Source organism: Coffea arabica, chromosome 5c, assembly GCF_036785885.1.
Source record: "Coffea arabica cultivar ET-39 chromosome 5c, Coffea Arabica ET-39 HiFi, whole genome shotgun sequence".
NCBI classification, from domain to species: domain Eukaryota; kingdom Viridiplantae; phylum Streptophyta; class Magnoliopsida; order Gentianales; family Rubiaceae; genus Coffea; species Coffea arabica.
In genome coordinates, this window is record NC_092319.1 from 4310543 (window position 1) to 4376431 (window position 65889).

A 65889-nucleotide genomic window follows, 5' to 3' on the forward strand; every position below is an offset into this window, starting at 1 on the left:
CCCGGTTCGTATCTCGATTTTGGCAGAAGTTCCAAGAAATCCTAGGGACTAAACTCAACTTGAGCACGACCTATCACCCTCAGACGGATGAACAATCAGAGCGGACGATCCAAACTCTCGAGAACATGCTACGAACTTACATTCTGGATTTTGGAGGCAACTGGGGTCAACACATGACCTTAGTAGAGTTTGCGTACAACAACAGCTACCATTCGTCGATTCAAATGGTTTCATACGAGGCACTATATGGACCAAAATGCAGGTCACCGATCAACTGGGACGAAATTGGCGACAGGAAGACACTAGACCCGACAACTATTCCATGGATGGAAGATGTAACAGCCCCACCTTCCCCTAAGGCGAACCAAAGGGGTTAGAGGACTGCCTGCCCAACTCTCGCCAGGACTAACGGTACAGTTTACGTCGTTCTATTACGTTCCGAAACATACCAAACATATATATATACATCAATTCAACATTTACAAGCCAAAACGGCCTACCAAAATCATTCATCATGGAAGTACATATTCGGTTTGCCTATCAAAAGGAAATGAACCCGATACACATTAGGGTTTCATTTCGAGAGCTATACAAAAGATATTTACAAGCTCAACTTGGCAATTGACTATCCAATCCATTCTCAAAAGTAGTTATATCCCTGTAAGGAAAACAAATAACACAGAATGAGCTAAAGCCCAGTGGTATACTACTACAATAGAAACCAATAGCATATATCATAACCAATCACTTAAAGTACAGAAATAAGCAATGGAGCAAAACGGTAAAAGGATACGGTCGGCTCTCAAGAGCCCATTTCCACGCTTGCAATCTTGATCCAACCTCATTGACTCTCCGTCAATGTTAAAAGTACCAATCCGTAGACCACCCTGTACTTCCAATCCTTCCACCCATCATACCCCAACCGGGCCCGCACTCCATTCAGTCATTTTGGGTAATACTCGAGTATACCGGAACCAAGGGTCTCAATACCACAAGGTTCCCCAGTACAGTCCCCGTGGCAATTCAATCTTCACGACCAAGCCCTCGCCGGCTCGATCCAATTGACTACCAAACGGGGTTGAGCTCAGTAATACAGTAAGGTCGTTGGACATCGTCCAAACAACACCAAATCAGTTTCCATAAAATGGAATGCAATAACTCATATATCAAGTTCAGTAAGACAGTGAAACAGTAGACAATCAGTGATACTATCAAAAGGGGTGAGGGCGGTCAAGTACACCCTCACCTTAATCAATTCCAATATCCAAGTAAGCCTTCAAGGCATCACATATACATTTAGTAAAGCCACATAATAACATTTAAGTGAGTAGTATACTCACCAATCAATTAAGTGCTATTTCATGCACTTCCGTCAGGAGAATGTCGTGAACCACCGTCACGCCCTAGAACACGTAAACAAATGCAATGAGACTCGATAGCGAGTCACAAAACAATGCCAATCACAACCCCAATAGGGTTTTGCAAACATATATAAGCATCATAGGAAACCAGAAATTAGGAAAAGGGCTTTAACTTAGGCCTTGATAAGAAAATCGGTTTTGACGTCAGAATGCGGTAATGGCACAACTCTCACTACAATTATCGGATGGGGGTGTAAGACCCACCGTTTCGAAGCTATGGGACAGGGCTACAATAATGTAGAAGGTCACTCAATCCAGTTCCTGACCCAACTAGGTCAAAAATGCCAAACACTAAACCAGAATCACCAAAACAGGTTTGCAAAACACAGAAAACTGTAATCGGTATATCTCAGTCCATACAAGTCCAAATGCCGAAATTCCAAAGGCATAAGTTAGCTAAGACATCCAGCTACATTTCATCAGAAGACACCAACTCCAAAATCCAAACCAATTCCAGTCAAAAAGGCCAATTACTATCGCAGTTTTCGTATTCTGACCAAAGCAGAACAGCTACAGTAATTTCGTCATAACTCACTCTACACTAATCCAAATGCCCTGAAATTTTACAGACACCTTAAACACATCAATACCTACAACTTTCATGTTTTGAGCAAAGTCCAATTCGGCCTCTAACCTTATGATCTAAAACCGGACAGAATTGGGAAAAATATGAACCCTAACTTTCCATTTTCCATCCAAATCCAAAATTGATTGCATTTATCAACAATTCACACCTCCTAGAGTCATTATAGTCCATTGCCAATCATCAAAGATGGCTACAACATCCATTTCATATTAAACCAGAAAATTCATCATAAAATGGAAAACTTCACCAAAACTCTTCAAATCAAGAAATAAATCACATATTTCATCACTCAAGCCACCATTAGGCACAAAATAACCATCATTAAGTATAAGGAAGTAGTAGGGTGTTCAAGCATAACTTACCAAGAAACAAGAGATGTAGAGAGGTGTTGGACACTTAGCTCTTCAAACAAACTTCACTACAACCCTTACTAGCACTAGAAGATAGGATTTTATGGAGTGAAATCTAGTCTAAGCTTTTGTTTATGGAAGATTGAAGCTTATGGAAGCTTGAAAGTTGGAGAAATTCCTTTCTTCTTTGCAAGGAGAGGGCCGGCCATAAGAGGTAAGAAAATGGTGATTTTTGTGCATTTTTTTGATATTTAATCCTTTGGTCAAAAAAGTCAAGAAAGTGAATAGTGTTTCTTAAAGTCCAACAAATGAGAAGGTGACACTTGTCACCTCCATAAATGCATTCTTATCTTTCTTTTCTCTCTCACATCAATCATTTCACACACTCTACTTATCTCTTAACACCCGATAACTTTTTCACAGTATCCGAAACTTAACCTTATTGGCCGAATTTTTCCGAACTTTTCGCACTAGTGGGTCCCACGTCCACTATTTACTCTTAATTTTCTAAAAACTCTCCAATACTAGAAAAATCATCTAAAAACTATAACTGCTCATAAAATCCACCCAGATAATATTTCTAAGCCAGAAATGCAAAAATTATGCAATTAAGGGAACTAAAATCCTAGGAAAATGATTAGGGTTTTTACGGGTTCTCACACTCTTTCCCCGTTAAAAGAATTTCGTCCTCGAAATTCCTTATCATTGACTACTCCGGAATTAAATTGAGCTTTATACTTCGCTAACAGATCTGTGCCCCTTCACTGGCCAGGTTCAGTAAATTCTTACCTTCCACGTCCTCTAATGGGTCAAAAACTTGATGTTGTTCTAAAGAGTACACCCGAGAGGACATTTTTGATCCATCCTTGTCCCCCTTCGACTGGTCAGGGTGGGTCGTGGTTGGTGGCAGAGTCCCTTGTCGCTCGCGCAGGCGTGCTGGACAGTTAGCAATTTGATGTTCGGCACTCCCACAGAGCAAGCATTTTCCTCCTTTCCTCCAGCAATTGTCCTCCGAGTGGTTTAATTTTCCGCAATACCCGCAGGGTCCGCGTGCTGCAGAAGCTGAGCCTCCTCTTGACGGCCTCTCTGGTGACATTTCCGGCATCCTCACTCCTCCCGTTCCCCGCCCAAATTTGGGAGGGATATTTTCATCCTCCTGTCCCGAATTGTTTCCAGGAAATCCTCTCTTTTTCGCCTGAAAGTTTTTCACCTGGAGCCTAGCATTCTCTACCCGTTGTGCCTTTTCCACTGCTTCACTGAAGGCGTTAATTTGGGCTGCCGCGAGATCCTTTTGGATTTCTACGTTCAGGCCCTGGACAAATCGCCGTATTCTTCGTTGCTCGGTCAAGATCAACTCAGGCGCAAACTTGGATAAGCGGGTAAATTGACTTTCATATTCTGCCACAGTTTGAGCCCCTTGGCGGAGCCTAATGAACTCGTCCTCCTTCCTCTCCTGGACTAGAGGAGGGAAAAACTTAGCATTGAACTCTCTGATGAAGTTCACCCAAGTCCTAGGTGTCTGTTCTCGTTCCCACTTCTGCCGAATTACGTTCCACCAGGAACGGGCTGCCCCCTCAAGCTGGAACACGGCAAAAGTCACCTGCCGTTCGTCAGAGTAGTGTAAGGCTGCAAATATGTCAACCATCTTTTCAAGCCATCTCTCAGCAACGTCCGGGTCGGGTTCCCCAACAAACTTTGGCGGAGCGAACTTTTGAAACCGTTCGAGTGCTCTATCTTCGCTCTCGATATGATGGCCAGGGTTTCCGGGGTTAGGGTTTGGATTTTGGCCCTGTTGCTGCACCACTTGTGCGAGCAAGTCTGTCATTTGCTGCATAGCAGCAGCTATCTGTACATTAGGGTTTACTTGCGGTTCCAAATTGGGTCCAGTAGAGGTTTCCCCCGTACCCCTAATCGGTGTAGGTTGTCTAGTTCTGCGTCCACGGCCTCGACCACTTCGGGTGCCTTCCATCAGTCTAAGTCAATCTAGGTCATCAAATAAATACACTGTTAAAGGGCACCTAACCCTCCTTTCCGTAGCACCAGACAGGAACAATGAAACAAGAATAAGCAACTCAAACATTTACTGCGAAGAGCATTTAAACACATAACACGTATACATAGATCACATGACCAGGTTAAGCAATCATACGGAACAGTCAGTCAAGTACATATGAAGTCATTGCATGAAACAATAGGGTCCTCAAAAGTACTTTGAACAACTAGGTCACAAGTGCAAAAGAACTCACGGAAAGCTTTTCCCCTTCTAGGGCTTCGTCCAAATATTTATATCTTAATCAAGGTCGATCACGCTTAACCATACCCGAACAAACCACACGAAGTTCCATAGAATCGCCTTTCTAGTTCACCAAATCCTTTCTAACCTAGGCCTTCATATCTTTCGTATCCGGGCGCAAGAATCTCGTCTAAGATAATTCACATCTCGAGCCGGCCGGTCCCAAGAGTAAACCATCCTTATTTAAGATTCCTACCCGACATACATACCAAACTTCCTCGAGTCCCACAATAATGATTCATACACTTATCACATGCCCGGTTTATAACTTACGCTCAAACGAGCACTTAGACATATTCATGAAATTAGGACCACAACACCCCTTGGCCCAGTCTCACTCCGCGCAGAGACCACGCGACGTGGCTCTGATACCACTTGTAACAGCCCCACCTTCCCCTATGGCGAACCAAAGGGGTTAGCGGACTGCCTGCCCAGCTCTCGCCAGGACTAACGGTACAGTTTACGTCGTTCTATTACGTTCCGAAACATACCAAACATATATATATACATCAATTCAACATTTACAAGCCAAAACGGCCTACCAAAATCATTCATCATGGAAGTACATATTCGGTTTGCCTATCAAAAGGAAATGAACCCGATACACATTAGGGTTTCATTTCGAGAGCTATACAAAAGATATTTACAAGCTCAACTTGGCAATTGACTATCCAATCCATTCTCAAAAGTAGTTATATCCCTGTAAGGAAAACAAATAACACGGAATGAGCTAAAGCCCAGTGGTATACTACTACAATAGCAACCAATAGCATATAGCATAACCAATCACTTAAAGTACAGAAATAAGCAATGGAGCAAAACGGTAAAAGGATACGGTCGGCTCTCAAGAGCCCATTTCCACGCTTGCAATCTTGATCCAACCTCATTGACTCTCCGTCAATGTTAAAAGTACCAATCCGTAGACCACCCTGTACTTCCAATCCTTCCACCCATCATACCCCAACCGGGCCCGCACTCCATTCAGTCATTTTGGGTAATACTCGAGTATACCGGAACCAAGGGTCTCAATACCACAAGGTTCCCCAGTACAGTCCCCGTGGCAATTCAATCTTCACGACCAAGCCCTCGCCGGCTCGATCCAATTGACTACCAAACGGGGTTGAGCTCAGTAATACAGTAAGGTCGTTGGACATCGTCCAAACAACACCAAATCAGTTTCCATAAAATGGAATGCAATAACTCATATATCAAGTTCAGTAAGACAGTGAAACAGTAGACAATCAGTGATACTATCAAAAGGGGTGAGGGCGGTCAAGTACACCCTCACCTTAATCAATTCCAATATCCAAGTAAGCCTTCAAGGCATCACATATACATTTAGCAAAGCCACATAATAACATTTAAGTGAGTAGTATACTCACCAATCAATTAAGTGCTATTTCATGCACTTCCGTCAGGAGAATGTCGTGAACCACCGTCACGCCCTAGAACACGTAAACAAATGCAATGAGACTCGATAGCGAGTCACAAAACAATGCCAATCACAACCCCAATAGGGTTTTGCAAACATATATAAGCATCATAGGAAACCAGAAATTAGGAAAAGGGCTTTAACTTAGGCCTTGATAAGAAAATCGGTTTTGACGTCAGAATGCGGTAATGGCACAACTCTCACTACAATTATCGGATGGGGGTGTAAGACCCACCGTTTCGAAGCTATGGGACAGGGCTACAATAATGTAGAAGGTCACTCAATTCAGTTCCTGACCCAACTAGGTCAAAAATGCCAAACACTAAACCAGAATCACCAAAACAGGTTTGCAAAACACAGAAAACTGTAATCTGTATATCTCAGTCCATACAAGTCCAAATGCCGAAATTCCAAAGGCATAAGTTAGCTAAGACATCCAGCTACATTTCATCAGAAGACACCAACTCCAAAATCCAAACCAATTCCAGTCAAAAAGGCCAATTACTATCGCAGTTTTCGTATTCTGACCAAAGCAGAACAGCTACAGTAATTTCGTCATAACTCACTCTACACTAATCCAAATGCCCTGAAATTTTACAGACACCTTAAACACATCAATACCTACAACTTTCATGTTTTGAGAAAAGTCCAATTCGGCCTCTAACCCTATGATCTAAAACCGGACAGAATTGGGAAAAATATGAACCCTAACTTTCCATTTTCCATCCAAATCCAAAATTGATTGCATTTATCAACAATTCACACCTCCTAGAGTCATTATAGTCCATTGCCAATCATCAAAGATGGCTACAACATCCATTTCATATTAAATCAGAAAATTGATCATAAAATGGAAAACTTCACCAAAACTCTTCAAATCAAGAAATAAATCACATATTTCATCACTCAAGCCACCATTAGGCACAAAATAACCATCATTAAGTATAAGGAAGTAGTAGGGTGTTCAAGCATAACTTACCAAGAAACAAGAGATGTAGAGAGGTGTTGGACACTTAGCTCTTCAAACAAACTTCACTACAACCCTTACTAGCACTAGAAGATAGGATTTTATGGAGTGAAATCTAGTCTAAACTTTTGTTTATGGAAGATTGAACCTTATGGAAGCTTGAAAGTTGGAGAAATTCCTTTCTTCTTTGCAAGGAGAGGGCCGGCCATAAGAGGTAAGAAAATGGTGATTTTTGTGCATTTTTTTGATATTTAATCCTTTGGTCAAAAAAGTCAAGAAAGTGAATAGTGTTTCTTAAAGTCCAACAAATGAGAAGGTGACACTTGTCACCTCCATAAATGCATTCTTATCTTTCTTTTCTCTCTCACATCAATCATTTCACACACTCTACTTATCTCTTAACACCCGATAAGTTTTTCACAGTATCCGAAACTTAACCTTATTGGCCGAATTTTTCCGAACTTTTCGCACTAGTGGGTCCCACGTCCACTATTTACTCTTAATTTTCTAACAACTCTCCAATACTAGAAAAATCATCTAAAAACTATAACTGCTCATAAAATCCACCCAGATAATATTTCTAAGCCAGAAATGCAAAAATTATGCAATTAAGGGAACTAAAATCCTAGGAAAATGATTAGGGTTTTTACGGGTTCTCACAGAAGAGACTCAAGAAAAGGTCAAGTTGATACGGCAACGACTCCAAACAGCTCAAAGCCGACAGAAGAGTTACACCGATAATCGAAGAAAAGACTTGGAGTTCGAAGTTGGAGACCATGTGTTTCTCAAGGTCACACCCTTACGGAGCGTCACAGCAGGCAAAGGAAAGAAACTCCAACCGAGGTTCGTTGGACCCTACAAGATCCTCTAGAGGGTAGGAGCGGTAGCGTATCGATTAGAGCTGCCGTCCAGTCTCTCTCGAATTCACGACGTCTTCCACGTTTCGATACTTAAGAAATACTATCCCGACCCATCCCATATCCTACAACTAGAGGAGATCGATGTAGACGAATCGCTTGCTTATGAAGAGAAACATGTCCAAGTGCTTGACCGGAAAGTCAAAGAGTTAAGGAACAAGCAGATTCCGTTGGTTAAGATACTATGGAGAAATCATGGGGTAGAAGAAGTTACCTGGGAGGTGGAAAAAGAGATGCAAAAAAAAATCTGAACTTTTCGTGAGTTAAGGTGAGAAATTTCGAGGGCGAAATTCTTTTAAGGGGGAGAGAGTGTGAGAACCCGTAATTTTCTCATTTTTTTCTAGGGTTTTTCTTGTTAATGGCATGTTTTCTGCATTTTCTTTATTAGAAAAATTTTCCTGATAATTTTTATGAGTAAATATAGTTTTTAGATGATTTTCCTAGTATCGGTTAGGTTTTGAGAAATTAAGAGCGTATACCGGACGTGGGATCCGCTAGTGCGAAAAGTTCTGAAAAATTCGGCCAACTACGTTAAGTTTTGGATACTGGGTTTAAATTATCGGGTGTTATGAGATAAATAGAGGTTGTTATATGGATTGGTGTGAGAGGAAACAAAGAGATATGTATGCATTAAATAGGGTGACAAGTGTCACCATATGGTTGGTTGTACTTTATGACCACTATTCATTTTCTTACCAATTGACCAAATAAATCAAAAAATTACCAAAAATTCACCATTTTTCTCCTCATCTTGACCGGCCATTTCAAGCAAGAGAAAGGGAAAAGCTCTTCAAATTCTTGCCTCCATCTTGCTCAAATTCAACTAATCAACCATTTGATCTTGCATTTGTTCCATAAAACCTCTTCACTTAGTGTTTGTGAGGTGTTTGGTGAAGTTGTTTGGAAAGCTAAGGTGACTAGTTGCTCTCTCTCTTGTGTTGCTAAAGTGAGTTGTGAAGGAACCTCTCTCCTCCACCTAATGATGTTTAATCCATGATTTGTGGTAGTCTAAGATGTAAAATTGTGGATTATATCTTGATTTTTGGTTGAATTGGTGAAGTTTTATAATTATTGGTGATTTTTCTGTTTTCATATGATTATTATTATGTGATCATGTATGATGATTGGGAATGATATTTAAGGAAGTTAGAAGGTGGAAAAAGTGGTTAATTGCAGGAAATTTCTGTTTTGGAAGAAAAATTGGAAAGTTAGGGTTTCATTACCCTTCATTCTACCTGGCACTGTTTTTCATAGTTAGAGGCCGAATTAGCCTTGGATTAAAACATGAAAATTGTAGGGAATGATATTTTAGAGATTCCTGCAAAATTTCAGGCCAATCGGAGTAGCGTAGCTTGTGAAAAAACCGAAATACCCTGCTGCCCTGGTTTCACCCGAACTTGAGAATTGATTCTGTAATTGGTTATTTTGGTTGGGAATACTTCTGAACTGATTGTTGAGGTCTTCTGAAGAATTGTAGCCTGCTGTCCTAGCTTTTGGATGGCTATGGAATCACTTGATTTGAATTTAGGTAGCCTGAATTATAGTTCGTTAACCAGAATGTGATTTGTCCACCTGTTTCTACGGTTCTGGTTTAGTATCTTGCATTTTTGACCTAGTTGTGCTATGAATTGGACTAAGTGACCTTCTGTAATATTATAGCCCTATCTCTTGGCTTCGAAACGGTGTATCTTACACCTCCATCCGATAATTGTAGTGCCATTGGTGCCAAAACCGCAAAATGATGTCAAAAATTATTTTTTTTGGATTGAAGTTTAATTCCATTTCCGGATTTTCCTGGTTTACTCTAATGCTTATATATTCTTATCGAATCTTATTTTGAGAGTATTTGGAATTGGTTATGACTTGTAATCGAGTCTTATTGTGCTTATTTGACCATGTTAGGACGTGACGGTGGTGCAAGACACTTTTAAGCGAAAGTGCATGAAATATCATTTGCTTGATTGGTGAGTGTACTACTCACTTGTTGTTTACAATGTGGCTTTGGTATATGTGAACTTGATGCCTTGAAGGCTTATTTGCTCCGTTGAAATTGATCAAGTGAGGGTGTACTTGATCGCCCTCACCCATTTGATATCTCATATGACTGTCTACTGTTTCACTGAAATGATTGAATGATACATGAAATACTGAATTTAATTCATGAATTGGGTGTCGCTTGGACGATTATCCAACGACCCTTACTGATACTACTGAGCTCAACCCCATTGGTAGTCGATTGAATCGAGCCAGCGAGGGTTTGGTCGTGAATGTCGACGAGCCATGGGGACTGTTATATGGAATCTTGTAGTAGTGAGACTCTTGATTCCGGTATACTCGAGTATTACCAAATTTCTACTGTTTGGAGTTCGGGCCCGGTAGGGGTATGTTGGGTGGAAGGAATGGAAGTAAAGTGGAGCCTACGGTTGGTTACTTTGTAAACATTGACAGAGGGTCAATGAAGTCCGATCAAGTATACGAGCGAGGAAAGGGGCTCTTGAGAGCCGTCCGTATCCTTTTACCATCTTGTTAATGTGTGATCTTGGTTTATTTCTTTCTTGACCGCTTTATGCCTATATGACTTGGTTGCTTATGTGATAGTATACCACTGGGCGTAAGCTCACTCTGTTCCTTTTGTTTTCCTTACAGGAAAATAAATATTTTTGGACTGGATTTGATAGTTGATTGCCGAATTGAGCTAGATGTACATGTCTTTTGTATAGCTCATTGATTGAAACCCTAAATGCACTTTTGGGTCCGTTTCTCTTTTGATTTGGCAAACCCTACATGTATAAACTGATGGGATAATTTGGCATGCCATTTTGGTATGTAAATGTTGAATTTCAAGATGTGTATGTTTACTTGATGTTTGGCCGGATTCTGACGTGGCCGGTACTATTTATGGCCCGCTCCGATTTTCATTTTTTTTATTTTGTAATTTTGACTTGTTACGCGCATTTGTATGTTCCGAAACGTATTAGATCGACGTAAACTGAACTGTTAGTTCTGGCGAGAGTTGGGCAGGCAGTCCGCTAACCCCTTTGATTCGCCTTAGGGAAAAGTGGGGCTGTCACACAGCAGCCCCAACCTATTTAGTTCTTTCTCTCCTTTCTTGTTAATCTCTCTCTCACTTTCTCTTTTCTTCTCTTTTCACTCTCTTCCTCTCTTCTCCAATACTCCATGGCAACTGCTTCTCTCCATCTAGTTCTCTCTCCTCTCTATTTTTTTTCTTTTTGTGTAAGCCTTTCTCTCACCTCTTGTCAGTCGCTCTCCCAAGTTCTATAGATTGCAAGATTGATTGGTGATGGTTAGGTTGAGGTTCCAGAACATTTGGTAAAGCATGAGTACATAAAAGTTGGGAAGCAGGAAAAAGGAAAGAAGAAAAAAATAAATAAAAGAAAATAAAAAATAAGTTGATTCCAAAATCTTATAAATATATACCAAACACTAGTCATTGTAATGATATTCTTGATCAAATTTCATACTGAAATTTTGGATGTGATTCCAATTACTCCAATTCCTAAGCTTGAACCAAGGCCCTCTCCCCTCCAATTTATCAAAGTAAAGTTTGGACAGTAATCAGATATTTATCTTCACAAACTGATTATTAAATCCCTAAAAAAAAATTTTATTGAATCCTCGATTACCAGCTGATGAACACCTCTACTAAGGAGGGACTTAAATCCCCCCTTGGGTGAAGGTCGAGAGATCAAATCTCTCGACTTACATTTTCTTATCCAGGCTTCCCTAGAAATTTTCACTAATGGATGCACGAGGCACCCGTCTAATTTGGTGGCGGTTCAAACCCCTCCGGGTCTCTATTGACTCCTTTGGGTTCGTCCTTTCCCTTTTATATAAAGTAAGAGTAGGAGTAAGAGTAGAACGGAAATTATCATGTTGAGGGGGAAAAAAATTAAGAGTACAACGGAAAAAGAAAGGCTATCTGGGATGAGACGAGGGAGAATGATCTCCAAGAGCATCTTGAGGCTTGTACTGCCATGGCACAGAAGGATGATGGATTTGTCTATAACTATACTATTGAGGAGTAGAAAATATTGCACGGGCTTATGGAGACTCCATTTGATGGAGAATCCAAGGCTGTCCAAGTCGATCCGAATACTCAAGTTGGGTCAATGATCGTTCCGGTGGGTCCAATGATGTGAGCTCAAGCCAAGCACCTCAATAAGTCACTTCAAGCCCTGGTTTGCATTGTCCAACAATCAATTGGAGCACCAAATATGGAATCCAATCTCGTTACCTTGCTCCAAGCCACAGATGAAGATGATTCTTGAAAGGTCGAATGTTAATTGTTAGTTAGTTGTTATTTTGGACATACTTAATAGCTAAATAAAACAATCCAATCATAAACTTGGATCCATTTTTAGTTTCTAGGATTTTGGGCCACATGTTAAGATCTACTTAGTTGTTAAGCCTAGGTTGTTAGGCCCAAGTTTGTTAAGCTCATGTTTGGATACGTTTGTGTCAAGACATTAAAACATCATTTTTCCTTTTTCAATGGCAGAATATGATAATTTGAGAACATTATTCTTGAGGGATTTCTTTCTTTGGCTTTACGAGCTTCCATTGAACATCTAGAATCGTCTAGTGTTCATATTTGGCTAATCAATCAAAAATTACATTCTTGATCGTTGCGTCTTTTAACAAATTCCTAGAGTTCGCTAATTCATTTGATTGTAGGTCAAGAAGATTTGCAATCAAGAGGATTAGAGGGGTCTGAAATAAAAAATTTCACTTAATTCAAATCTGTGAATATCACCATCGGTCCAAGGTTCGTTGCCGCGATCCTCGTCATCAACGGGATTCGTATCACCATCCGTGCATTTTCAGTTTTTGGCGATGTTATTACATTTGACACCACTTATCGTTCAATTACTTACAATCAGCAACTTGGGGTTTGGTTTGTCATAAGCAATCATGGGAGCAATTTTGCTCGGCTGTGCTCTCTTACGAGATGAAACATCACAGTCGTTCTCTTGGGCCCTTACAGGTTCACAGTGAAGCCTTGATCTTTCATGTTCTACTTCTTACCTCGCACTTACGGTTACTGTCGTCTCTTTCTCGTACAGGTATTTGGTCATGCAACCTATTTTGACCAAGTCTCCAACCAGAAAATGCATGGCATATTTTTCTCAAAAATGTCCCAGCTCCCATTTCCCGTCCTCTCAAAAGTGGGGGTGGGATAGCCTTTTTTCGAAGGAAGCATTACTCCGATTCCTTCATCAGAAATAGACTTCGAAACTGAATTGGTGGATTTTTTACATACGAGGGACTATTTTTGCATCGTTTTGTATGTCAGACACTAAAAATGGATTTTTTTTTTTCCAATGTGAGGACCCATGTTGATCATTCTCCCTCGTAATAAACTTCAGCAATCAAAGCAAAATGTACTGCATATAGCCTCAAATTCTGTTCCACAAGTTGAGCATAAATGTACGAAAACCCAAAATTGTACCTTGTCCCAATTGATAGAAAATGCAACAAAAAATAAAATAAAATAAAGTACCTTAACTGGATATTAAAATATATGGACAACAGAAAGATGGCAGTGTGTGTGCTAATGTGTGAAATTGTGGAAAAGAAGTAAAACTAAAAATTAAGGGTCATAAATGAATAGCTGGATTTCCTGCCTCTACGTTAGACCGCATATATTTAGACACTGAATGAATGCGTTGACGTCTTAAAACAAATGAGTTCACCTAATTACACTATCACCCAACTACAAGCCCTCCAAACATGCCCAAAACATGTCCAAATTGCCTATTTTGACACCCACAAGTTGTAACATACACATGTTACGCAAGTAAAAAGACTTCCCATCTTCCATGATACAAATGTTGCAGACTTGCCAGGAATTTTGAAAGAACCTAATATTAGAAATAAGGGTAAAAAATGGTGTTAGCTGCAGCAGGGGCATCAATCGCAAGAGGGACACCAACTTATCTAAATTACTTATACATGAGGCCACAGATTCCCACCTGAGTAACCATGGTGACAAGGCAGTTCAGAGATCAAACTGCATATCATTCAAAGCATTCTTTTCCCGCTCCAATATCAGGTAACCTAGATTCTATATAGTGTCCTAAGTTAAAGGCCTCAAAAACAAGAAAATGAATGTTCAGCAATACAACATATTTCGTGCAAAAAGAAGCTATCAACAGGTTTCTGCTGCATCCCCTCACAACGCATCTAGGTGCCATTCTTGTGGAAAAGGTCAATAAGCTTTAACAATGTCTTTCGACTTTGCTTGCAAGGATTCTGTCAGTCTTCAAAGAGACTGAGGGAATTAACAGGTTCTGATTTTTTGGCAGTCAAATAGACCGAAAGAAACAAAACTATGGTCAGTGGGAAAAGTCAAACACCATGGGTTGAGTTGGCTCCTGCTTCCTGAGGGCTTTCCCAATTTTCAAAAGCATACCTTACTGAATTTGTAGCCCGGACTATGGATAAAATGATAAATTGCTTAAGGCACTGCAATGCATGTACAAGATGGGTACGAGTTGAAGCTCTAAACTAGAGAGAATATGAACAGCAACACAATTAGCACATCAATGAAAAATCTTGATCAATCGAACATCTGGCCCTAACTAGCTGGTCAGAAGATTTTTACATGGATACCAAAAACAAATCTCTAATCACCAAATGACAGGGTTCATATGCACTACAGCCTTGGCGATATTGATTTTTATCGGTCTGAACTTACCAGACCACTTGCAAGGTAGATAAGCAAATCCAACTTGGTGCTGACTCCTAATAGCCTTGCCAAGTTCTTCACATGTTATTCCGCTCGTTCTAGTCCAATTGATAAGAAAATAACCAATGAGAAAGTTAATTAGTAAAATACAGACCCAAAAAGGCAAAATACAATGGCAGACGACAAACTAGAAAGTTCCACATTCTGTGCATCAAAAGCTGTCATGATGTCGACAGTAAGATGAGCAAATGAAGGGGAAACTTAACCACAATTCTGTTCACACCCTATATTAACCAAAACATATCCTGAAATTACATCAGCAGGTGCACTAAAATCAAGAAATTAATCGAGTAATGCCTCCAAAAAAGATTGATGCATAGTTTGCCACACAATAAATAAGAAACTAAATGAGGCTATTATGCTATTGAAATCTGTCAAACGTTTTTCAGAATTCACTTAATAATGGGAGAAAACTACAAAGATGTCAGACAAGGCAAAAACTCTAAGCTTATTAATAAGATATCTAAGTGGTGCCAAAAAGTTCCAACCATAGAGTCCAGCATAAATCAAGTACAATGCAAAACAATTCTACTGTAATTGCAGATTGAAACCAGATTTTTTTTTTTTGGGACATGAAAAACCTCTGCAATATGAAGCTAAAACACCAACATTGTTATCGTAATATACTTCATCGTTGCAGATTGGTTAGCAACAGTAACATCAGTCTAATGTCATCTGAGAAAGGTTCAGGCAAAATTTGAATGGTGATTAAGAGAGTTAACAGAATTTTAAGCAGGACAGTGCCGTTTTGAAGTGCAGGCATTTGTTAGACTTGAGCCACATCAGGGGACGTGTGAAGAAGACAGTGGACCACCTGGATTCATTTGCTACATTTCTGCTTTCAGTGTATAAAAGGCTCATGCCTTTCATGTTCTCTTTCAGCTTTTTGGATAACCTTTCTGACCAGGGAGTTTCTAGCAATAGGCAGGAGATAATGTGGGCATAATTCTTTACACAAATTTGCATAAGATTTGGAGGAGGAAATCCAGATGAAATAATTGTGGAGTTTAGAAAAATTGTGCAAAACGGAACTTTTGGAGATTAAGAGGATAAGTTTGAAACTCCAAAAGCTTTAGTAATTCCTTCCCTACTCCCATGCATGAATCCTCCTATGGATCTCTGTTTATGAGTGGTTTAAAAGTAGAGATTACACGTATGGTTAAACTGGTTAAAATCTACCACTTTGCAAGATACCAAGAAAGCTGTTTGAAACTGAATAGATCACTGAACTCTTGGTTCCTTCCCTAAGACTTTCACACATCTCTTAAAAATGGACATCAACTAATTCTCATAATACGTCAACTAAAAAGCCTGAACCCGGTCAAAACTCACCAGTTTCTCTTCTGAGGCCCAAAGAAAACCAGAGCAGAAACACAACCAAACTTCCAATAATTTCAGAAAAAAAATTACCCTACGAATTTCCAGGATAAAAGAGAGAAGGGACTCTCTGTCTCAAATGTGATGAACCCTACACTTTCAGGTATGTCTGTAAGAATGCCAACCTGAAATTCATATTGTCAGGAGGGGAGGATTTTGTGATTGCAGAAGAAGAAGAGGGAAGTGATGGATACTGTGACTGTGGAGGGGAGTGATCAGGATACTCTGATGGAACATTCAGTTCATCCTCTAGCTGGGGCTGCTAAGCATAAGACGATTAGAGTTAACGGGAACATTCAAGTGAAGCCGTTGTCCATCTTAATAGACAATGAGAATAGTCATAGCTTAGTGGATGATGGTATAGTCAGGGAGATCAAATGGGAGGTGAGGAGTACCAGCCCACTGCCTGTTACAAATGCAAATGGAGGGAAACTACTCTCTACTAGAGTATGCAGCCTTTTAAATTTTCGAAAATGTGTGATTATGAGTTTCAGCATGTGGTCATAACCTCGAAGTTAAGGGGAAGTGATATGGTGTTTGGAGTGGACTGATTGCCTAAGTACAGTTCCAATGCAGATAGGCTAAGAAAGAAATTGGAGGAGGGTATGTTGACCAAAAGTGAAGAGATTTTCCTGAAAAATGACAGCCAACCAAATGGTGTCGTTGTAGGGTGGGGTGGCGTTGTTAGACTCGAGCCACATCATGGACTCGTGTGAAAAGGACGGTGGACTACTTGGACCAGCGAGTTACACTACTGCTTTCAGTGTTCTATAAATTGCCTCAAAAAAATTTCTTTCTAGTACAAGATTTTTCGTCTCGCGAAAAGCACTCCGGTAAAGATTGTCAGCTGAATCAAGCACTAATGCACAAAACTCCTACAGTCCACCGTATACGCACCACACATCATTAGCTAAAAGCAATTAAGCAAACACAAAAGAATTGAAACCAAACCCAGTTTGTATCGATCAAATAGATGAAATGGCGCCGGCATAATTTGACCGACACACAAGCACGAGACAGGAATCTAGAAAGGAGAAAGTTCAATTACCACAAGTGAGATTAATTGCCTTTCCATCTTCTCAAGACTCCCAAAGAATCCTTTCTTGATTCCTCTGCTCTTCGCTTCTTCTCTGGATACAGTTAATTTCACCAACTCATTGTTTTCTCCCATTTTGAAGACGAAGGCTCTGTTGTCCTTGAGTTCAGAGACTGGTAGCCGGATCCCTTTCACATCTTCACTTTCAAGGGAAACCGTCCACTCCGGGTACATTCGCACCACCTCCTGTATACGCTCCCAATGCTTGGCAAATTCTGACGCGCTGAAGGCGTAATGGTCCCCTGACTTAATTGTTTTTTCGTCGACGGCCTTCCGTACCCACTGACTCAATTTCTCCTCGTACCCCAGCCTCCACTCTGTGAATTTGATATCCTTACCAGAACGGTTGATAACAAGACAAAGTGCCTTGCCCATTCGACAACCAGAAATGCAGGTCGACTTGTAGCGATTTGTGATGAAGAAAGTAGAGGAATAGGATTTAGAGGAAGTCAGTTAGCCGGAGGGCGGCGGCGTTTCCTTAGATGCACCAGACTGATATGATGAAGAAAGTAGAGGAGCAGGATTTGAGAGGAAATTGGCTAGGGTATTTTCGTCTTAAACCATCAGAAAAGTTACTTTTTAATAAGTTGGAAGCGGGTGAAGAGCTAGCGCGAAATTATATGCGGCCGTTTTCAGTTTGCGTCCTCGTGTGACCAAAGTCAATTTGGCAGACACTTCAAAGGTTTCCCGTCAGTAAGTATAGTATTAAATTAGTTGTTTCTAAATTATTTGATCCGGGAATATTCCAAGTCCTAAATCGTTTTTTGGTTCAGCCTTGTTTCCATAAAGCTCGATGCGGTGAACAGTTGTAGCTGGAATCCGATTGTGTGATTGATTCCTTTGTCCATTTGGAAACTAGTTATTAGGAAGTTTAGCAATCTATAAAGCGTTATTATCACTTTACTCTCTTAATCTTTATACCTACTATTAGTTTACTTCTAATGTTATTTTTTAGTCAGTTTACTTTCAAAACTAACGGTCAAAACAAATAGCGTTATATGATTTAGATGAAATGACATATGTACTCCAAAATAATAATTGATGACAACAATGCCCATTTGTTCTAAAGTTGCACTGAGCGGGAAAAAGACACATTATATAAGAAAATAAAAAGTTTAGACTTACCAAAAAGTTCAGATAACTTTTTTATACTTACAAAAAAGTTTAGATAAGTCTAGAAAATTTTCATATTATAACCTTGTAACTAAAGTAGTCAGGAAATTAAAAGAAGAAACAAGAAATAAAGAGAAAAAGAATTAAAAAATTAAGGGATTCGTGAATGGTTTGGGAAAAAAAGAAAATAAAAAAAGGCTAGATATCATTTTAATAGAAAAGGAATTAAAATAAATCAAGACACTTTCAAATGTTATGAGCAAAAAAGAGAAGAAAAAAGGGTTAAGGGTATTTTTGTCCTAAAATTTAGTAACAATACAGAAAAAGTCACGGGACCAACTTTTCAGTCAACTTACTGAGCTGGCTAATGGAAATGGAGAAATTGACTAAAAAATAATATTAGATGGTAAATTGAAAATAGCTTTAAAAGTTGGAGGGGGTAAAGTGATAATAACTTTGCTATAAATACTAACAGTATAATAAGTTGTTGCTTGAAAAAAAAGTTGAGTTGTGTTGAGTTTTGAGAGTGAGTTTGAGAAAAACCCTCAAAGTTGAGATTTGTGAGTTATCAGGGCGAAAGGTTACCACTTGATATTGTTATTATTGAGATTTAAGTTAATAGATTGTTCAATATTTGTTTGTATGTTAATTCTCCTCTTTTTCCCACATATTTTCATATATATATATATATATATATATATTGCCCCAAATGAATCGAACTCGAGCATCTCAGAAACGTTAGTGAATCGAGCTTGATCCATGGAATTTCAAACTTGATCGAGTCAAGTTCAATCTCGAGCAAGTTCAATATCGAGCAGTGCTATATCAAGTCGAGGTCGAGTTTAAGTATAATACTGTTAGGAATCAATTCGACTCATTTTCACTTCTAGTGCTTTCTTGCAAGCAGAAGCATATGGGAAAACAAAAATACAAGCAAACACTCTTTAACCTAACTCTATAATAGCTATATACTTTGAAAGTAAAGGCAAGAATCGTGAAGTATGCAATCATATGCTATACAACTATAGAAAGATTGTTCAACTCTAAATGTCAAACAAATTATAAGAAAGGAGAGCGAAAGAATATGGAGCTATACTGTGGAATTCCCCTCTGAAAGCTCAAATCATGAGGGTAAATAATAATTTACTGAATGCAGAAGGCATAATAACGATAATAACTTACTGAATGTGGAGTAAGAGAAGATGAAAAACAATGCATATGATTAGGCCTGTCAATCGGGCCTAATGAGCCGGGCTTTGATGAGTTCAAGCTCAGCTCATTTAATTTGAGACATTTTCGGGCTTTGGGCTATGAGATTCGGGTTCGTAAATGTGAAGCTCATACTCAACTCACATAATATTCGGGTTGTGAGCCTTAATCGGGCTTAGGCCAAGCTCACTTATTACTCCTGAATTTTCTTAATATAATTACTATAACTATTAAGTTGTAAAACTAATTTAACATTTACAAGACTATAATATTAAAACTAAACATGAACAAATAATAGTTCTTAAAAAGTATATAAACCAAAATTTTTTCAATAATATTTATATGTAATCCGTTTAAAATGCATGAAAAATAGTAATAAAACATGCAATCATAAGCCAATACATCTTTAAAAGTTGAAACTTTTTTTTATAATCTTGTGATTTAAATCCAAATATGCTTGATGATTTTTGTGTTTGTAGACCAAAAAAAAAAAATCAACCAATAATATGCCAATACAAAAAGTTACTCAACCAATAAAAAAAATTAGAGATTTAGTTATGCATTACTACTATTGGCTCTCAAGAAAGCTCATGAAAGAGTCTTTAGATGTGTTTTTGTGTTTTGTAATTTATATATATATTTAGTATTTAGCAAAAATATATTTGGATATATAATTATACATAATATCAAAATATAAATATTATATATATAGGTAATTAAAGGGCCGGGCCTATATCGGGTATGAGCCTAATAAGGCCCAAGCTCGGCTCACATTTAATTCGGGCCTAATTTTTAGGCTCAAGCTCAGACCGGCTCACTAAATGATCGGGCTCATCGGGCTTTCTGTCGGGCCGAACGAGCCGAGCTCGGGCTGGCCCAACCCCATTGACAGTCCTACATATGATAATAATAAATGAGGGAGCAGAACCAGAAAACAATATTGAATGAAGCTAAAGAAAGAGAAGGGAAAGCATACCAGGAACTAAAAATGAAGGGAAAAGCCACTACCAATAGCAAGGAAGTCGTTGATTAACTTACAAAAAGAAAGCTATCTACACTATATAAAAGTGGGAGTTGCCTGAATGAACAGTAAACGTGTGTCTCAATTGGTTATTTGGCTATCGGTTGATTTGTTTGTCCCATTATGGTCCATTTGCTCGGTGCCATAGATTTGGAGATACTGCTTTAGCCTTAGTTGTTGGCTACTTTCCGCTTGTGCAATTCGTTTTTGCCCTTTCTACCTTGTATATAAGAAGGAAAGGAGGTTTAGCTCTTTGCCTCCCTTGTTGTCACTTGATTTTTCAATAATTTGACAAGTGGCATAAGTCTAATATTTTTCTTGCACATGATTTTCTTGCCTCTTGCATATCACCTTTTTTTTTCATGCCAAACTGAGCAAGTTTGGCTCCTTTGTTCTCCTTTTGAGCCCAATGAATTTTTTTAACCTTAATTATTTGACTAAGTGAGTCTATTGTTTAATTCATCACTGTTAGATTAGTTTTAATATAATAACACTACATTACAACCTTTGGATCAATTTTCATTCGTTGTAATTGTCTACCTATTATATAAGAGACATGGGAATTTAATGTAGCACTCTCATTTATTTAGGAAAGGGGGTTTAGTTCTTTGCCTCCCTTGTTGCCACTTGACTTTTCAATAATTTGACAAGTGGCATAAGTCTAATATTTTTCTTGGACATGGTTTTCTTGCCTCTTGCATATCGCGCTTTTTTTTTTTTTTTGCTTTTTTTTTCATGCCAAACTGAGCAAGTTTGGTTCCTTTATTCTCCTTTTGAGCCCAATGAATTTTTTTAACCTTAATTGTTTGACTAAGTGAGTCTATTGTTTAATTCATCACCGTTAGATTAGTTTTAATATAATAACACTACATTACAACCCTTGGATCAATTTTCATTCGTTCTAATTGTCTACCTATTATATAAGAGACATGGGAATTTAATGTAGCACTCTCATTTATTGACATGTGATGTAACTCTCCTTTGAGGAATCTATGATTTTTCTCCCTTTTTTTATTTCCCTACTTCTATCTTGATGGAGCAAGACAAAAGATTTCAATTGCAAGTCATGTTGCATAACTACAATAACTTTTACAGTTTTTATATATTGTCTAATTTATGACTATAGGATCAACCTTTTATAGATTAATGAAAAAAATTTTAATCCTTGGATATTCATTAATTATGTTTGATTAGTAGCTAACCAACTATTACATTTAAACAACTCTTTTATGTAATCGATTAAAGTCTCTTTTTCTATTTCTTTATAAATCGTTTCTCAATGTTGCATAGAAAAAAGTCAGATTTCTTCCTTCCCAATTGTATTCAACCATGCAATTGTTCATTAATCTCAAGATTAGTAATGGATTTAATAGATGCTATGTTTATTGTCTCCTTGATTTAGAAGAGTTAACTTCATAGATGAAATTTCTTCTGATGCTTAATTTTTCTCGTATTTTTTATACCAAAAAATTTTACTGTTATATGTTCAATTAAATTATTAGGAGACCTAGGCTCTGCCGAGGTACCTCTAGTATTGAAGACAAGACAAGATAGGATGCGGATCTGACTTCTATGGAGTCTTCAGTCAACTACACATAAATTGAGAATAAAATTGAGAAGGACACGTGTTGATGCTGACATCAAGATATTTATAATAGACAGCGGATCGAAATGGTAGCTAGACAGAGAGTATTCTAACGGCACAGCAAGAGGGATTGAAATGGCAACCTTGTTCGTATGCACAACTAGAAGGATTGAAATTTTAACCAAGTACGTTGGATCTGAATTGGATTTAGATAAGATTTGATTCATTAAAATGCCTACTTGTATTTAAATTTAAAATTTTATTCTAACAAGTCTATTATTGTATCATTGGTTATTCATTTTTCATACCAAATATAATTGTATTTCTACAACATGTAATGTGAGGCAAACCAAATGAAACTTCACACTACGTATTTTTACTAGAATTGTTTCTTTAACTACCCATGATATTAATCTTTTAACTATTATAAAAGCAAAAAAAAAAAAAGGTTATAGTGGTTTTGCACTTTGTAACATAAAATTTTGAAAAAAATATGTTGGGCATTTTAGGTGTAATTAAAGGTGTAAATAAGTTGAACTCAATAGAATTACTCGCAAGCTTAAGTTCCCGCTGACTGAGCTCAAATAGATCAAATAACTTGAAGAGCTCAAGTTTAAACCTAGTATGTGAGTCTTGAAAATTTATCGAGTATAAACGAGCTCAATTACACTTCAATTTTTATATATAATTTTATATTTATTAGTATAAAATATCTATCATGTCCTTTGTTTAAAAATGTATAAAACATTAGTTTATATTACTTTAACTTGATTGGACTCGACTAAACTCAATTGAACTGAATTGAGTTCAATGAAACTTTATTGGGTTGACTAAGCTCAATTAATTGAGCTTGATTGTGCTCGATCTAATTGAACTCGAGTAAGGTAAAATAAATTCGATTCAAATTCAAACTCAACTTTCAACAACTTAACAAGCTACGGTTCAACTTCAAGTTTTTTAGTAGTGTACCGTTTGAACTTGATTTGATATAATTGCACATTTAAATGTAATAACATACAGTAATTTGTTTCTATATGTTGATGCATTACTTTTGGCAATAAGTAACAATTAAGCATGAGTACAAATTTCCATAAATATTAATTACAATTCTATTATCATAATTTTCTTCACTTGTTTATTAATTTATAACAAGCGTTCCATAATTAAATATATAATTCGAAACATTTTTTGTACTTGCAATATTTAGTTATCCTACTTTTTCAAAAGCGATATAAATAATCGACCACTAAATATCAAACTTACTTGATGTTTAACAATTTTAATAATGAATACTTAAATTTTTGTATCTGTATATATAATTGACAATAGAAAAGATTTAATTGACATAGCCGGTTGCCAATCATAGGATCAACTACATAAGGTAGACGCCTTAATATAAGGCGTTGACCCACCATGGAATTGCGGGATAAGATGCACGTTATAGTTCTTTGGTTGCTCTGTAATTTATTTGTTTTTGTCCATACTTTGTTTGACCCATTGCTGTCTTTGTGTGGGCCACGGAGGTAGGTGAGTTAATTCTTTGGAGGTATTGCTTTAGCCTTAGTTGTTTTCCTATTTTCCGCTTATGCCATTAATTTTTGCCTTGATTCAAGATCATTGTTACAAGTCGTTTGGCTGCTTTGTAATTCACTTCTTCTTTGGCCCTATTTTTGATTGACCCATTGTTCTCCTCTGCCGACCACAGAGGTAGGTCAGTTTTTCTTTTTTATGCTTCTTTGAATTGAAAGATGAAAGACGGCTCCTTTCGTTTGAACTTGAAATCTTCGCCATTTGACTCTGACTTGCTTTTGTTTTTTATACTTGCAATGCTATATATATCATCCGTACCTTTTTCCTTTTTGCCTTATATTGTATTTATGTTATTGCCCTATATTTTTATGGTACATTTTTGTCCCTTTCTTTTTCCTTTTATAATTTAAAACCCATTTGTCATATCAATAAAATTAATAAATAAAGCTACATAATTTTGTATTAAATAAAAAAATTGAACAGATATATTAAACGGAGAATCCCATCTACCTTGCATCGTTTTTGCACACTCTGGGCAGAAAAGTTGATTTTTTTTTTTTTTTTTTTCAGCAACGATACATTTGTATAATCTATTCTATCTTAGTTTAGGAAGGAGGGGGAGCCTAAGAAGGCTGTGGTAGGGGACTAGTGGGTATACGGACCAAACTAGATTAAGGGAGTATTATGATACAATTCTTAGATTTTTTTCGCTGCAGGTGAGGTTTGAACCCTCACCTACAGTCCAAGGAGTACTTAAGCCCTCAGTGATGGATTTTGCTGCATAGATGTAAGGGATAATTTCATGAACCTCCCCTGAAGTTTTATGAAATATCACCTAGCTCCCTTGAGATTTTCAAAATCTCACTTAGAACCCCTTGAATTGACATTTTGGTAATATTGGAAGCCCTTCTAACCAAAAGTAATATTCAAAAGTTCATGTTTGAGGAGAGGGATTCTTTTAGTGCCTTTAATACCCTTAGACTATAAAAAAATAAAAATTTTACAAACCAAGGAAAAAAAGTACAAAATTGGAACCATCTTAAAAGTGAGGAGATAAAAATTGGTAAGATTTTATGTTACAGCTAATAGTCACTTCTACAGTAGGAAGAAATAGTAAAAGCAAATACTATTTTTTAAATCATTTCTACAAATAGAACCCTTCGTAGCATTGAAGGTAATTAAAATGTAAAATTATACAATTGAGCAAAAAAAAAAACTTAGTAATAGATAAAATTCAATTTCAATATTATATAAAAAATTTACTCAAAATAGACAGACTTTTTTTTATGGGTGTGAAATATGAAAATTTTATTAGAGAAAAAGTCAGAATTTGAAAAATTATTTGGAGTTTCAATTACTTTATTCGCTTGCGCTCTATATGAATAGGAATAAATAAATAAATAAAGTTGTGAAACACCAAAAAAGGGAAAAAAAAATAAAAAGAACCTGCAACTATTCTTCTCCAAATGCATTGAATATTTTATTGATTAAATTCTATATTTCATTGACATTTGCAATTCAATTATATATATATATATATATATATATATATATATGTATGTATATATGTATGTATGTATGTATGTATGTTTGTATAAACAATGTTAAAGAAAAGTAGGAAATTTGGAGAAAGAAAAACAAGTTCAGAAAATTTAAATATGAAGGTATTATTGACAATTCATCACCTTTGATATTAGTATATGGCCCTATTATCACTTTAAGAGTGCTAAGTGAGATTTTAAAAAGTTTAAGGGAGCTGGATGATATTTCATGAAACCTCAAGGGAGGTTTCTGAAATTATTCCTAGATGTAACCATATACTTGCTAACGGGAAACCCATGAAGTGTCTGCCAAATTGACTTTGGTCACACGAGGACGCAAACTGAAAACGGCCGCATATAATTTCGCGCTAGCACTTCACCCGCTTCCAACTTATTAAAAAGTAACTTTTCTGATGGTTTAAGACGAAAATACCCTAGCCAATTTCCTCTCAAATCCTGCTCCTCTACTTTCTTCATCATATCAGTCTAGTGCATCTAAGGAAACGCCGCCGCCCTCCGGCTAACTGACTTCCTCTGCTCTAAATCCTATTCCTCTACTTTCTTCATCACAAATCGCTACAAGTCGACCTGCATTTCTGGTTGTCGAATGGGCAAGGCTCTTTGTCTTGTTATCAACCGTTCTGGTAAGGATTTCAATTTCACAGAGTGGAGGCTGGGGTATGAGGAGAAATTGAAGCAATGGGTACGGAAGGCCGTCGACGAAAAAACAATTAAGTCAGGGGACCATTACGCCTTCAGTGCGTCAGAATTTGTCAAGCATTGGGAGCATATACAGAAGGTGGTGCGAAAGTACCCGGAGTGGACGGTTTCCCTTGAAAGTGAAGATGTGAAAGGGATCCCGCTACCAGTCTCTGAACTCAAGGACAACAGAGCCTTCGTCTTCGAAATGGGAGCAAACAATGAGTTGGTGAAATTAACTGTATCCAGAGAAGAAGCGAAGCGCAGAGGAATCAAGAAGGGATTCTTTGGGAGTGATGAGAAGATGGCAAGCCAATTAATCTCACTTGTGGTAATTGAACTTTCTCCTTTCTGGAATCCTGTCTCGTGCTTGTGTGTCGGTCAAATTATGCCGGTGCCATTTCATCTATTTGATTGATACAAACTGGGTTTGGTTTCAATTCTTTTGTGTTTGCTTAATTGCTTTTAGCTAATGATGTGCGGTGCGTATACGGTGGACTGTAGGAGTTTTGTGCATTAGTGCTTGATTCAGCTGACAATCTTTACCGGAGTGCTTTTCGTGAGACGAAAAATCTGGTACTAGAAAGAAATTTTTTTGAGGCAATTTATCGAACACTGAAAGCAGTAGTGTAACTCGCTGGTCCAAGTAGTCCACCGTCCTTTTCACACGAGTCCATGATGTGGCTCGAGTCTAACAACGCCACCCCACCCTACAACGACACCATTTGGTTGGCTGTCATTTTTCAGGAAAATCTCTTCATTTTCGTCAACATACCCTCCTCCAATTTCTTTCTTAGCCTATCTGCATTGGAACTGTACTTAGGCAATCAGTCCACTCCAAACACTATATCACTTCCCCTTAACTTCGAGGTTATGACCACATGCTGAAACTCATAATCACACATTTTCGAAAATTTAAAAGGCTGCATACTCTAGTAGAGAGTAGTTTCCCTCCATTTGCATTTGTAACAGGCAGTGGGCTGGTACTCCTCCTCACCTCCCATTTGATCTCCCTGACTACACCATCATCCACTAAGCTATGACTATTCTCATTGTCTATTAAGATGGACAACGGCTTCACTTGAATGTTCCTGTTAACTCTAGTCGTCTTATGCTTAGCAACCCCAGCTAGAGGATGAACTGAATGTTCCATCAGAGTATCCTGATCACTCCCCTCCACAGTCACAGTATCCATCACTTCCCTCTTCTCCTTCTTCTGCAATCGCAAAATCCTCCCCTCCTGACATTATGAATTTCAGGTTGGCATTCTTACAGACATACCTGAAAGTGTAGGGTTCATCACATTTGAGACAGAGAGTCCCTTCTCTCTTTTATCCTGGAAATTCGTAGGGTAATTTTTTTTCTGAAATTATTGGAAGTTTGGTTGTGTTTCTGCTCTGGTTTTCTTTGGGGCTCAGAAGAGAAACTGGTGAGTTTTGACCGGGTTCAGGCTTTTTTAGTTGACGTTTATGAGAATTAGTTGATGTTCATTTTTAAGAGGAGTGTGAAAGTCTTAGGGAAGGAACCAAGAGTTCAGTGATCTATTCAGTTTCAAACAGCTTTCTTGGTATCTCGCAAAGTGGTAGATTTTAACCAGTTTAACCATTGGTGTAATCTCTTGTTTTAAACCACTCATAAACAGAGATCCATAGTAGGATTCATGCATGGGAGTAGGAAGGAATGGAGTTTCAAACCTATCCTCTTAATCTCCAAACGTTCCATTCTCCACAATTTTTCTAAACTCCGCAATTATTTCATCTGAACTTCCTCCTCCAAATCTCATGCAAATTTGTGTAGAGAATTATGCCCATGTTTTCTCCTGCCTATTGCTAGAAACTCTCTGGTATCGAATGTCTCCTTCAAGTACATGCCAGCAATAGCAGTCTTCTCCCAAAATTACAGAAAGGTTATCCAAAAAGCTGAAAGAGAACGTGAAAGGCATGAGCCTTTTATACACTGAAAGCAGAAATGTAACAATTGAATCCAGGTATTCCACTGTTTTCTTCACACTCCCCCTGATGTGGCTCAAGTCTAACAAATGCCCCCACCCCAAAACAGCACTGTCCCGCTTAAAATTCTGTTGACTCTCTTAATCACTGTTCAAATTTTGCCTGAACCTTTCTCAGATGACATTAGACTGTTGTTACTGTTGTTAACCAATCTGCAAACAATGAAGCAAGTTATATTAACAATGTTGGAGTTTTAGCTTCATATTGCAGAGGTTTTTGATGTCCCAAAAAAAAAAAATCTGGTTTCGATCTGCAATTACACTAGAATTGTTTTTTAAGTCATGCTGTCTAGCCTTATATTGCGGACTACAGAACTGTTGTGCATTGTACTTGACTTACACTGAACTTTACTGTTGGGACTTTTTGGCACCACTTAGATATCTTATTAATAAGCTTAGAGATTTTTCCTTGTATGACATCTTTGTAGTTTTCTCCCATTTATTAAGTGAATTCTGAAAAACGTTTGACAGATTTCAATAGCATAATAGCCTCATTTAGTTTCTTATTTATCGTGTGACAAACTATGTGTCAATCTTTTTTGGAGGCATTGCTCAATTGATTTCTTGATTTTAGTGCAACTGCTGATCTATTTTCAGGATATGTTTCGGTCAATATAGGGTGTGAACAGAATTGTGGTTAAGTTTCCCCTTTATTTGCTCATCTTACCATCTACATCATGACAGCTTTTGATGCACAGAATGCGGAACTTATAACTTTCCTAGTTTGTTGTCTGCTATTGTATTTTGCCTTTTTGGGTCTGTATTTAACTAATTAACTTTCTCATTAGTTATTTTCTTATCAATTGGACTAGAATGAGCGGAAGACTGCTTCTAGCTGTGTGCACCGGGATGAAAACATGTGAAGAACTTGGCAAGGCTATTAGGAGTCACCACCAAGTTGGATTTGCTTATCTACCTTGCAAGTGGTCTGGTAAGTTCAGACTGATAAAAATCAATATCGCCAAGGCTGTAGTGCATATGAACCCTGTCATTTGGTGATTAAGGATTTGTTTTTGGTATCCATGTAAAAATCTTCTGACCAGCTAGTTAGGGCCAGATGTTTGATTGATGAAGATTTTTCATTGATGTGCTAATTGTGTTGCTGTTCATATTCTCTCTAGTTTAGAGCTTCAACTCGTACCCATCTTGTACATGCATTGCAGTGCCTTAAGCAATTTATCATTTTATCCATAGACCGGGCTACAAATTCAGTAAGGTATGCTTTTGAAAATTGGGAAAGCCCTCAGGAAGCAGGAGCCAACTCAACCTATGGTGTCCCACTGACCATAGTTTTGTTTCTTTCGGTCTATTTGACTGCCAAAAAATCAGAACCTGTTAATCCCTTCAGTCTCTTTGAAGACTGACAGAATCCTTGCAAGCAAAGTCGAAAGACATTTTTAAAGCTTATTGACCTTTTCCACAAGAATGGCACCTAGATGCGTTGTGAAGGGAAGCAGCAGAAACCTGTTGATAGTTTCTTTTTGCACGAGACATGTTGTGGCGCTGAACATTCATTTTCTTGTTTTTGAGGCCTTTAACTCAGGACATTATATATAATCTAGGTTACCTGATATTGGAGGGGGAAAAGAATGCTTTGAGTGATATGCAGTTTGATCTCTGAACTGCCTTGCCACCATGGTTCCTCAGGTGGGAATCTGTGGCCTCATGTACAAGATTTTTAATAAGTTGGTGTACCTCTTCGAGTGGTGCCCCTGCTGTAGCTAACACCATTTTTTACCCTTATTTCTCATGTTAGGTTCTATCGAAATTCCTGGCAAGTCTGCAACATTTTGTATCATGGAAGATGGCAAGTCTTTTTACTTGCGTAACATGTGTATGTTACAACTTGTGGGTGTCAAAATGGGCAATTTGGGCATGTTTAGAGGGCTTCGAGTTGGGTGCTAGCGTAATTGAGTTAACTCGTTTGTTTTCTGAAGACGTCAACCCAGTCATTCAGTGTCTAAATATATGCAGCCTAAAGTAGCTGCAGGAAATCCAGCTATTCATTTATGACCCTTATTTTTTAGTTTTTCCGTGTTTTCCACAGAATTTCACACATTTGCGCACACACTGCCACTCTTTTCTGGTGTCCATAGTACTTTATTTCGTATTATTTTATTTTATTTTATTTTATTTTTGGTTGCATTTTCTATCAATTGGAGCAAGGTACAATTTTGGATTTTCGTTTTTGCCCTTTTTCAACATGGCAAAAACTTGCATAGACTTGGTCTACGGTCCCACATATAAACCGAGTGATCCCACATTCAGACTTTCTACTCCCCCCTCAGTCCCAAATTTGCTTCCTAGCCTCCATCTGAACATGCATTCTATCAGCATCACATATTATCTGCATCCCTTCATTACTTCCTCTCTCTTTCCTTCCCAAAAGTTTTTTGCCTTCTACGGTACCTACTCCTGAGATCTTTCTCCACCGAAACCAACGCCACTCTCTTTTTTTGGGGGTTTTCTGCCTCTTTCATTTCCTGAGATGCTTTAGTGTTTTTTTTTCTTCTTTTTTTTTTTTACGAAAAACCAAAAATAAAGCCAAAATAACAAACCAATCCAAGCAGAAATTACCGAAAAAGAAAACAGAGGACTTGGGGCGGGGATTTTTTGAAATTTTACAAGGCTGAGATGGAGTTTGCCAAGAAAGCAAAAGTAAACCTGACCTGAAAAATTGTTGCTAAAAGATTTGTACTTGTATGTATGTCAAAAGAGGAATTTACAAAAACTGAGAGAGAGAGAGAGAGAGAGAGACGGAAGTGCAGAGCGTTGAAGTCAAACAAGGTGATAGATAAGAAGATATAGAAGGTATTGAGATGAGAAGAGTTACTTTATGCTCAACTTGTGGAAAAGAATTTGAGGCTATATGCAGTGCACTTTGCTCCGAGTGGTAAAGTTTATGACGAGGGAGAATGATTAAAATGGGTCCTCGCATTGAAAAAAAAAAATCCATTTTCTGATACCTGTACGAGAAAGAGACGACAGTTACAATATGTGCGAGTTAAAACTGAATTCAGTCAAAACTATCCCATGCTTTTAAGGGAATACTTTCTTTCCAAAAAAAAAAAAGCTATCCCACCACCACTTTTGAGAGGACGGGAAATGGGAGGTGGGCATTTTTGAGAAAAATTTGCCATGCATTTTCTGGTTCGAGACTTGGTTAGAAATAGGTTGCATGACTAAATACCTGTACGAGAAAGAGATGACAATAGCAGTAAGTGGGAGATAAGAAGTAGAATGTGAAAGATCACGACTTTACTCCGAACCTGTAAAGCCTATGAGAACGACTGCAATGTTTCATCTTGTAAGAGAGCACAGCCAAGCAAAATTGCTCTCCATGATTGCTTTTGCCAAACCAAACCCCAACTAGCAGATTGCAAGTAATTGAACTATAAGTGGTGTCAAATGTAACAATATCACCAAAAACTGAAAATGCACGGACGGAGTCTCCATAAGCCAAGCGTTTTCTGCTTTTCAATCTTCCTCAGTAGTATAGTAGTAGACAAACCCATCATCCTTCTGTGCTATGGCTTTACAAGCTTCAAGAAGCTCTTGGAGATCATTCTCCCTCTTCTCATCTCAGACAGCTTTTTTTTCCCCCTAACATGATAATTTCTGTTCTATTCTTACTCATACTCTATAAGAAAGGGAAAGAATAGACCCAAAGGGATTAAATCACCGTTGGATCAAATGGATACCATGTGCACCCTCTGTGAAAATTTTTAGGAAGTTTGAATAAGAAAATGCAAGTCGAGAGATTTGAATCCTGGATTTACACTCATGTAGACACCAAATTTTTTCCAAAAAATTTGTTAATTTTTATCATGTCTTTATTTATATCATTGTTTAAATAATCATTTTATTTTATTTTTGTAGGGAAAAAGAAAAGAAAAAAAATGGGATTTTCAAAATTAGAAAAAAGAATATAATAGTAGAAATTCCCTTTGTCTTTAACCCAACAAAATTTCCCCCAAACCCAAAAAAAAATTCCCCCCAAAACCCATGTCAAAAACCTCCCAGAAGCCTAAGGCAAACCCAATATAAATCTGGAAAAAGAAAGAAAGAAAAAGACCCATCAGCCCATTCCTATGTTTTTCTCAAAAAAAAAAGAAAAATGCTGCAATTGCAGCAACGAAGATAGTACAAGAATTTGGTTTTTGAGACAACAAAAAATTCGTTTTTGCTTCTTATCTCTTTCCCTTCAAGTTTAGCAAGCACTTGGACACCTAATCATAAAAAATCTAGCAAGAGAGAGCGGTCAAAAATCATCAAAATTGCTCAAAACATGCCACATGAACTCATTTCTTCTTCCTTTTTTTATCCCAACCATTCATTTTAGGTTTGAGGTTTTTTGGTCTCATTTAAATAGCAAAGAACGTAAATCAGCAGGAAAAGAGAAACAAAAAGCAAAAAAAAAAAAAAGGAAGAACATTTTATGCAGAAAAATCTGAGAAAAAAGCTGGGAAATCAGCTCTGTTCCGGAGTGATATTCTCTTTTGTTTTAGATCCTTTTGGAGTAATTATTTTTTCTACGCCTTCTAGAGATATAGAGAAAGAACTTTTATGTTGAAACTTTTCCCAGATAATCAGTATAGACCCCTCAAATTGCAGCCCAAACTTCGCTCCTCGAAACTTTTTTCTGCAAAAATTGAGCCAAGGCTGACTGAACAGCCCTGTTCATCTGCATCTGCTGAATTCATCCGACCTCTGTTTGGCCAAATATTTGTTGCTGAACCATCTATGCTTGTAGGAGAGAAAATTATGTGCTGAACATTTCCTGAAACAACATCTCCAAGCCTCTCAAATTGGAGCTTGAAATTATGGCATCATCAGTACTTGGACCACTGCAGCAAGAGCTTGCTTGATTCGATTTCCACATTTGGGAGCATTTTTTTTTTTTTTAGTTTCTCCATATTGGTTCGAGTTTGCAAACATCTTTAAGTAATTATAACCCTTTCTCTCAATTGATTTAAAGTTTTCCATGAGATTTTAAGCCATTACATTAGCTTTTATAAGTTTTGTGTCTTAGATCTCATTTTTCTCATAATTTATAGTATTTGATGGTTCGGTTTGATGTTTAAATCAATTCATGAAATCATGGGAAGCATGCATATGAAAAGATTCGGTCTCAAAAGTTAAAAAAAAAAAGGACTTCCGGCGAGATTCCGGTAACTTTGACGGAAATATTTTCAATTTCCAGCGGGTTGATTCACCAAAAACTTCATACCCTTTGGAAAATTCTTTATATTTTTCCTTCTTTTTTTGCTCCAATTATTTTTGTTTTGTCCTATTATGTTTGATCCATTAAGATGTAAAATTGGGTTTGTTTTTGGGTTTGAAAACCGGGTCAAAGACTTTATTTTTGGCTGGGTTTGCATATGAGTTATGATGCTTCGGCCTAACCTTTTTTTGTTGGATTTGGTTTTAAAAATGATGGGCTGATCCATTTTTCTGGCTTGGGCCGAAGAGATTTCTGGTCCTAAAAATAAAACAAAAATGGCCCAATAATGTTTTCTTAAGAAATCAAAAGCGAAATTTTATAATCAGTCCCCTGATCTTTTGAGTAATCTCGTTATGGCCATAAAATTTTGAATTCTTTCAATTACGTCCTTAATTTAATTGCATTTGGTGTCTAGGCTTTATTTTTCTTTGATTTTGACCTCTAATCTTCGTAAAAATATAATATAACCCAAAAACTTTTCAATATTTGCAATTGAGTCTCTAATGGTTTTGATTTCTTAAGTATAATTGTTTGCCTTCTTTAATTATTAGCCATGCTTCATTTGAATGCATTTAATTAGTAAAGGGTGTTTATATTTATTCATATTTCTTTGAAGTAAATAAAGTGGATTTGCTATGTGTTTATATTTTTCTTTTAAATTATTAATTAAATTGGTATCTTGACTATTTTGTTAATTTTGGAGTATAAATAGGGCAAATTCAACCTCATTTAACCACTATTTCAAGAAAGGTACCTTCTATTATTATTTTAGTTCTTTTATGTTCTCCTATGTGTTTCTTTTGTGTGATTGCATGTTTTGAATGTTTTTTTTATTTACTCATTTTATCCATTTTAAGTTTCCATTCATTTTATTTAATTTTGATGATTATTTGGGAGGCATTAAAATGTTAATTGTAATAGATAAGTACCCAAGAAATGTGTGTAGTTAAACCATGTAATAGATAGATTTTATTTTTGTCAAAAATATAATTAGTTAGATAAATGTAACAGATATGTTTATTATTTTCACAATTCCCCTTTTAGATTATAGTTAGGACTTCCAATGTAATAGTTAGATCTTATTTGCTAGCATACTTATGTGTTTATGTATTTTTTCGCTTTCCTAGGACTTTATATTTAGATGTTATGTCTATGTGCTATGTGCTTTATGTGTTAATTCCTTTAGTCTCTTTAAAGACTGACAGAATCCTTGCAAGCAAAGTCGAAAGACATTGTTAAAGCTTAATGACCTTTTCCACAAGAATGGCACCTAGATGCGTTGTGAAGGGAAGCAGCAGAAACCTGTTGATAGTTTCTTTCTGCACGAGATGTGTTGCTGAACATGTATTTTCTGTTTTTGAGGCCTTTAACTTAGGACACTAGATAGAATCTAGGTTACTTGATATTGGAGGGAGAAAAGAAAAGTCATATGCAGTTTTATCTCTGAATTCACTTTTAAGGGAATAAATGGGAGAAAGCTGAAATTACCAAAAAAAAATGGGAGGTGGTTAAGAGAATACTAAGTACGGTCACATGCTGGTTAAAACTGAATTCAGTCAAAACTATCCCATGCTTTTAAGGGAATACTTTCTTCCCAAAAAAAAAAAAAAAAAGCTATCCCACCACCACTTTTGAGAGGACGGGAAATGGGAGGTGGGACATTTTTTAGAAAAATTTGCCATGCATTTTCTGGTTCGAGACTTGGTTAGAAATAGGTTGCATGACTAAATACGTGTACGAGAAAGAGATGACAGTAGCAGTAAGTGGGAGGTAAGAAGTAGAATGTAAAAGATCAAGGCTTCACTATGAACCTGTAAGACCCAAGAGAACGACTGTGTTGTTTCATCTCGTAAGAGAGCACAGTCGAGCAAAATTGCTCTCCCATGATTGCTTATGCCAAACCAAGCCCTAAGTGGTAGATTGTAAGTAATTGAACTTTAAGTGGTGTCAAATGTAACAACATCACCAAAAGCTGAAAATGCACGGACGGAGTCTCCATAAGCCCGTGCATGTTTTCTACTCAGCAGTGTTGTTGTAGACTAATCCATCATCCTTGTGTGCCATGGCTTTACAACCCTCAAGATGCTCTTGGAGATCATTCTCCCTCTTCTCGTATGAGACAACCATTCCCCGCCCCCCAAAAAAACACAATCATTTCTATTTTACTCTTATTTTTTCTTCCCAACGTGATAATTTCTATTCCACCCTTACGTCTACTCCGATTTTACACTAAAGGAAAAGGGCAAACCCAAAGGGGTTAATAAAGACTTTGAGGGGAGGGGATTGAACCGTTACCGGATCAAACGGGTGCATAGTGCATCCTCTAGCGAAAGAGATTTGATCCCTCGACCTATAACTAAAGGAGGATCGAAGTCCTTTCTTAGTAGGGATGTTCATCAGCTGTTAATCGGGAATTCAAAAAAAAAAAATTCAGAGATTTGATAACCGATTTGTCAAGATAAATATCCGATTACCGTTCAAACTTTAGTTTGGTAAATTAGATTTTGGTTGGAGAATTGGTAGTTTGGTAACATCCGAAATTCGAAATGTCGATGGTAAGCTAAAATATTTCAATTTTCTATAAAAAAAATATTATTTCACCAAAACAATATTGTATATTTTTTCAGCTTTTAAATAATAATAATAATAAAAACACCAGCACATGATCAGCCATCAACTCATCATGACATTAAGTAAACAAAAAATAACAAATCAATGTTGCATCTTGTCATTTCCCCTGTCCAAACTCCAACCAATTCTGTAATGCTGTAAACCAATACTAAAATGTCAAATAGTTAGTACATAGAGTAGTTAAATAGTCAATGGTTAAACTAGTCAATAAATTTGTTAGTAGTAATATGTAGACATCAATTACTGGTTAAGTAATTATTAGTTACTATTTACTAATTAGTACTTGGTAATATGTATGGACATAACTAATATATATGTGTATATATTCTAAAATTTAATAATCCAAATTTGGTAAGTTTCACCACTAAATAATGAAACATTTGATAAAAAGTTCTTTCATGTCATGATTTTGAACTTATAAAGGATTCTCACCGAATGCACTCACTCTCAAAAAACAACACAAGCCTTAAGACATAGGCTCTTGGTACCACATTGTTGGTTTTTTAGAGTATAAACTAAAAAATAACACCTTAGTATTGCAAAAAAATAACTTGTAAAAGACTTGTATGAAACTGGAAATGAATTTATGTTATTTATTTATCAACTCACTATTTATAATAATTACATGAAACAAACTATGATAATTTCTAACTAATAATTATCCTAAAAAATCTCAACAAAACTACTTGATAACATAATGTTCTACTGGCACATCTTAGCTAAAATATTTTGTTAACAAACCAATATAATCTTTGGTTAGCAAATATTATAACAAGACTTATTCTTCTATTAACTAAATTATTATAATATTAAACACAATCTACAAAAATTTGTAGGAAAAATTGGCATATCTCAACAATTTGAAAAAGCAATAGATACCTACAGAACAGCGAAAAGAAATCAGCTGCACTAGGATAATACTTTGCTGCCATAGCATGAATAATCCACTTAGGTAGAAATAGTGTAAGATACTTTTCGAAGAGCAATACATTGTAAAACAAAAACATGTTCATCCAATGGTTTGGCATCACCGGCATTTAATAGATACATAACCAAAAGCATAAGGCTAGTAGAGGTAGTAGACGTGGTAATGTTGTCTAAATCACAAAAACTTCATAGTTAGATCTGAACATTCAGACAATAGCTATTTTAATCCAGTACTAGATTATTATGAAAATATGTTCAACATAATGCTAATTTTGTCTTCTTGGTAGTGCTAATCTGAGCAGTTTCGAAACCGGCTAGTGGGCTGGTTACTCCGAGATTGTCTGTTTCATCGAAATTGCTTGCCATATTGATGCAGATGCTTGTCGAAGGGCTCTTATTCTCTAGTAAACAAAGATGTTTGAGGGAAATAGGTTAGTCATTTAATTTGGATCTTAGACTGAGTATATCGTAAAACACTGTTAGTAAGTGGTCCAATATTGTCAATATTTGTGAGAATATTATCCTGTGTTTCAAGGGGAGTAGCTTGCATTGGAGAGTCCAGTAAGAAAGAACCAGGAGTTTCGAGCGAGTTCTGATGTACCTTCACCCTGATTTTCTTCATAAAAATGCACAACAGTGTAGCGTTGCTGGAGATATCCATAGCGGCTCTGAGCTGGCTGTATCTGGACCGCAAACAGTTTAGTTTTCAGAGCTTCGTGGACATGTTCCAATGGAAGCTCAACATTCTAGTAAAGGGACACAACAACACATATATTGTTAACCGCATTAGAAATTTGAAAAAGAAATTGAATGAGCAAATTGCCTGTGAAAGGAAGATTACTCTAATAAAGTACTGCATGGCATCCAGAGCAGAGTAAGTCAAAAGCTTCTCAGCTAATTCACCAAATAAAGTAGCTGTTACATTTCCAGTGTTATCAGCAAGATTAACATCAAAACGGCATCTGTGAAAGAATCCCAAAATCTCAGTAACTAATATGATATTAGAAAAATAATCTAGACAGACATAGATTGACAAAAAGTATGGCGATAGACCTTGGTACAGCTTCCTGGTATTCAGAACATTTGTTACATAAGTATGGATGTCCATGAGAAGCATCAGTTGCTTTGTAGCATTTCTTACATGCCATATACCAGTAACGCTAGAAAATGTTTTGGAATGATATGAAAGCCTTGACCCAAGCAAACTAACACCGAATGCACCCAAAAGTTCAGTCAAATGATAACAATGGCATCTATTTTTCGTGCAAGCTTCTCTATTATTACCTTCTGAGTTGGTTGCAAATAAAAAATGAGAGTAAACTTCTGAGGAGATTGTAGAAAGAGATTTGGGTTGTATCGAGTATAAGATTTTTCTTTAATGATCTGAGCAAAAAGCACTGCATTCTGTCCAGCCCTGATGTCATTTTTTATTATGAGAGATATAAGCACATAAAAGTATTTTAGTGTGAATTGAATGTGTACAAGAATTAACATTTGCTGGTACCAGATCTTAAGTTGCCTAGCTTCATGAGCAGGAGGATCGACCAGAATAGTTGAATCCAGCCTAGTAGACAGGGTAACCCCTTGCAAAAAGTAGTAAAAAGTAATAATGTTAGTTGCTTGTAACAATATACAGACACACAATTGTAAGGTAACTCAGTATTGCAAGTGGTATAGCAATTTAATTGGTATAATTACCGTTGAAAAACTTAACCTTCAGCCTTCTGCAAATGATAACCGGGAAGTTGTTTATGGTTTCTGCTATCTGTTGGCCTTCAATGTCTATAAACTTATTGAACATTGATAGTTGGAGAGGTATATGTCTGCATTTGTTTACTTAGAAAATCTAATGAGTAAGTTACAGCCAAGAGGAGATATAGTAACAAGAGTGGTATAAGTTGAGAAAAATGTTTACTAACTCTTCATTGATGATGACAAAATCCTGCACTTTGCCAGGTCCAAATTCATTTGTGAAAGTATTTATTGGTAACACAGAGATAACAACTGCCAGGATGTCTAACATGTAAAACTAAGTAGCAATGATTAATAGATAATCGAGCGAGAATAGATTACAATAACATATATGAGTCGTAATTTTCACTAACCAACAGCTTGCTCTTTCAGCTCCATGAATTGGGCTAATTCTTTAAACATGGTGTAGGATAACTTTGAAGATGTTATATCAACATCAATATACCTACATTGCAGGAAGAAAATAATTAGGCTACATTGTATTCCAAGTCATAGTAAGAAAATAATCAGGTTTACCATATTTGTGTACCAAGGCCATTGCATCAATATACCTACATCGCATATCTTTAGGTCCACCAATGACAGAGGCTAGCAAGACTATTTCTAGGCCGACTTTGTTTCCATCTATCTCACCTATTGAAAGGCTATCTATTACTCTCTGCAATATTTCTATCCTGACCTCATTCTGCCTCCTCCGACAATCATCTAGTCTACATGTTTCAATTTTTATGCAAATATCTAAGGCAAATTGTTGTAAGAGCCTGCCTGTATGGAGTAACATAGATCTATCATCATCTCTCATCAGAAATTCACAATAATATTCTCTAGTAGTGACATTATTTTCATCTGTTTTCCCAGCGGCAGCAACTGCAATTTATACATTTAAACAACCTGAGAATACTCTAGAGAAGAATAAAAATAATAAGCAAGTTGAAATGGAGTTGTTTAAAACAAAGCAAAAGGGCTTGCCTCTTCGTTTAGAATTACTCATATCCAGAATACTACTTGATGAGGTGGGATCAAGTTGGTTATTCTCATCACAAGATTCAGATGTCTTCCATTTACTTGAGCATTTTCTTTTGATGTTACGATTCCATCCTGTTTCACCATGATGGAACTGGGGAAGACCTTAATAGTGGTGTATGCGATGACTCGTATTAGAATGGCTGTACGCCTGGATATGAGCACCTTGTTTGAGAGTTCTATCCTCATTTTCACTCCAGATGGCTGCTACTTGTGAGGATGTAGGAAGATTATAGACACGTTGGTCTAAACTGGGATCAAAATTGAGGACAATGTTATGATCTTTAGATCAGAGATATTTTGAGATCTTCAAAGAACTTAGTATAAGGATTGTTGGAAACGATGCACATCAGTAGCTTAAGTGTGCTTTCACAAAACATCTCTGAAATGTTCAGCCTCTTTGACAGCTCATTTTCTGTATAAAAAATGTATAGCTAAACTCCAGAAGCCTTACCATCTGATGCCATTAAGCTATTGAGGAAATGGTAGACCTGCCCCTGAACACGGAAGGCATAGACACCATTGGTGTTCTTAGTAAGTTCTGAGTCATACTTCGTTCCAACCAAAGTGAGAACTAAATTGTTGTTATAAGATCTAATGTTTATATGGAATTCAACACTCTCCTTGTCAGTTCCAGTAAGCAAATGACATAAATCGTAAGGTATTGCAACAAAGGAAGAGGAACTTCTCCTCCAGAGCAGCAAAATTTGCTAGTTCTAGATGGAACCTTTTGGCAGTCAGGAGCATCAGGCAAAATCATAGATTTTCTGGGCAATTAATACAATGCAGATGATCTTGATTGGCTATCATTATTTGTCTTTGCTGTGAGATAAGTATATAGGGCATAAATATTTTGAGAGGAATAAATAACATTAGCACCATAGCATGGTTGAGAGTAACCAAATAACCAGTAGGAAAGAAACTTAAATAGCAACCTAACCTACGGGGCTGCTTGTTTACTATTGTGGGTTGGGGAGGCCTAGTTGCTAGTTGTTGATAAAGAGGATGTTTGGCAGAGAAAGACAATGAGCAGAATTGAAGAAAACAGAAACAGTAAAGTTACCGAAATCTTTATCAAAGAAACGAAGAATGAACCATTGGATAGAAGGGAATCTTTATCAAAGAAAGAAGGATAAAAGATCAAAGATAAACAGATAGCTGTAATAGCTCCAGGATTTCTGATAATATGCATGGCGCAGAGGATTTCAAGAGACATAGGAATGGTGAACAACCAGAGGTTAAAAAGGAAAAGAACCGTGTAACCTCCAAAATCAGAACCTTCAGAAGTCCCTACATTTGCAGAGGCATTTTCTTGATTCAGAGGTGAGGAGGTATGTCTTGCACACTTCGAGGAATCCAAATTAGTGAATACATTCTCAAACAGTTTGGTCAACCGCTCATCATCTGAACCACCTAATTACGAGGAGCAGTTGGGGTAGATCCAGGGTTCACCTCGCTGTAGCTAAAAGTAGGGCCAAAGATTCAGTATTGACATCATCATTACTGAGCCCAGAATTCGGGCGAGTCGAAGCTGGACAATTTCTACATGACCTAAGCCTGCCTTAGTAATATAAGTTTTTTGTTCTCTTTTGACTGTTTGCTTCAGTTGAAGCAGCAGTAGAAGTATTCCTTTTTTCTGCATAAGCCTCTCATTGAACTGTGCAATAACTTTTCTCATGAGATGACATTTCTGCATAGCACTTACCCTGGTGAGCATTTCTACCGTCTAACTTAAAGGGATATTTCAAGGTAATGAAAAGATTGAGAAGCTATATTTTTTGGATAAAAAAGACCAGTGATACAGCTAATAGCAAAAAAATACATTCCCACAAGTATGCAAATCAGCAATCATACAACAAAGGCTAAGCTCTATTTTATTTCAGTAGAAATAAGAAAAGCAGCTGAAAAGAATTAGAGATTCATAACTTAAAACAAATGAACAAGTAATCTATCTGCAACACCATCAGGCATGATTTAATCTAATCCAAACAAACAAAATCTAACTAAGTAAATCTTAAGCACCTGTAGCATATGCTTGGATTAACAGCCATGATATTTATAAGGGACATGAAAGGTCATGATCAAAGAGTACAGTGATAAAGGGAAATGAAGGTGGCAAAATGAACACAAGAAGCACACAAATGAAAGCTTACCAATCATTAATAGATGCATAAGATACAAGAGATAACACATACATACCTTGGAGAGGATCTGTAGCCTTAATAAGAGTTACCTGACACAAGTTGACAGAGATGTGGATCAGTCCGGAGTAACAACTGTAATAGCAAAATTTATATAGCCAAATGACATATTACAAGATTAAACCATGCTGGAACAGTCAGTCCATAACAACCAGATTACATTCATTCAACTGTTATTTTCTTTCAGACGGTACTTTCTTGCAAGCAGAAGCATGTGGAAAAACAAAAATGTAAGCAAACACTGTAAGCTAACTCTATAATAGCTATATTTTTTGAAAGGAAGGCAAGAATAGGACAAGTATACACTCACATGCTATACAACTATAGAAAGATTGTTCAGCTCTAAATGGCAAACAAATTACAAAAAAGAAGAGCCAAAGAATATGGAGCTATACTGAGGAATTCCCCTTTGAAAGCTCAAATTATGAGGGTAAAGTAAGGATCTCTGACAAATGTTTGAAGCAAGCATACAGAAGGCATGATAACGATAATAACAAACTAAATGCAGAGTAAGAGAAAATGAAAAACAATGGATATGATAATAACAAATGAGGGAGCAGAGCCAGAAAACAATACTGAATGAATCTAAAGAAAGAAAAAAGAAAGCATACCAGGAATTAAAAATGCAGGGAAAAGCCACGAACAAAGATTACCAGTAGCAAGGAAGTTGTTGATTAACATACCAAAAAAAAAAAGCTAAGTTATTACTAATAAAAGGCAAGAGCAATGAATGAAACAGCAGAGCTGTGGAATTGAAAGCAAGCAGAACAAGAAGATGGAAAAGGGGAACAATGAAAATGTAACACATTTAAAATGAAAGGAAAGAACAAAGAGCTGATTACTTCTTCCATCCAAAACAACTTTTCCACTACAGAGCTCTCCATCATCAATCAAACAATATAGCAGTCAGAAAGAAGAGTGAGTCCTCAGAGCCCGGGCATGGACTCGACAGTTATTATATAACCCACTTAAAAGAGAGTGATAAGAATACAAGAGGACTAGAAAGGGATGCACGTCACAGGGTAATTATCTTTGCCAGACGTTTGTTAGTGCAGAATTTAAGGATGTCTGAAGGACAAACGATTATTCCATTCTTTTGTCCAGTGAAATGGAGGCAGGCTTGAAGTGGGGAAATTAATTAGACAAAATTGTTTAAAATGTCTCGTACATTTTGCTATGAATTCTTTGGTCATTCAATTTTAAAATGTTAATTTTACGTCCCTTACAAATTTAAGTTAACAAAATTTAATTCCATCTAAATTTTCGACTACTTTTTAATCTAAAATTACCACATAACCCATATGTAACCATTTTTTATGTACAAAGATGTCAAATCTCACCTTCTTAGTAGCAAAAAATAATATGAATTGGGTCAAATCCCACTTTTTTAGAAGAAAAAGTGAATATGATTTGGGATATATCCTACTCTTTTAGGGACAAAAATGAATACAGATCAAGTTATTTATTTAATTACAAATAAGATATAACATTTTTACATTTTAGAAAATGATATGTATAGGTTACATGATTATCAATGACTATTAATAAATTTAGAATTAAAATTATGAATTTGATTGAAAAATAACACCAAACTTTAGAACAACATTTATAAAGTAGGGTTAAAAGCAAAAAAACTCCATGTGGTATATCTAATATATAGAAAAGCCCCCTATAGTTTCAAAACATAATATCTCATGCTTTGAACTAAATTGTAAACTAACAGAATTCGTTAAATTTAACGGAATTCAGTAAACTTAACGATAAATTTAACGGAATCCGATAAACTTACCGAATCCGGTAAGTTTAACGGCCGAAACCATAATTTTCGTTAAGTTTAACGAATTCTGTTAATTTACAATTTAGTTCAAAACATGAGGTGTCATTTTTTATATTTCGAAATTATAAAGGATTTTTTTGTGTATTAGATATATCACGGGTGACTTTTTTATTTTAAGTATATTAATAGTTTAAAATATTTCAAGTATATTAATAATTTTTAACAACCTGGAGGTCAAACATAATATTGAAAAAGCTTTGACCCCACATTAAAACTTCCGCATTTCTCCCTCAACTTCCTGACGCATACCACAGAGCACTACTGCCAGCGTTTCATTTCTTCTTTCTCCAACCATTCTGCAGCTCCTTTCTTCTTCTTTGTTTTTTTTTAATTTTATTTTCATTCTTATTTTGTTAGTTATTTATTCTCAAACTCACAAAATATCAAGCTTTTATCTGTTTTCTTTAAAATTTTCTCTTCTTCATCTCTCTTTTTTGCATTTTTTTGGGGTCTTTTCTCCTTTTGAATACATCCTAGATCTTGTTTAAGAAAAGGCTAAAGCATTGATTTTTGATGGCTGAATTGAAATGGAAGAGTGAAAATGAATTTGCAAAGGAGGGGGGAGCTCAAACGGACTCAGAGTTAGAGGTAAGAAAGGAAAAAAATTCAACAAAAAGGAAATTAAGAAAATCCAATTTTTACCGGTTCTTCTGATTTTTTATCAAACCAAGTTTTTGACAAATTTGACCGAGTCTCTACCAACCCGAATTTTTAAAATAACTCGAACCGAACACTTGATCGATTCTTGATTCCACCAATCGGATTGGTTGATCCGGTCCAAGTTTAAAATCATGGGTTAGACCTACACTATGAGGACGCGTGGTGCATGGAAGGAGTCGGAAAACAGTAAAAACGAGGAGCAAGCTCTTCTTGTCCCACTATGACAGATTACTATATTATTTTTTCGTCCCATTTTATTAATCTTAATTTTTATTTTTCTTTGTCCTAAATTATTTGGTATCATCTAAAAAAAATGAAAAGAGACCAATCTTTCCTTTTTATCCTTCCTTCAATTTTCAAGCATTAAAGTCATGTATTTAGCATTAAATACTTTAACAAACTATTATAACATTTAAAAATTCAAAAGCAACAAACAAATTTTGAATTTAAATTAAGGAATAATTATGAAAAGAGTTATTCGTTATTTGGTCAAAGATTAAGTTCCGTACATTATGAATTAAATTGACCTTGACAAGTAAAATGGGATAGAGGAGTACCGTATTAGTTTAGTCCCACATTTGATAAAGGCATCAAACACGGACCAATAGACGGAACATTTCATATAACAAAACTTAATTTCTAATCTACATACGATTAGTATAACACATTGATTAAGGAAATTACACAAAAGAAACGAAGACACACTAAAGGAAATGTAACTCCAATTACAAGATATTTAAACTATAAGATGAATCAAGCAACTCAATATTCTAATCGAATTTGGACGTATAAGAGTTCATTTGATTTGGTTTACTAACTAATCAAACTAAATATGAACAGTATTTTTGTTTTCAGTATAATTTCAAATTTGGCTAGATTAGCACAAAACTTGCAGTTTGTATGCAAAAAATTTAAAGTGCTCAAACTAGATTATGCTCCTTCATTTGTACAGCCTATTCTAATGATTGATTTTCAAATATCATAATAAAGTTTTTATTTTTTTAAAAAAAACTCGCTTGAGTTTGGCTCAATAAATAAACGAGTCAAACTTCGTCAAACTCAATCAATGTGCTGTCAATCATAGACTCTCCCCTAAACTCTATCATTGTGGTTTAAAGGATTAACCACCCCAAAACTTATAATTTACCATGATTTTTTCACCAACAAATGTTTGATGATTCGCCTCTTAAACTAAAATTCTAATTCCGTCTATGCATCTAGAGTGATTGAAGAGGCTCGCTTAAAAGAGCAAATGCTCTTTATGGAAAGTAACATGCTAGTACAATGAAAAAAAAACACTAGTATAATGGCTTATAGCTTAACCATTTTTTTTTTTACATTTGGATAATGTATTCTTTCTTTTTTTTTTTTGTCTCTCACCTTGATATCAATACTACTAATTACTGCTCTCTATAGTTAAAAATAAATACAAAACTAAATGGATAACAGAGAGAAGCCAAATCTCTCTATCCTAAGCCTACAAAAGAAGATTCTAAAGCAAAAAATTTGAATCATCATAGGTGGGAAAGTACATATATATATATACATACATATATATATATATATTACCAATGTAGATAGATATGGTTACCAATGCATACAAATAAATTAGCCAAAAAAAAGTCTGACCATAACAGTTTTGAAAAGCAAGATGTTTATATGAGCAATAAATATAGTAAGGTAAATATAGTAAGGTAAAGTAGTACTAATAAGTCAAGAAATCACTTATATAGAGTAGTACTAATAAGTGAAGTTTAGCGGTAAAGCGGCTCTTGGACTGGTTAAGGTTATGGGTTTGAATCTTTTCCTAGATTTGAATCCTCCTATCTAATCTGAGTAACGTCGTGGGGGTTGCAGCGTATCGCCCGGTCTGATGTGTCGGCTCAAGTTCTAAGTGGCTAAAGTCAGGATATGTTCCGGATCACAAAAAAAAAAAAAATAAGTGAAGAAATGCAATCCATCAGTCTTACCGAATAAGGGAGAGTTAACTGAGCAAGAAGAGGAGGATGAAGATTCTCCATTGCCTCCTCGGAGCAAATTTCTGGCTTTTTCCAGCAACAGAGAAGTATCAGTATCTGGAAGAGAAGGCGGGAGGTTTGGCCTGATGGGTTCAGCTTCAGATACTCTCCTCATTTCTCCTCTTCCTCCTCGCTGAATTCCTTGAAATCACAGACTTCTTGATTCTAGTTTTCTACTCCCCTCCCTCCTGTCCCGGATTCGCGCAAAAAAGCTCAAGAATTTGGGGATCTTCCTGTAGCTTCCTTACTTTGCTTTTGTAAAAATAAAAGCAAAGTCACTATTTGCTTGTTGTGTGATTGGATTTTGAATCAAGACTTAGCACTTTTGCGGTTTTTTTCTTTTTTTGAAGGACACTTTCGCGGTTCATTCTCAATTCGAGCACTCAGTAGCTAGTTTGGGAGTTTATGATAGAAAAGAAAAGGGATAATTTCACATACCTCACTTGAGGTTTAGCCTAATTGCAAGGACCTCCCCTCAAGTTCTGATAATTACACTTACCTCCCTTCATCATGTAAAATGATAATAATACCCTTCATTCAAATGGGTTATAAGGGGGTTTGTTCTATCGTACAATAGCCTCAATGCCATTATCTTTTTTTTGGCAAACCACTACCATGAAGACCAACATCTATTTCAACTTTTTCAATTTTTCTTCTTCCCCATATAATGCATGATTCTATCCAAAATCCTTAAATTCTATGTCTCCGCATAGCATTTTTCAAAGGTCTTATCTCCTTTCTCTTAGATTATCACCACCATCACCAACAACAATACCAAAACCATTACCGACTCCATCTCCGAATCACCATATAACTAAGTAATTAGTTCCCAAATTACAACCTTTTTTTCCTTTCTTTGGCCGAACCAAACCTCCTCCCAACACCTGCTCAAGAGTTTCCACTTTTCCATCTTAATTTCTTTTTTGCTGATAAAGGAACAAATTTCAATTTGCGGCATCTGTGGAAAATTGGTCTTAGTCATAAATCAATACTATAATTTGGGTTTGATTCGAGCATTTTTTTGGCTCTTTTATTCCAGATTGTTCATCTATTGGTCTACGTGTTTTGCTTCGATGAAGGTTGGGTGTAGATAGTTTAGGTATGTTTGTATGCTTTTGTTTGGGTTCATTGTTTCAAAGGTATAGTATTTGTGCTTGTTTATTTGGATTGATTTCTTTGAGGAAGCAAATCACTAGAGAGGGCTTTGGTAGAGTATCAAGTATTTAGTTTTTTGGGAATTTAAAGTTGTTAAAGAGAGGAAGACATAAGCCAATAGCGAGGGATAGTTTTCTTTGGTTTTGTTTAGCAAGGGAAGAAATTAATGGTGAAAAAAAATGTAAATTAAATCACAAGGAGGTAATTTAGGATAATCAAAGGGAAAAATTTCTGATGTTCTATTATTGGGTCTATTTTGTAACCTAAAAGGTTAAAATTGGGGAGGTAAGTCTAATTATTAAAACTTGAGAGCAGGTCCTTCCACCAGCCCATCCATCCAAATGATATGATTTTCATTATTTTTTTCCCCTCAAAAACCCCTAAACAACTAAAAACATGTCTTTTTTTGTCACTTTCTTTTCTCTATCTCCCTCTTTTTTAAAAAAAAAATAAAAATCACAGCTTCCAAACTAGTTATAAGTGTTGCATAGAAATCAACATCAAATTGATTAAATAAAAAAATTAGTAAAAAGAAAAGGCTAAGGACATTGGCTGGCCAATTTCTCAACTAATTGGGATAAAAAGATTAGGGATTTATTTTTTCCTAGTGTAATATTTTACATGATTTGGATGCACAATGCATAACATCTATTCGCATTTACATTCTTTTTTATTTTAATTTAAAATGTTGTAAGCATTTAAAACTCATTATGTAGCATGTAAGAAACATTAGGCAGGCAAAAGGGGTCCACGAAAGAGATGAGAAACTCGAATTGTCATTCTTCTATTAATTTCAAAGAACCAATGGAGGATTTCCAGTGCTCAGTGCCCTCACTGGCCACCAAAAAATCTTACAAACCTTTTGGAAAAATTTGTAATTTTTATTATTCGTCGCTGCCCCACTGTTACCAGACAAAGAGAATCTTAATGATTGACTGCTCTTTGGTCTTGGAGGAGAATCTTACTGGCGAGAGCTGAAGTTCAGCCCAACATTAAGCATCTGATCTGTGATGGTGAGGATAGTAGCAGCTTTTGGTACGATAACTGGCATCCCATTGGACCTCTTGTTCAACATTTCTCTGAGAATCTATAGAATAGCTTTGGAGTTGGGAAGTCTGCAAAAGCTGCTAGCTGCATACAGGGTGATGCTTGGAAAATGGCCTGAAGGGAGAATGCTAATACAGAAGACACCTGCCTCAATTCTTCCAAATCTGGGCAGCAAGGATGATGTATACTGGACTGCACATGCCTCTGGTTCGCTCACTGTTAAATCAGCCATGGCAGTGACTAGAAGTCTAGAACCAAGGGGGACAATGTAGCTGTAGATGAATACTTTTAACAAAGAAAAACTGGGGCCTGGCTATGGAGCTTGGGCTAGCTCAGGCCCATTTGAATTGTTATTTTTAAGAGTTTTTCTAAAAAAATTGTACTGTAGTGATTTGATATATATGAGGTAAAAAAATAATTAAAAAACATGTTCACAAAAAATATAAAAATTTTTCTGTGGAAAATTACAATCCAAACACGTATGTGCTTCTCAACAGATGTGTATTCTGACAAACTAATGTTGAGGTGTAAATATATATATATATATATATATATATGGAGAATTGACGAGTTTTATATAACAAAATAAGAATTTACATTCTAACCGTCAATTTTCACCTCTTATCTTCTTCTACAATTCTAAGAAGATCAGGTATAAATATTTGTGTAATAGTAATAGTGCTACCTGTGAACGTGGTTGGAATAAGTGCATTCGATTGTATATACTTTTGTTGCTGATCAATAAAGATTCAATGTTGCTTAAAAAAAAGGATATCAAATAAGAGAAGATAACTAGTAAATGATTTTTGGTTTCCTCTTTTACTAAACTAAAGTTAAATTAGAGTAAATCATAACTATTAAAGAAATAAAAAGAATAGAAAGTTAAAGCAGCTAAATAGCAACGCTCATGCACGTAATTTAATAGTGTAATTTTCTCAATAGTATATTCATTACCTTTGAGTATCAATTATGTTGTATATATCTAATTTGAAGATATTAATTATATATCTAGTATATTGTAATATACTCATACTACATACCTAGAACTTTATGATAAGTGTTTTATTTTAGTTTATAAGGCAATTCAGCGGTTTTGTATGTTATCTCAAACTTATTAAGTTTTTTTTTTAGTGTAAGCGGGAGATTTCGAGCAAATTTACTAAATTAATGACTAGATATGTCAATATCTGGGAAAATCTAAACCTTTCATATATTTGTCTGCAAACTTTGTTCTTATTATTGTTTTGCTTCTATTCTTATAAAAATTGATTTTTTTAAACTAAAACCGATGCAAATTTTGAACTTTTAAGTTGTAAAATTGAAATTATGTGACCCTTAAGATTAGCCCGTTTACTTTCTGGTAGAACAAGTTGAAGTTCCAATTACATGTCTTATAACAGCAAAAGACCAAAAACCCATCCCTAGCAACAGTTAATGACATTAAAAGTATATGATTTCTTTTGTTTGTCCTCGTGTATGAGTTCATTCACTGGCTGTTTGTGTTTCAAAGTGTTTTAACTTAGTGTTTCAAAGGTAGGTTCCATAGCTTTCTCCATAACTTGACCTCTTCTCAGGCATGGCTGGTCTCTTCACCCCCCGGCACATTAACCCATTGACAATTAAACGTAACTTTCCTTAGTGCAAATGTATAACAAATCTACCACTTTGCCCACATATTATAAGGGACCAAATTAAGCACTATTTCTAACTGTATTCTCTCTTTTGTAATCTTACGATTGATGGTTGTCCCAAATTATTATTGAAGGTCACCAATGCAGTCAATTTCAAGACGGTCATGGTCCTATCATGTTGCTTTTCACAATTAAAGAAAAAGAATGATGGCCTTTAAACAGAAAAGACACAAAGAAAATGAAATGATTATTCTAATAAGTGTCCTGAACACTAGTTAGTAATAATACGCAAGTTCCCATTTCGAATGCATAGACGCAAGTTTATATTTTTTATTCAAAGAAAATCTGAACCCCATCAAGTGGTGAAAATAAAGAGGAGGACTTGAGAATCAAATTAGAAATCTCATCATTATTTGATTAATATTTTTATAAGCTAAGTTAGATTCGATGAACCATTGAAATTCGCCACAGTGATTAGAAGAGAATTTTTAGAATTCTTTTAACTACCAAGTCCAAAATTTGAATTCCTGGTCTTGGGTATTGGAAGGGCGAGTGTAATGAATTGGGAAAAAACAAACAAACAAACAAACAAGGGTTGGGTTCTATGGAAGTTTGACTAGAACACATCTCACATACGTTGACCAATTGCTTCTAGACATTTTCTGAATTTAACTTTACATTTTAAAAAACAAACCATTTGAACTCTCCCGCAATCATTACCCGGTAAACACTAGTTAGCCAAAACCAACAAAGAAAAACCAAACATATTCATCTATCCTTTGATAAGATTCGAGATGGAGTAGTTCAGAGAATTGATGCTGCCATTATAGATGGGGAAAGAAAAACAAATTAAGTAAAAATCAAGCAAAACCTGGCAAAAATGGTTTGATTAACGTAAAAATTGTGTGACTTTTTTATACTAAAACTCCAAACTTCACGAAGGCTTAATTCTACAAAATTCCAACAACTCGACCAATGAGATGCACTGGTGAACCTAGTCCACCCCATCCATGGAACTCAAGGAGTAGAAAATATAACAAATTTCTCTTCCACTTACGTTCACTAACCGACCCAATTTCTTTTTTTCCCCCTTTTTTCCTTTGTTTCCTCTCAATCAATTTTGAGATTGTTGAGGTTTTAATGTTTGGACCTAAGGATCACAAGTTCACAACAAAGCATAAAAAATTAAAGCTCATATTCCTCTATCTGCTTTTCCCTCACCAGGGGTCTAAAGACCCTGTTAGAAGGAAATCAGCTTGGGCAAAATTATTGGCTGTGCTCTACAAGTGGAACTAAGAATAAGGATATATATATATATATATATCTCAAATGATGCATTTACATTTGCTCAGTGTTCTGCAGAAAACCTTCAAGGGTGAGTCACTGGCAAATTCAATGTAATTGGGGCCTAAAGGATATGGTCTTGATAGAAAAATCTTGGTGGCAGAAGCTGGACTAAAACTAAATCTTCATGAATTCATCTTTGTGTAATGTCCAAGCATGAAGACTAACCTCAATGGTCTACAAACACCATTTTCTAGAAAATAGACGGACATCTGAGAAAGGAAGTATCAGATGTAAAAGTTACAATGTCAAGAGACACAAGTGCACATCAATAGTAAAACATATTTCAAGTGTACCGTTCATTATCAGACATGAAAACAGAAATAGAAGCAACCGCTATTTGTTTCCTATCGAACTAAGAAAATGGCACCTTGCCCAAAATAGCCAACAAGCAACCCCTATCTTAGGGTATTTTATTTGTTAAAATAAAGGTTCACTTTGATATTTGATACACATTTACAGAAAAAGAAGTTGATCTTTTTTCAGCTAGCTAACCAGCGACTTAAGCTGACATTGTCGTCTGATAATCAGATTGCTCAAATGTTTCCTGCTTTGTCGTTTAATGCCGTGAACGCCTCAAGTCCCATTCCTTGCCTCTCTGTTAATCACTAGTTTCTGGCTCAAGATCAAAGTACCTGACAAATATCCACTTCATCTTGAGCTTAATTGCGTCACAAATAAGGTCGAAAAAAAAACATAAACAAATGAAGAACAAAAGAAAAGATAACTTGTAGAGGGAAAGAGAATTTGATCGACAATGCTTTATTCATGGACAGTAAGTAGCCTGTACATGAATAAAGCATTGTCGATGGTATCTTCACTTCCTCACCATACTACAAGAATTGCATTATTGTATTGGGGCAAATTTCAGGAATACTCCCTAAAGAATGTGCAAAATCTCAATTTAGGCCACAAAATTTAGGATTTTCCAATTTCATCGCCACTTAGGGGAGAATATCCGACAAGTTAGAGAGTGACACTATTGAAACCACTACCATGCTCTGATAAAGGTGTTTCCCTCTTCAGCCAGTACTATACTGATATTGGATGTGATTGTAAACACTAATTACATGTTGTCAACAAATTCTAATTTGGTCATTAGCAAAATGCCTTGGGAAAAGTATCTCCCGCGAACCCGATATTTGAAACGGTAGCATACTCAAAATTAGCCCTACATGTGAGACAATCAGCTTGCCCAAGACAAGTTTTGACCCCAGTCTCACCTCTAAATTTTGTCAGACATACTTTGAAAACAATACCAAATTCAGCCTCAGTGCATATCCCTGAGTATCTAAAACAGGAGTTTAACAAAGCTATATCGCTTTTTCGATAAATGAATATGAGATAAGATTAAAGAAACATCCAAAAAACCCTAGCTGAGTTTTGACACCTCAGGTATATGATCTTTAAGTACTCCAGCGATGAGTGGCAAAATGTAGCAATTATTGATCTTCAAGTGCACAAAAAGATTCATTAACCGCGCCATGTTCCAAAATTGTCTTTCCAAATTATCACATATTTATGTAACTAGATTTTATTTCACTGACGTCAATACATGTTAACTTTATAGAACAAAAGGAACTTAATAATAAGACTTGCACCTTTAGAAGTTCAACAGGTAATTCTAAACATTGATGCATAAAGCATTATGTTGGCAATATTGCAGTGACACTGGCGTAATGACACTAGTATTTTGTGCTACTTAAAGATATCCATTCTTTTATAGCTCAAACAGCAATGAAAGCAATAAAAAAAGAAAGATATTACAACAATACATTCAAAGCAAACCAAGAGTTAAACAGCATAAAGAAAGGTATAGAACCCTGACATCAAGATCTGAACACTAGGAAATATAAACCATACACAAAAGAATCTAAAGTGAAAGTTTAACAACAAATAAATATACCTTAGCCAAGAAAAGCAATGCGTTTAGCCCATCAAACCTGCAAGAAAAGGACATGAAAGAAGAAGACGTATGTAAATTTAATATTGAATGCTATAGAGGGAAAATAAGGTGATAGGATTAAATTATAACAGTAAGTTAAAATGCAAGCCCAGTTAATTGGAAAAATGGTGGAATCATAAGGACTTATTTACTAGTCACCTAAACCAACCACTGAAGCATCCAATTGGCAAAACAAAATTTAGTATGTGGAGGGAATCTTCTTTGCATACATTTAAACCAAAAGAAAGAAACAATTGCTGGAAAGAAACATTAACATTGTAAGATTGAATGATGGAGCGTTTGACAAGTCAGTGGAAGCACAATAAAATAGTGAAAGATTCATGGAATAATGAACACAAGACAAAGTTGTACATGATAAGTTCCAAATCATGCATTGAAGCATCAATCAGATTAGAAATTAGGCTTACAGTGAAAGATTAACTTGTATGTTAGAGGTCTCACACGCTGCAATTTCCACAATTAAGGAAATCAGAAAATTTTGGGACTACTCCCAACATCCCATAGATGCTGGGAAAGAGAGTATATTTTCAAAGGTCCAACAGTTTAGATTATTTAGCAAAACTCATTCGAACACAAATAGTTAATAAATAAACATCTCATGTACAGTAATAAACATACAAAAGGAAACACCAACTAACAATTTCCTCGTGGATAAGTAAAACAACTAAGAAGAAAAGGAAATTTCAGGAATTGAAGTGCATAATCTGTTTGTAAATCTAGTTGTTTAATGTCCAGTACACCCATAAAAAGCTTAGAATATGCCACTCAGAAATTGAAAACATAATTTGGAAAAGAGAATGAAAGAAAAAAGGATGAGAATCAGAAGAGAAAAAGGAAAGAGGTACCTGATATTGGCTGATTTTCAATATGTTTCCGGAGAAATTGCGATCGTTCCTGTATTTTTAACTGCAACTGTCTCTGAGCCTGATAACAATTCATATAATAGTATCAACAAACAATCAAAAGACAGTTACCTCAAATTTCCCTGTCAGGAAAAGAACCAATCGCTTCATATACAAAATAGTAAGTCAATAAAATACGAAGCAACAGACCCAGATGACTCTGTAGATCTGGGAATTTGAGACATGAGTATCATTACAGAATCATGTGGTGAAAACAAAGCCTCAGTTGTAACTTCACTAATTTCATGTATCTGAGATGATTGAATAGTCAAAAAGCCGTAAGAGCTCTAGAATAAACATGGTTTCTGTCATGCATCAATGAATTACAAAAGTGTAGGTTTCACAAAAACCAAAAATCATCATTCAATTCTTTAGATTCTTAGCATTATGCCCGTAATTCAGAAGGAAACCAAATATCTCAGTTCACAACCATATTCCATCAAGAAATTCACAATAATACCTCAATACATTCTGTCAGTCGTTTCTCAACTTCCATCTGTAATTTTTGAGCTTCGGTGATCTCTAACTCTTCATTTCTGGTGTAAGTGCAGAATAAATAAAATATTCAGCAACCAGTATAGGATCTCTAAAAACACAGCTTTCCAAAGGGCAATGCAATAAATGTTGCAAGAAGTCAACTTGAAATGAAATTGAGCTTGTTCAAGTCTTGCCAGGTTTATAAGACAGGTCGTTGAATCAAAATTACAACACACAAGGAAGGAAGTTTTAGGACTTCATAGTAAAACCACAACCCAGAGAGAAGTAAACAAACATACAGAGGATTGCAGGAAACAGGGTAACAATGGCAAGAGGAGAAAGAAAAGACCAGAGGGGAATGGGGAGTAGGTCAACCAAGGTTTCAAGTGGGATTGAGGAGGAGTGGCTGATGAGGGATATGGGAACTAGTGCTTTTGCAATTACTGCTATTAATTTACCTTTTGAAATTCAATATAAAGGGTTAAAATATTGCAACAAAATGAGAATTTGAAGACTGACATGGTTGAATAGGTGTAATTTAGATGTGAATGAAGCATATTATTATAGAGTATAATTGGATGCGGAGTGTGAAACTCTAAGTGACATATGGATACGAATCCATTAATGACGAAATTCACGACAACGAAACCTAGATCGATTGTGATTATCTCAAGCTTAAATTTGGCAAAATTTCCTACTCTCGGACCCCTCTAATCCCGTGATTGGAATTTCGATATTATTTCGACCCTCAATCCTACGAATTAGTGAACCGTAGGAATTGTTAGAAGCCGCTGCAAGGATGATATTCTTGATTAATAAGCGGAACGAACTCTAGATGTTCAAGAATAGTTCGTACAGCCAACAAAGCAATCTCTCAGGAAGGTTTTCTGAAATATTGTAATCTGCCATTAACGAATGCAGAACGATGTTTGTATGTGTCTTGACACATAACCAATCACGGGCTTAAGAAACGACACGACTAACTGGACCTAAACATGCAGCCCAAAACCCTAACAAAGAAACACGGACCCAAGCTTAAGGCTGGACCGTATTATTTAGCTACTAATTCAAGCCCAAATCTACAGACTAAGCTCGGCCTTCAAGAAGCATCTTCAACCATGGCTTGGAGCAAATTAACAAGACTCGATTCCATGCTTGGCGCTTCAACTGATTCCTGGACAACCTGAACCATGGCTTGTAGTGACTCGTTGAGGCACTTGGCTCGAGTTCACGTCATCAGACCCACTAGTAGTTCCACAGATCAAACTTCGGCGCTTGCATCGACCTGGACAACCTTGGATACTCCATCACATATTATAGGTAAAATTCACATGCAACAAGCTTTCATTAAAAAAATACATGTACATGTAGCTTCGTGTACTTATATGTTTGTATGCAGAACAGAGTTTATGTTCTCAAGCCAAGTGCCCTTTTTTAGATATATAACTAACAAAACTCAAGGAAATTACCTGTGCCTGTCATCATCGCTCTCAACAGGAAAGGGAGAATTAACTGAGCAAGAAGTAGCTGGTGGCAAGATTATCTGGTCATTCCCAGTTTTGTCATCACCAGAGCCCTTCATCATCTTCTCCTTATGTCCTAACCAATGCATCTCCCACAATTCTTTGTTTCCTCCTAATGTCATTTCCAAGAGCAAAGCATCTGACAGAATGTGTAACTTGACGTTTAGATTAACTTACAATACAAGGGAAGAACAAGTAAAGTAAGAAACAAATAAACATAAACATAAACAAGGAGCAAAAGTAAAATTTACTTATTCACCTGTCTCACTTACTGAAGAAGATGATAAGCCAGTCCTGTTTCGTTCGACTTTCTCTGCATCATAGATAGCTTCATTAACTCATTAAGCTCTACCAATGCCACTCTTGTCGTCCCATCATCCTATGACCCTCCTCATTGCCCAAAAAACTAATACTTTGGAATAAGTTTCCATTGCTATTTTCTTCTAAAGCTAAGATTCCCAAGCCCTCAGCCTCAATAATCCTAAAATTACCCAATACACAAATCAACCAGCATATTAAAGAACCTGACCTGATCATCCAACTCAATACAACTATGGGCCAGAGATGCCCAAAATCTTTATTTGTTAGTTGACAAGCTCACAACCAATTGAGATGATAATCGATTCTTCAAAAAACAATTCAACAACTGATCATCCACATAGTAATTAAACTAAACACTAGTTACACCATAAGTCAATTAGTGCTAAAAATGATTCGCTTTGTTAAAAGGGTTTCAACAATTGTCACCACCAATACCACTCATGACAATGTAGACACTAAAACAATAAAAGTAGACGCTAAAACAGTAATTAGCTGAAATATTTTGTTTCCAGTAATTGTCACTGAAATATCCCACTTTCAACAAACGATTCTCCCACTTCCAGTATCCATCCTATCCATATGTTGTTTTGTTTACAGTAATTGTCACTGACAATGTCTAAATAAACAATTGAGCAGCATACCCTCTCCTGAAAATTTTCGTACAAAGATTTCGTGGCTGACAAAAAAATGAAATCAATCAGTCTTACCACACAAGGGAGAATTAAATGAGCAAGAAGAGGAAGCAGAAGATTCTCTATTGTCTCCTCGGAGCAACTGTCTGGCTTTTTTCAATAAAATAGAAGTACCAGTATCTGGATAAGAACACGCGAGGTTCGGCCTGATGGGTTCAGCTTCAGATGCTCTCTTCATTTCCTCTTCCTCCTCGCTAAATTGCTTGAATCACAGACTTCTTGATTCTACTCCCCTCTGTCTTGCCCCGGATTTGCACGAAAAAGCAAAGGGATTTGGAGATTTTCCTCTGCGTATAACTAGCACCTTGACTTGAAGTCACTGTTTGGACGATTTGAATTCAGCCATTACTAGCACTTTCTTGGTTCTCGCGCAAGTCGATGACTTTTTAAGTGTTGACTCCGAGTAAAGAGCAAAGGTGTAAGAGTTAATTTTTAATAAAAAAAAAACACTAAAAGAGACAGTAAAATTTTCCAATAAGATTAGATAGGGATCAATTTTTTGGAGAGAATTGAGTTGAGTGATAAGTTGGAAGTTTTTGAATTCAAAATTTTCTACTAATAATAATAACAGTAATAATAAGCAGAAAGGGATCAATTTTTCGGTAATATAATAATTTACGCTAATTAGTAGCATAACATATAATCTCCATCTATATTTAATTTTTTTATTTCACATATAGCATGCATTTAAAACTGGTTACTAACATATATATTTAACATATATAGCATGCATTTATAGTTAACGTATACATTGTCTGTGTACTAACATGTCTAAATGATCATGCAAGACGCTTTAGTTCAAGATTATGTGGTTAAAGTATATCATAAGGTATTGAGTAGGAAAATGGTTCCACAAAGTAGATGAGGAGCTCGAATTCTTATTCTTTAATTTATCCCAGAGAAGTCATAGATGTACCTCGCATTCAGGGGGTTTTTGCATGTATTGTTTAGAAGTATATTTGAAAAAATTCTAATGTATGTTTTCTAGGAAAGTAAGTAACACGTGTGCAAAAAGAAAGATGGTTGAAAAAAATAAAAACGAAAAAGTGATTCAAATATGTAATTGGAAAAAATACAAAAAGAAATCCAAAATAATAGCTATCGAAACAGCGACTAGGGTCCAAATAGTTGTCAAAAAAATTGTTTGGGCCGGTATTGTGTCAATTCCATAGGATGTAATTTTATTTGTTTAGAATGTAACTTACTTTCAATAACTTGTAAATATAGAACAAAACTTATGGGCCCTATACATGGTGTTAAAATCAATACACAAGATGGGCCTTACATTTTTTTTTTTTGGTAAAATCATGGCCGTCAGCCTTTCTGGACGGTTGCTACTTGCAACCAACCTTACCCCAACTCCTCGAAACAAAGCCTGAGTTTGCTTTTGAAAAGCCTATCATAAGCAAAAATAAATATCAGTAAAATATGGATATACTTTTTCTGATTTAGGGTTAGATTTCATCTTTTCCTTGTTGATTGTATAAATATAACAAAAATGAAATATAGTTTGAAATTCGATTTCGGATAGGAAGTAACCTAAACATAAATAGCAACTAATAGAAAGTTTTGTAGAATTCAAATATATTTAAAAGGCTAAAGTAAATACAAATGCTACAAACTATGAACATATCTAGAATTTAAACACTTTTTCACTCCCTGACTTTTATTAACCTACGGTCCATTAGTTAGAACTTGTGCAATCCAATAATCTAATGCATATTCTTGGTATTAGTACAACAAAATATGTATTGCATAATCAACAATGACATGTAAGTCATGTAATAACTATCGTTATGGTAATTAAACAGTTTTTATCTGATACAATAGGTTATCATACTTTTAGCGACCATTTAATTACCTATTGGACCGATCCACCTAAATAGGATAATGCATAAAAATAAGGAAGTAAGTTTCTTATCTTAAATAGTAAATTAACAGTAATAAATTACTAATTTTTGTGTCTCAAAAGGTAAATTGGAATAAATATGAAACTTAATTTTTTAAAGAAATAAATTACTACTTTATATCGCAAACATACTTTCTCGAGAGTAAGTTTAATTCAAGTAATAGTAAGTTTTTACACATAAATAGTAATTCTTACTTATAACATAGTAAATTTGATTAATGACCAAAACTTACTAATTTATGGGCACAAATATACTATTTAACTTAAAAAACTTATACCAAACCAATACTAGGAAGTTTATTTGAAATAATGATAAGATGTTCTATTAATGATTAAAACTTAGTACCTTAGTTAGTAAGTACTCGTAATATATCTATATAATACCTGATTATATGTATAATTTAAAATTTTTTTGTATTTATATATTTTAAAATACTATGAAAAATTTTTCACATAACCTTATAAAATATGTAATAAAATTTTGTTGTATTATAATTTTGAATAATTTTTAAAATTTTTTAAAAGTTTAAAAATTTGGATAATAATAACAACACATCTTCCTAGTTATATATGGAATATCACTTATATATGTAATTTCTACAATTTAATACCTATTAAGATAATAAGATGATAAAGTTTTAATATATTTATTGCTTGGGACACAAGATGAGAGAAATAGTGTAACAATTAATACAACAATAAAAATTATAGAATAAGTATAATCTAGATTATTTTTCTCTGGAGATTGTTCACGAATATATGATCCAACCACTAAACAAAATCACAAGCATATATAATCTATTGTATAATTTAAATTAAATTTAGTTCATGTACAAAATGGTTCTAAAATAATTAGCACACTATACTACCATATTATATTAACAACAAAATTTTTTTTTGGCTAAAAGTCTCCAATATCCATGACATATGTATGAGAGATATTTTACCATATTTTTATCTCTTTTTTTCCCCTATTTGTATCTCACGCCTAATCATTGATGTTAATTTGAGGAAGAGTATTTTTCATAATAAAATCATTTTGAATTTAATTAACAAGTTGAAATTTTTTTTTTTAAATAAAAGTGAAATATTTTGGGAACTTATTTTTGTTTTTCCCAAAATTAAAAATTGCTATTTTTTACCAGTTGTTGCCATTAACATTTCATTTTCTAGATTAATTTTTATCAATGTAAAATTAGTTTAGTTAACAATAATTGAAGTTCTATTGGTTCAAGGATTGGCATGTTATTGTTGTTATTTTACATGTAAATATATACCTAAGTAATAAAATAAATAATAACTACTTTTTAAAAAAAGAAAATAGGTGCTTAATTGATTGCGTTCAAACTACGAATTCTGTTACTGCATAATTGCTAAATTATGTTTTTATTTACAAGAAATCAATATGCATCGTATATTGACTAGGACTCAATTACCGATTACTTAAATAAATCGTATCTAAACTCATGATGTGATATATATTGCATTTGGTCACCTTTATACTTACACCATTTCCTTTCTTTCTATTTATATTTTAAAGGTGCAAAATTCTCTTGATTATATTAGTGAAAAAGTGTAAAATCTTTTACAAAATTATTCCAATTCATTTACAAAACATTTATACTTTTAGGAGAAACAATGCATTGTAGGAATGGTTTACTAATTTTCTAGTAGACATAACTACTACATTAAAAAGTTAAAAAAAAAAACTTGATTTTGTTATGCTTTAATTAGGAGTGCTTTTACCAATAATAATAGTACTAGTAAAATTGGTACAAATTTCAAAACAACAAGCACGTAGACATGATTATGGGGATTTTTTAGATCAATCCGACTAACATAATAAATGTATGCCATAAACTAGTTCTAATAAATGTATGCCACAAACTAGTTTATTGCATACATTTATTCAAACTAGTTTACCACATACATTTATTAAAACTAGTTTATGGTTTACATTTATTATATTAATTTGATTAATCTAAAAAATTCCTATAATCAAGTGTAGGTTGCTTCTTGTTTAGAAATTTGCACTAGAACTTCACTATTTCTATTGTTACTAGTAAACGTACTCCTAACTAAAACATAATAAATCAAGTTTTTTTTTCCTTTTTGATGTAATAGTTATGTGTATGGAAAATTAGTAATCCATTCTTACGATACATAGTTTCTTCGAAAAGTACTAAAATTTATGTAAATAAATTGAAATAATTTTGTAAAAGATTTTATGCTTTTTCACTAATATAATCAAGAGAATTTGGCACCTTTAAAACATAAATAGAAAGAAAGGACAATGGCATGAGTATAAAGGTGACCAAATGCAATACAGATTACATCATGAGTTTAGGAATGATTTATTTAAGTAATCAGTAATTTAGTTCTAGTCAATATACGATGCATATTGATTTAGTACAAATGAAAATATAATTTAACAGTGATGCATTAATGGAATTCATAGTTTGAACACGATCAATTGGGCACCTGTTTCCTTATTTTAAGTAGCTATTATTTATTTTGTTACTTAGGTTAAATATTTACATATAAATTAATAGCAATAGAATGTCAATCCTTGGACCAATGGAACTTCAACTATTGTTAAAAAAAACTAATTTTACATTGATAAAAATTAGTCTAGAAAATGAAAAGTCAATGGTAACAATTGCTAAAATATAGCAATTTTTAATTATGGGAAAATAAAAAACTAAGTTCCCAAAATATTTCACTTTTATTGTTTAAAAAATCTCAACTTGTTAACCAAATAATTATTTTAGAACCGTTTTATACATGAATTGAATTGAATTTATATTATACAATAGATTATATGTGCATGTGATTTTCATTTAATTGTTGGATCTCATTTTTATGAACAATCTCCCAAGAAAAAAGTCCGGATCATACTGATTTTCTTATATTAATCGTTATACTAATTTTGTCATTTTTATTGTTATATTATTTCTCATTTTGTCTGGGCTTTAACTCTTATTAATTCTTGTGTCCCAGACGTAAATTTATTAAAACTTTATCATCTTATTATATTCATAGGTGTTAAATTATAAAAATTGTTATATATAAACAAGTGATATTTTGTATATAACTAGGAAGATTTGTTGTTATTGTTATCTAAACTTTCAAACTTTTTAAATTGAAAATGATTAAAAACTTATAATATGACAAAATTTTATTACATATTTTAGAAGGTTATGTGAAAAGTCAAAATGTTTTTCATAGCATTTTAAAATATATAAATACAAATTTTTTTAAAATTATACCTATAATCATATATTGTATAGGTATATTACGAGTATTTACTAACTAAGGTACTAAACTTTAATGATTAATAAAACATCTTATCATTATTTCAAATAAACTTCCTAATACTAGTTTGAGATAAGTTTTTAAAGTAAAATAGTACATGTGTCCCATAAATCAGTAAGTTTTGATCATTAATCAAATTTATCATGTTATCAGTAAAAATTACTATTTATGTTTAAAAACTTATTATTACTTGAACTAAACTTACTCTCTAAAAAGTAAGTTTGGGATATAAAGTAGTAATTTATTTATTTAAAAAGTAAGTTTAATAGTTATTCCAATTTACCTTTTGAGGTATAAAGTTACTAATTTATTATGGTTAACTTACTATTTTAGATGGGAAAGTTACTTCCTTATTTTTAGATGTTATCCTATTTGGGTGGATAAGTCCAACATATAATCAAATGGTCACTAAGAATGCAACAACTTATTATATTAGGTAAAAACTATTTTGTTATCGTAACTATCGTTACTAAAACATTGTTCCTAAGTTATAATATGTCATAAACAAATAAGGTCAAGATAGTCATATTATAATTTAAAAAAAAAGAATTATATAACAAACCGTTGAAAGTTCAAAGTACCCTCCACATTGTGTTCTATTCAAAATTACAATAACAATAGGCAATTAGGCACAAAACCTTTGTTTAACAAATTACCTTGTAAAAGTAGAATAAGGAATAATGAATCACGTAAGTATTTTTTTTATATAGAATTATCCTTCTCCTCTTTATTATATCCATGTTGATATTTCAGCAATGATATAATGTCATACTCAACATGCAATGAAGACCAAATAAGATAATTCATAAATACATGTCCATAATGTATTAACAGTAGTTATTCATTATTTAGTATCATTAAGTAGTCCTTTGTATCAATAGGTTCATGTCTAATATCATTCACTTAATTTTCAAACCCTTTGTTATTGGTGTAGGATTTCTTCAATTTAATATGGAAGTAACTAATGATGGCTTTAACTTTAACATCATTTATTTCACAATCAAGATCATTACAAGTGAGAGATACAATTACTTTATCATGCAATTCCTTGAAATGCTTAGTATTTATTTCCATTTTATGATCTTCACGTCAAATGATTTGTGAAGTTTTTGAGCATTTATCTTCTCTTTCTTCTACTTCTTTGCAACTTTGCAAGTTTCTACTCGTTTGCTATTCTTCATTCTTCATCAATCTCAACTCAAAGATATTAAAGTACTAAGATTATCAAAGGATAATGAAGTCAAGTCCTTTTGATTCTTCTATACAAAATGTACACAATATACACTTTTTACATATTTGTAATCATAGATTAATAATCTACTCCAATTGCATTCAAGAATCATATGTATTTCCAGTGATTTAAAAAGGCTAACAAGGGTATACATTTATGTCCATGGACAGAAGCCATTATATAGTTCTTAAATCTTTCATTTCTAGTAGGGATAATATCAGAAACCTCCCCTGAGGTTTCTCTTAATATCACCTAGCACCTCTCAGGTTTTAAAAATATCGCTTGCCTTCCTTACTTTTGTTATTTGTATAACAAAATTTTTAAAAGCCCTAAACTACCCTTTCACTTGCTAAATAATAATATTCCTAAACCATTTTGCTCGTTTCAAGAAAACCATCACCTAAAAAATAATCTCTTGTAATGCTACCACATCATAATGCTATGCCCTATAAAAATATAAATTTGAAAAAATAAAAAAGATATTTGAAAAGAAATACACTTACACCAATTTAACTCTATATGCTTAAAACCGATTTCTTATGGACTTTACATTTTTTTCCAACATCTTCTCAACCCTTACCCAAACTATTAAATTGTACCAATCGTTATAAAAATTAACTCAAAATAAGTAAATGAATCATACCCCACTTTATCACAATCACAAAAATGAAATATAAACAAAATTTAATTTATTATAATTTTACAAATAAAATATTGCATAGTCATCCAAAAAATGAGTAAGAGAGAATGATGGAGAAAAGGGAAAAAGAAGAAAGTGACTTTCGTTTCTTTTTTTTAAAAAAAAATTTTTGAGATCAATTTATTTGATATGTGAATTATGTATCAAGTGAGGGTTAACATAGTCTTTTTACAATTACTATGAGAGGTAAGTGATATTTCAAAAATCTCAAAGGTGCCAAGTGATATTAAGAGAAACCTCAAGAGAGGTTTATGATATTATCCCTTTCTAATATCATCATGTAGAACCTTCTTATGATCATTATGTCCCTTAAAATTATTGAGATGGACTATTTCTTCTATTTTCATTGAATATATCATATCATTTACCATTGCATTCTTACGTTTTCTCTTCTTCCTTGAATTTTATAAATTTTTCTTTCTTAACACATATAAATTTAGTTTCGCTTTTGATTTCATTCTTAAACGAACCTCTATTAAACTTATGAATAAACCTTTCTAAATAATTTCAAGAAATGTTAGATTCATCAATTGATTTATCCTTAATGTGATTTTTCTTACTATCTTTAGGTCTTTTAGGTTCACTTTTACGACGAGTCTTTATTTCATTTGTAACTACAGTTCTACTCTTTACCTTTTTTAACAACATCCAATCTTTTCTTAATGTTGTTCATACACCTTAAACTTTCCTTCCAACTTTTGATTTTCTACTTCAAGATTTGGTTTAGACTCCTTATTTTTATGATTAAAATTTCTTAGGTCTTGAATAATTTTTTCCCATTTTAATTTTAATTTTTATTTTTTTATTGTCTAATATACATTTATCTAAGTTCAATTTAAATTTTTGTTCTAATCATTAGCTCTTTTAAGTGTTTCATACAAATTTCTAATAATTTTCTCGACTATCAAATTATCTATATTCTCTTCTTGGTGAGGATTCGAAGTAGTCTATTGCTTCTTTTAATTTCTACAATTAAATATCTTTACACTCATAAATTTCTTTTAATCTTTTCCAAACTTCTTGAGCACTTTTATAATTTGACCACCTTGACTTAGTTCAGGTGGCCAAAGAGGAGAGCTTAGAGCTCTCCTGTCTTGCTATCTCTAGACCTTACAATTACAAAATAATGAGAGATAAGGGAAGGTAGGAGGGTAATACACACACACACACACACACACACACTTTATCTAATTCATTCTTATCAAAAGTTTTACAAAAAATATTTCTAACTTGAAGTCGATCAATTTTTGAGGAGGTACTTCAAAGTTGACATTGTTTTTTAGAGATAATTAGACTCCACATACAATTTAAAAATGTTATTTAAATTACTTTAATAAAAACCCTAAATATCTATGTAAATTGTACAAGTAGTATTAAGTTCTAATAGATATTTGAACCTAATACCAATGCATAAAAATGATGGCTATTTTTGCAATATTATAGCAATTTATTTGAAAGAATAAATGTGAAATAAAGAGGTGATTACATA

At 34.9% G+C, this 65889-nt stretch overlaps 3 protein-coding genes and 1 long non-coding RNA gene across 16 annotated transcripts; 1 reads left to right on the plus strand and 3 right to left on the minus strand.

The window, feature by feature from the left end:
• Positions 1-14422: 14422 nt before the first annotated feature.
• On the minus strand, positions 14423-17707 carry LOC113690171 (uncharacterized). Its single transcript, XR_011814936.1, has 2 exons — positions 17161-17707; positions 14423-14773 (listed from the first exon to the last, which is right to left on the minus strand). It is a non-coding gene; the product is annotated as an uncharacterized lncRNA (long non-coding RNA).
• Positions 17708-25600: 7893 nt separating this feature from the next.
• Positions 25601-29107, plus strand: LOC113690128 (uncharacterized). 2 transcript variants are annotated; one of them, XR_011814937.1, is made up of 3 exons: positions 25601-26237; positions 27740-27893; positions 28727-29107. XR_011814937.1 is itself a non-coding variant. In XM_027207953.2 (2 exons), the coding sequence occupies exons 1-2, from the start codon at positions 25815-25817 to the stop codon at positions 28775-28777; spliced, it is 474 nt and encodes a 157-aa protein (XP_027063754.2). In that variant the 5' UTR covers positions 25606-25814; the 3' UTR covers positions 28778-29107. The 2 variants fall into 2 exon arrangements, 1 of the variants encoding a protein (XP_027063754.2); XM_027207953.2 differs by lacking the exon at positions 27740-27893 and having other exon boundaries at positions 25606-26237.
• A 7572-nt stretch (positions 29108-36679) lies between these two features.
• LOC113689787 (uncharacterized) lies at positions 36680-46576 on the minus strand. 9 transcript variants are annotated; one of them, XR_011814939.1, is made up of 10 exons: positions 46140-46576; positions 41671-41689; positions 38616-38893; positions 38395-38519; positions 38201-38279; positions 37981-38110; positions 37750-37901; positions 37538-37658; positions 37298-37442; positions 36680-37097 (listed from the first exon to the last, which is right to left on the minus strand). XR_011814939.1 is itself a non-coding variant. In XM_072050477.1 (9 exons), the coding sequence occupies exons 5-9, from the start codon at positions 38223-38225 to the stop codon at positions 36952-36954; spliced, it is 567 nt and encodes a 188-aa protein (XP_071906578.1). In that variant the 5' UTR covers positions 38226-38279; positions 38395-38519; positions 38616-38893; positions 41671-41689; positions 46140-46576; the 3' UTR covers positions 36680-36951. The 9 variants fall into 9 exon arrangements, 6 of the variants coding, with proteins under 6 accessions (XP_071906578.1, XP_071906580.1, XP_071906575.1 ...); XR_011814938.1 differs by having other exon boundaries at positions 37750-38110; XM_072050477.1 differs by lacking the exon at positions 37750-37901.
• Positions 46577-51626: 5050 nt separating this feature from the next.
• Positions 51627-57617, minus strand: LOC113690984 (uncharacterized). 4 transcript variants are annotated; one of them, XM_072050480.1, is made up of 7 exons: positions 57360-57617; positions 56492-56545; positions 56179-56371; positions 54693-54768; positions 54176-54254; positions 53271-53307; positions 51627-51999 (listed from the first exon to the last, which is right to left on the minus strand). In XM_072050480.1, exons 1-6 carry the CDS (start codon positions 57421-57423, stop codon positions 53294-53296), a joined length of 480 nt encoding a protein of 159 aa, XP_071906581.1. In that variant the 5' UTR covers positions 57424-57617; the 3' UTR covers positions 51627-51999; positions 53271-53293. The 4 variants fall into 4 exon arrangements, with proteins under 4 accessions (XP_071906581.1, XP_027064950.1, XP_071906583.1 ...); XM_027209149.2 differs by having other exon boundaries at positions 57261-57616; XM_072050482.1 differs by lacking the exons at positions 51627-51999; positions 53271-53307; positions 54176-54254; positions 54693-54768 and adding an exon at positions 55593-56003 and having other exon boundaries at positions 57261-57617.
• Positions 57618-65889: the final 8272 nt, after the last annotated feature.

Excerpts from the sequence above, each read along its gene's own strand:
- LOC113690128 (XM_027207953.2), top strand. The coding sequence starts at position 25,815 with ATGGGCAAGGCTCTTTGTCTTGTTATCAACCGTTCTGGTAAGGATTTC. Across the intron at positions 26,238-28,726 it reads GCCAATTAATCTCACTTGTG|AATGAGCGGAAGACTGCTTC; the intron begins GTAATTGAACTT and ends CAATTGGACTAG.
- LOC113689787 (XM_072050477.1), bottom strand. The coding sequence starts at position 38,225 with ATGAAGCTAGGCAACTTAAGATCTG. Across the intron at positions 37,659-37,980 it reads ATTTGCAACCAACTCAGAAG|ATGCCGTTTTGATGTTAATC; the intron begins GTAATAATAGAG and ends ATTCTTTCACAG. Across the intron at positions 37,098-37,297 it reads TGAAGAAAATCAGGGTGAAG|AGAATAAGAGCCCTTCGACA; the intron begins GTACATCAGAAC and ends TTTGTTTACTAG.
- LOC113690984 (XM_027209149.2), bottom strand. The coding sequence starts at position 57,423 with ATGAAGAGAGCATCTGAAGCTGAACCCATCAGGCCGAACCTCGCGTGT. Across the intron at positions 56,546-57,260 it reads ATTTAATTCTCCCTTGTGTG|AGAAAGTCGAACGAAACAGG; the intron begins GTAAGACTGATT and ends TCTATGATGCAG. Across the intron at positions 54,769-56,178 it reads AGCGATGATGACAGGCACAG|AAATGAAGAGTTAGAGATCA; the intron begins GTAATTTCCTTG and ends CACTTACACCAG.